General features: G+C 43.1%; 1 protein-coding gene across 1 annotated transcript; it reads left to right on the plus strand.

Annotated features, from left to right (window-relative positions):
• The first annotated feature begins 29,996 nt into the window (after window positions 1–29,996).
• On the plus strand, window positions 29,997–49,417 carry CHORDC1 (cysteine and histidine rich domain containing 1). The gene is made up of 11 exons (XM_065407036.1): window positions 29,997–30,201; window positions 34,920–34,969; window positions 37,457–37,513; window positions 38,858–39,018; window positions 41,132–41,235; window positions 42,570–42,628; window positions 44,153–44,223; window positions 44,702–44,807; window positions 47,572–47,691; window positions 48,382–48,444; window positions 49,265–49,417. The coding sequence occupies exons 1-11, from the start codon at window positions 30,138–30,140 to the stop codon at window positions 49,415–49,417; spliced, it is 1,008 nt and encodes a 335-aa protein (XP_065263108.1). The 5' UTR covers window positions 29,997–30,137.
• Window positions 49,418–63,110: the final 13,693 nt, after the last annotated feature.

A 63,110-nucleotide genomic window follows, 5' to 3' on the forward strand; every position in this document is an offset into this window, starting at 1 on the left:
ATATGGGCCATGTATCACTCCGCTGCAGTTAGGGAATCCCATTGCCGCAAAGCCATACACTATTTCCCACACATTGCCCAGAGTCACAGTCCTTGGTAGGAGTCGATTAATGGCACTGCACATTTGCATCACCGCAACCCCATAGTGGACTTCCCAACTCCAAACTGTTTCACGACTGACCAGTAGCAGTCCGGAGTTGCCAGCTTCCATATAGTGGTCTCCACACTCCATCATTATGGCACCTCCCATTTTGGTGTCCTTGCACTGCAAGGTGGGGGCAAGCTCTGCACAGAGTTCAAGGAAGGTGGCTTCGCACATAAAAAGTTCTGCAGCCACTGCTCATCATCCCATACCTGCATCACAATCCAATCCCCCAACTCAGTGCTTGTTTCCCAAGGCCAATAGTGACAGTTCACCATGTGCAGCTGCTCCATGAATGACAACACCAATCTTGAATTGTTTCTTTCCATGGCACACAGCAGGGCAGGCACCATGGATTCCTGTTCAGATTTGCAGCTCATGAAATACTGCAGGATCAGCTGCGTTGTGTTCATAATGCTTATTGCAAGACTGGTGAGCAGTGCAGGATCCATGCTTTCAGGCAGAGATGGTGAACACAAAGTTTACAGGGGCAGTTGAAAAACAGCATGAAACATTGTCAGAAGCCCTTGGAATTATGGGATGGAGAAAACTGCATCATGCGGCGGTGATCCCATCCCCGTGATGCAGTGTGATCCATAACAATTTTTATAGTGGGGGTGCTGAGAGCCCTTGAACCAAATTGTAAACCCTGAATATAATGGGGGTGCAGCAGCACCCCTAGTTCCAACACATATGTCCCTAACAAGAGTTATAACCACAAAGGTTGTAAAGTAGAGACACCCTGATGCCAGAAAGTTTTAGGGAGGATACAGAGACTCAACAAAAGATATAAGTTCTGACCAGCAAATTTATGCTGGCCATCTGCACAAACAGGAAAGGTAATAAATAAGCTACAATTTGGGCATGAAAGATAAAATGGAAAAGACTTGGGCAGGGAGAAGGAAATGTAGGTGCCAGTGCATGATTGCTTAAATTTTGTTACCTATGGGGTTGGTTTAGCCCATGAAAACTTATGCCCAAACAATTTTGTTAGTCTCTAAGGTGCCACAAGTACTCCTCATTCTTTTTGCTGATACAGACTAATATGGCTACCACTCTGAAACCTGTCACCATGCAAGGCACTAGAGTTAAAGAAGACAGCTAGTTTTACCTATATAATGTAAATGAGAAACAATGCTCTTTGGGAATCAACTCTGGACTGTAGTACAACAAGAAGCTATGACACATCATACCCCCCTCCATCACTGTGGTGTGTAAGGGTGCTGGAACCCCCAGACAAGTGGATCCTGACTGGCCATCAGGTGTAATTTGTCTGTATATTGGGAGTGGTGAGCATAATAGATTTGCTTGGCAAATGTATTCTCTGTGTGTTGCGAATAAATAGATGTTCAGAGCACAGCCGTGTAAGACTCTTTCACTGGGAAAAGGTCCCGCAGATCCATAGAGCTCTGAGCCCTGTGGGTAAGGATGGGTACTTAAATTTACCAGGTTTCTCCCTGAGCCCCAGGGGAAAGGGTAGGTGCCTTACGCTCTGAGCCCTCAGAAGGGAAAGGATCGGGGTTCCTAAATTAACCAGGTCATGTCTTGAGCCTTTGGTAGGGTATAGGCAGGGTGCCCTATATTGTGCAGGTAACAAAACCAGTGACAAACGGTTGAACCATTAGGACACATACATGGCTTCAGATAAATCAAAAATAGAAGATCCTGCCCAACACTATGTTACTAGTGATGAGACAAGCTCAAAAGCTTTGGTTTGTTTAAGCAGCCAAGCAGATGATTATCTAAACCTTATCTGAATTATCCATATTTCTTAAATTTTCAAAACCGGGGTGAAAATCTCATAATAGGATTTTGGCTTCCTATCAGGCTTGGAAATGGCATATTTGATTTATAAAGTTTTAAATTAGACAGTTATTGGTTACCTACTGGTTTGCAGCATATCTTATTAGTATTTTATGTGTGTCGAATATATGTAGTTTCAAAAAGCCATAAATCATAACTCATTTTTTGGTTGGCTTGTAATGTATTCCAAACAAACAAAAAACTCCACTCCACAGGAAGAAAGGCATAGCTCTGAAAAGTAAACTTCAGAGAAGGGATTAGCTCTGGGATAAGATTCATGACTAACAGAGCTTTTAAATTGCTTTTTCATTTACTTTAATGTGATACGCTATAGCAGGTTCAGCTACGAAACGAAGACATATTTGACAGATCTGTGTCTGCGGGATCTAAGGGCACATTTGCACATCAGGCATTGAAAAATAAGGCGTGGAATGGCCCATGATGCATTTATAAAATTCCAAGGCTTCTGAGGATTCCGCCTCACCTGCAAGCTCTGTTTGCGACTGGTTAAGTCAAATATAGTCACTAAGGATAGAGACATGCTATTAAATTTCTAATCAAACAAATATCATGCTGGCAAAATAAAGCAAAGCATGTTCAATGGGGTTGTCGATTAATTGCAGTTAGCTCACATGATTAACTCAAAAAAATTAATTGTGATTAAAAAAAGTTATCGTGATTAAGCACAGTTTTAATCGCACAGTTAAACAATAATAGAATACCAATTGAAATTTATTAAATATTTTTGGATGTTTTTCTACATTTTCAAATATATGGATTTCAATTACAACACAGAATACAAAGTGTACAGTGTTCACTTTATATTATTATTTTTATTACTAATATTTGAACTGTAAAAATGATAAACAAAAGAAATAGTATTTTTCAATTCACCTCATACAAGTACTGTAGTGCAATCTCTTTATCGTGAAAGTGCAACTTATAAATGTAGATTTTTTTTTGTTACATAACTTCACTCAAAAACAAAACACTGTAAAACTTTAGAGCGAGGTGGGCAAACTATGGCCCGCGGTCCGAATCCGGCCCTCGAGCTCCCACTAGGGAGCGGGGTCTGCGGCTTGCCCTGCTACAGCGCTCCAGCTGGGGAGAAGGGTCAGGGGCTGCTCCATGCGGCTCCCAGAAGCAGCGGCATGGCCTCCCTCCAGCTCCTACGCGTAGAGGCAAGCAGGGGGCTCCGCTCTGCACGCTGCCCCCACCCCAAGCGCCGCCCCCGCAGCTCCCATTGGCCAGGAACCACAGTCAATGGGAGCTGCAGGGGTGGGGCCTGCGGACGGGGCAGTGCACAGAGCTGCCTGGCCGCACCTCCGCGTAGGAGCCGGAGAAGGGACCTGCCACTGCTTCCGGGAGCCGCTTGAGATAAACGCTGCCCGGAGCCTACACCCCTGAGCCTCCTCCTGTGCCCCAACACCCTCCCCCAGCCCTGATCCCCCTTCCACCCTCCAAACCCCTCGATCCCAGCCTGGAGCACCCTCTTGCACTCCAAACCTCTCATCCCAAGCCCACCCCGACAGCCAGAGCCTGCACCCCTTCCTATACCTCAACCCCCTGCCCCAGCCCTGATCCCTCTCCTGCCCGCCGAACCCCTCGTTCCAAGCCTGGAACACCCTAATACACCCCAAACTCCTCATCCCCAGCCCCACCCCAGAGCCTGCACCCCCAGCTGGAGCCCTCACCACCTACCCCCCGCACCCTATCCCCCACCCCAGCGCCCCCTCCCTCACCCTGAACTTCTCATTTCTGGCCCCACCCCAGATCCCGCACCCCCAACCAGAGCCCTCATCCCCTCCCGCACCCCAACCCCAATATTGTGAGTATTCATGGCCCGCCATACCATTTCTATTCCCAGATTTGGCCCTCAGTCCAAAAACTTTGCCCACCCCTGTTTTAAAGCCTACAAGTCCACAGAGTTCTACTTCTTGTTCAGCCAATCGCAAAGAGAAACAAGTCTGTTTCCATTTATGGGAGATAATGCTGCCTGCTTCTTATTTACAATGTCACCTGAAAGTGAGAACAGGCGTTTCCATGGCACTTTTGTAGCCGGCATTGCAAGGTATTTACATGCCAGATATACTAAACATCTGTATGCCCCTTAATGCTTCAGCCACCATTCCAGAGGACATGCTTCCATGCTGATGACACTCGTTAAAAAAATGCATTAATTAAATTTGTGACTGAACTCCTTGAGGGAGAATTATATGTCTCCTGCTGTTTTACCCACATTCTGCCATATATTTCATGTTATAGCAGTCTCGGATGATGACCCAGCACATGTGGTTCATTTTAAGAACACTTTCACTGCAGATCTGATACAAGATCTATTTTATGGATGGAAATGAAACTAAAGTGGGGCTTTTGCTGACCCTCTGCAGAGGCTTTAAATTCACTCTTAAAGAATCATTCTTAGTCCGCAGGCAATAAAGCAATATATATACCGAGGGACAGAGTAAATAAATGATTTGTTTCCTTCCTACCTTCTCTTGATAAAACAAGCCTTTTGAATATTGGAAACCGTTTAAGTGTCATTTTCATTTGAAAAGGAAGCATAAGAATACAGTATTTTTAAAATACAGGCATTGCTTTGTGATTTTAAGTGTATACTATCCTCTGGTTATCAGTAAGGCAACATATTTAAAGAGGATGATTGCTCTTGGCAACTGGCAAAAAAATAAATGTATGTTCTGCACCTGCATGATGCAAAGGAAATTATATTCCTACTTTTACAATAACAATTGGTCTTAATGATCCTTCCCACTGAAGTTAATGGGGCTTTATCATTGACTTCAATGGGAGCAGGCACAGACACATGGCATTCAAGTTTTTAAACTAAGGGCTGGGGGAAAGCCAATAGGTGTGGAGGAGCATATGATTTGTACAGACACACCTCTTTCTGGAGGATTTATTAAATGGGATACTGTATATCCTAGTAAAGAGGAAAGGATAAAAGTTGATAAATTACAGGTAAGAACTGAAGAGCAACAGTCAAACGCAAAACAGTCCCATTCAATTACATCACATGAAGGCAGACAACTAAATATTGACAATTTTTATCAGTGCTTGTATACAAATAAAAGAAGTGTAAATACCAAGATGGGTAAACTTGAGAACCTGGTATTAAATGAGGATATTGACATAACCGGCATTACGGAAACTCGATGGAATGATGATAACACTGGTCTACAATTTTTGAGAAGTCGTCTGCTTCAGAGATAAAATGTGCTATTTATTATGTATTTTGATGTGCTGAATTCAAATATGACAATTAAAACAACTGATTGGCTACTGTTTCTAAGATATTTAAGTTTTTATATTTTATGTCTATGTATATTGTGTAGATAGTAGAGTTTTAATCATAAATTGTAAACCTAGGTCTTTTCATGTGTTTATAGTTGCTTTACATGAGAATATTTCACCTGTCCTGTTTATGTAACACTTTAAAAATCAGCAAAAGGGTTATATAAATAAAATTTATTATGAAACAAAAGGCAAAAAACTATTATATACATAGTTTAGTCCTATTCAGTGTCTACTCAGCGCTTCTTGGCTTGTCTCTTGTATTCATTAAATGGAGCATCTCTTGTCACTGTCCAGCAATAGTCTGCAAGCATTGATGGGCTCCATTTGCCCTGATAGCGTTTCTCCATTGTTGCAATGTCCTGGTGAAATCGCTCGCCGTGCTCGTCGCTCACTGCTCCGCAGTTCGGTGGAAAAAAATCTAGATGAGAGTGCAAAAAATGTATCTTTAGTGACATGTTGCAACCAAGGCTTTTGTATGCCTTGAGGAGGTTTTCCACCAACAACCTGTAGTTGTCTGCCTTGTTGTTTCCGAGAAAATTTATTGCCACTAACTGGAAGGCTTTCCATGCCATCTTTTCCTTGCCACACAGTGCATGGTCAAATGCATCATCTCGAAGAAGTTCACAAATCTGAGGACCAACAAAGACACCTTCCTTTATCTTAGCTTCACTTAACCTTGGAAATTTTCCACGGAGGTACTTGAAAGCTGCTTGTGTTTTGTCAATGGCCTTGACAAAGTTCTTCATCAGACCCAGCTTGATGTGTAAGGGTGGTAACAAAATCTTCCTTGATTCAACAAGTGGTGGATGCTGAACACTTTTCCTCCCAGGCTCCAATGACTGTCGGAGTGGCCAGTCTTTCTTGATGTAGTGGGAATCTCTTGCACGACTATCCCATTCGCAGAGAAAACAGCAGTACTTTGTGTATCCAGTCTGCAGACCAAGCAAGAGAGCAACAACCTTCAAATCGCCACAAAACTGCCACTGATGTTGGTCATAGTTTATGCACCTCAAAAGTTGTTTCATGTTGTCATAGGTTTCCTTCATATGGACTGCATGACCAACTGGAATTGATGGCAAAACATTGCCCTTATGCAGTAAAACAGCTTTAAGACTTGTCTTCGATGAATCAATGAACAGTCTCCACTCATCTGGATCGTGAACAATGTTGAGGTCTGCCATCACACCATCGATGTTGTTGCAGGCTACAAGATCACCTACCATGAAGAAGAATGGGACAAGATCGTTTTGACGGACACGGAACATGGAAACCCTAACATCACCTGTCAGGAGATTCCACTGCTGTAGTCTGGAGCCCAACAGCTCTGCCTTACTCTTGGGTAGTTCCAAATCCCTGACAAGGTCATTCAGTTCACCTTGTGTTATGAGGTGTGGTTCAGAGGAGGAGGATGGGAGAAAATGTGGGTCCTGTGACATTGAGGGTTCAGGACCAGAAGTTTCATCCTCTTCCTCTTCCTCGTCTGACTCAAGTGAGAATGATTCTGGTGCATCAGGAACCGGCAGTCCTTCTCCGTGGGGTACTGGGCGTAGAGCTGATGGAATGTTTGGATAATGCACAGTCCACTTTTTCTTCTTTGAAAGACCTTTCCCAACTGGAGGCACCATGCAGAAGTAACAATTGCTGGTATGATCTGTTGGCTCTCTCCAAATCATTGGCACTGCAAAAGGCATAGATGTCCTTTTCCTGTTCAACCACTGGCGAAGATTTGTTGCACAAGTGTTGCAGCATATGTGTGGGGCCCACCTCTTGTCCTGATCTCCAATTTTGCAGCCAAAATAAAGGTGATAGGCTTTCTTAACCATAGTGGTTATACTGTGCTTTTGTGATGCAAAAGTCACTTCACCACAAACATAGCAGAAGTTATCTGCACTGTTCACACAAGTACGAGGTATCTCTGCTCATTTTGGCTAAACAGAAATGTGTCCCTTTGCAAAATCAAACACTGACAAATAAGAGAGCACGACACTGTATGATTTCTAGAGCTGATATAGGGCAATTTGTTCAGCAGAGTGATGTAAGCTTCGTTATGATTGCATCATCCATGACTTCTAGGAATAACATGATGCAATTCATATCATGTATGACGCAATACCAGCTTCAGATTGCATCATTCATTGTTTTGCCTAAAAAGCAAGTACTGTCCAAACCCAGTCATAGATTTATTCATAGATCCAGTCAAAGATGTATTTTAGTCATTTCTGGTTTAAATTGAGATCCCTTCCCTTTATAACTCACTTATCCTCCGCCATTCCCAAGTCAAGGGTCGTATATACTGACCCAATAGCATATCTTGAAAACTAGAGCCAATCAACAATTTTAAGCATCATTTTCATTCTCAGTGACCCAGAATTAGTAAAGTTTGACTACATTTATTTCAGAAGCATTTTGGCTGTAGAGCAGTGTAATCAAAGGCATATGGTAATACCAGGTGTGATAGACCCAGACCAGTTGGGAACAGCAGAGTAGCAGAAGGGAGATATACTGGCCACTGGATAAGTAGTTTTCTGTTCCCTGAGTGACCAGAGCAGGGGCTGCTCCAGGCTAATAGACCACCTGACTCCAATTAACCTGCTAAGAGTCAGGTGAGGCAGTTAAGCACCTGACTCTAATTAAGGCCCCTCTGATGCTATAAAAGGGCTCACTCCAGTCAAGCCAGGGGGAGCCAGGGAGAGGAAGTGTGTGAGGAACTGGGAGCAAGAGGTGTGCAAGAAGCTGAGAGTGAGTAGGTGTACTGCTGGAGGACTGAGAAGTACAAGCATTATCAGACATCAGGAGGAAGGTCCGGTGGTGAGGACAAAGAAGGTGTTGGGAGGAGGCCATGGGGAAGTAGCCCAGGGAGTTGTAGCTGTCGTGCAACTGTACCAGGAGGCACTCTAAACAGCTGCAGTCCACAGGGCCCTGGGCTGGAACCCGGAGTAGAGGGCGGGCCCAGGTTCCCCCCATACCTCCCAACTCCTGATCAAACACAGGAGGAATTGACCTGGACTATAGCTTCTACCAGAGGGGAAGGTCTCTGGACTGTTTCCTGACCCACAGGGTGAATCTGTGAAGCGAGCAAATCCGCCAATAAGCGCAGGACCCACCAAGGTAGAGGAGGAACTTTGTCACACAGGCTACAAAATGTATAGTTCTTCTTATGTAATTAGTAATTTGATATGTCGGGTGGCGCCTTTTTTTATGTGTTCGCTCCCCCTGATGTTAGAACCTGGCTACGCCACTGCCACCCACGCAGGGAACAGGCAGCTTGAAAGGTCAACCAATCAGAAAAGGTCAGAGAACTGAACACAAGGAGACGGCTGGGAAGCTAGAAGGTGTGTGTGGTAGGAGAAGAAGAAAGAGAAGGAGAAGATCATCAAGAAGAAGCAGCAGCAGAAGAAGACTAGAGAGATCAGAGGAAGAGGGAGTAGAGCAGAGACTGGAGAGTGCGAAAGAGTGACAGAGCGGAAGGACCTTAAGATGAAGCAGAGGGATTGAGAGATTAAATCTGATTTTTGCTTAATTCAAAAGGACCGCTTGTGTGTATGCGTGTCAATAAAGCTGGTTGCCTGCTTCTGAGTGAGAACTGCCCCACCCCATCCTGTAAACAGCTGGCCACTCCTTGCAGAATGGTAATTGTTAATTGTTTCGTGCTTGTTTAATGCTATATTGTAACACTGTTTTATGCATATGCATCAGGTACTTATATGCTACATTGTAATGCATTTAAGGTTATTGTATTATAGGCCTTAAGCATATGTATGAAAAGTTCAGAGTGTACTGATATTGCACGATTTTTTTTAAGTACCTGTAATCCAGTTGTGCCTTATTGCCTACTATACATTGTAATTTCTTTTTCTTTTTCCACTTTATTAGATACATTGTAACTATCTACTTTCTTTTAATAAATAAAACTCTGTTTTTGAAGTATTGCTACTTGTGTGCCTATTCTTGATTGGAGGGCTGTATCTGTGTCCTTTCCAGGGTTAGCAGGATTAGCCTGCTCTGGGGAGTCCTCTGTAGGTCAGAGACAAAATTCCTGGTAATATCCTGGCAATTCCTTTAGGGCTGGTCACTACCTTTCTCCCCATTTGGACAGAATAAATTAAGAAATCAATTTATAATCATAGGAAGACCAATACTGAAGTGCCTTGAGTCCAAAATTTGGGGTAACAAATTGGTGTCCCTGATGGGGGTGGGCTTGAAGGTGCTATTAAAACCCTAAGGCTTGAAGGTATTATTTTAAGGCCTAAAGAAAGGTTATAGAACTCCCTACTGGATAAAAGGACAACAGACAACAAGCAGTAATTTTTCCCTTTTCTTTTTCTTCCTCTTTTCTTCTCTTCTATTGTTTAATTTTCTTTCTCTATTCTTTCTTTCTACTGATTTCTTCTATGAGTTCAAGAAAAGGTAAGTTACATCAAAGGTAAGAACATAAAAGGTAGGTAATTAAGGTAAACGAAAAATTTCATTTATAAGATCTCAAAAGCAAATGCTGTACAGTAGATAATCCTGAGACTATGGTGAAACTAATTGCTTTCCTGTTCTGAGGGACAAGAAGGTAGAATTTGTTTGTGCTTTCCTATTCTGAGGGATAGGAAGGTAGAATTTTCCTGTTCTGAGGGATAGGAAGGTAAAGTTTCTCTGTGCTTTCCTGTTCTGAGAGATTGGGAAGTAGGAACCTTTGAGGTTTCTTTTTTTTTTTAATTATTTTACTTTCCTGTTCTGAGGGATTGGGAAGTAATATCAAAATGACCATGAAAGGGAAACTGAGTAATGTGGAAATCCATCAACCTCAACAAAAAACTTGCACAGATACAGACAGACATCATCTTCCTCTCCAAATGCAAACAGATGGACATCATACCAAATGGACTGAAGGTAAAAAATCCATTGCAATCAACATGCTACACTGACTATGGTGAGAGACTGTGCCACACACTCTCAAAGAAACTGAGGAACCACCTGATCAGCATCCTGTACAGCAGACAGGAGAAGATCAAGAATGAGCTCTCAGAACTGGAGACTCTCATACAATACCAACCTTCCACACAAACTTCCACGTGGCTGGACTTTACAAAAATGAGACAAGCCATTTACAATGCACACTTCACTTCTCTACAGAGGAAAAAGGACAGTAAGCTATCTAAACTCCTACCTGCCACAGGGGGCTACAACAGTGGTATCCTCAACTCATCTAACAACATTGTCAATCTTTCCAACCACACACTTAGCCCAGCAGAAGAATCTGTCCTATCTCAGGGACTCTCTTTCTGTCCCACCATCCCCACGAACACGATACAGTTCTGCGGTGATCTGGAAGCCTACTTTCATCGTCTCCGACTCAAGGAATATTTTCAACGCACCACTGAACAGTGCACTGACCCACAGGAACCCTCCTACCAACACTACAAGAAGAAGAACTCTGCGTGGACTCCTCCTGATGGTCGAAATGATAGACTGGCCCTCTACATAGAGTGCTTCCGCAGACGTGCACAGGCTGAAATTGTGGACAAACAACATCACTTGTCCCATAACCTCAGCCGTACAGAACGCAATGCCATCCACAGCCTCAGAAACAACTCTGACATTATCATCAAAGGGGCTGACAAAGGAGGTGCTGTAGTCATAATGAACAGGTCAGATTATGAACAGGAGGCTGCCAGGCAACTCTCCAAGACCACATTCTACAGGCCACTATCCTCTGATCCCACTGAGGAATACCAAAAGAAACTACACCATCTGCTCAAGAAATTCCCAGCTACAGTACGGGAACAAATCTACGTGGACACACCCCCAGAACCCCGACCAGGGGTATTCTATCTGCTACCCAAGATCCATAAACCCAGAAACCCTGGACGCCCCATCATCTCAGGCATTGGCACTCTTACAGCAGGATTATCTGGCTATTTGGACTCTCTCCTCAGACCCTACGCTACCAGCACTCCCAGCTATCTTCGAGACACCACCGACTTCCTGAGGAAACTACAATGCATTGGTGTTCTTCCTGAAAACACCATCCTGGCCACCATGGATGTAGAAGCACTTTACACCAATATTCCACATGAGGATGGACTACAAGCTGTCAGGAACAGTATCCCTGATGAGGCCACAGCAAGCCTGGTGGCTGAGCTTTGTGACTTTGTCCTCACCCACAACCACTTCAGATTTGGGGACAACTTATACCTTCAAGTCAGTGGCACTGTTATGGGTACCCGCATGGCCCCACAGTATGCCAACATTTTTATGGCTGACTTAGAACAACGCTTCCTCAGCTCTCGTCCCCTAGTGCCCCTCCTCTACTTGCGCTACATTGATGACATCTTCATCATATGGACCCACGGAAAGGAGGCCCTTGAAGAATTCCACCTGGACTTCAACAATTTCCACCCCACCATCAACCTCAGCCTGGACCAGTCCACACAAGAGATCCACTTCCTGGACACTACAGTGCAAATAAGTGGTGGCCACATAAACACCACCCTATACCGGAAACCTACTGACCGCTCTACGTACCTACATGCCTCCAGCTTCCATCCAAGACACATCACACGATCCATTGTCTACAGCCAAGCCCTAAGATACAATCGAATTTGCTCCAACCCCTCAGACAGAGACAAACACCTACAAGATCTTTATCAAGCATTCGTAAAACTACAATACCCACCTGGGGAAGTGAGGAAATAGATTGACAGAGCAAGACGAGTACCCAGAAATCACCTACTACAGGACAGGCCCAACAAGGACAATAACAGAACACCACTGGCCATCACATACAGCCCCCAGCTAAAACCTCTCCAGCGCATTATCCACGATCTACAACCTATCCTGGAAAATGATCCCTCACTCTCACAGACCTTGGGAGGCAGGCCAGTCCTCGCTTACAGACAACTCCCCAACCTGAAGCAAATACTCACCAGCAACTACACACCACACCACAGAAACACCAACCCAGGAACCAATCCCTGTAGCAAACCTCGTTGCCTACTCTGTCCCCATATCTACTCTGGCGACACCATCAGAGGACCCAACCACATCAGCCACACCATCAAGGGCTCATTCACCTGCACATCCACTAATGTTATATATGCCATCATGTGCCAGCAATGCCCCTCTGCCATGTACATTGGCCAAACCGGACAGTCCCTCCGCAAAAGAATAAATGGACACAAATCGGACATCAGGAATGGTAACATACATAAGCCAGTAAGTGAACACTTCAATCTCCCTGGTCATTCTATTACAGATTTAAAAGTCACTATCATTGAACAAAAAAACTTCAGAAACAGACTTCAAAGAGAAACAGCAGAACTAAAATTCATTTGCAAATTTAACACCATTAATCTGGGCTTGAATAGGGACTGGGAGTGGCTGGCTCATTACAGAAGCAGCTTTTCCTCTCCTGGAATTGACACCTCCTCATCTATTATTGGGAGTGGACTACATCCACCCTGATTGAATTGGCCCTGTCAACACTGGTTCTCCACTTGCGAAGCAACTCCCTGCTCTCCATGTGTCAGTATATAATGCCTGCATCTGTAACTTTCACTCTATGCATCCGAAGAAGTGAGGTTTTTATTCACGAAAGCTTATGCCCAAATAAATCGATTAGTCTTTAAGGTGCCACCAGACTCCTTGTTGTTTGAGTAATGAGGATAATTCAGAAATGATATTGGAAAACAGCTTGGAGAATTTTGTAAAGAAAATTGGATGGGGTTTTTGGAAAGAAGGTGTTTTTATTGGGCCTGGTGCCTACCAACAATTATGCAAGCAATGGGAACAATGGATCCAACCAAAGAAGAAAGGCTTGCTCTCAAGGGAACCAAGCAAAGAGGAAAAGAAACAGGTTGCCTTGCAAGGACTCTTGCTTACAGCTACAACTTTAGATATAGAAATTAATAAAGCATTGAAGGAACTAAGAGAACTAAGAAAAGAGAAAGCTAATCTAACAGCAGAAGGTGACACTTTGAGAGCCTCTATTCTGACTCAATCACTTCAGATGGTTGTCACAAAAGGAATTAAGTAAAATAAAAGAGGAGCGGGAGAAGCTAACAGTAGAATTTGAAGAATTGAAATAGAAGGCAATCAATAGACAAGTTGCAATGAAATTGGTTGTCTCAGATGAGAAAAAGGAGAGAAAATTAAATCATGAAGCATGTAGAAGGAAAATTCACACATTAGAGGAAGAATTGAAAACCAACAAGGGAGCCATAGCAGCAATAAAATCCCTACATGATGAAGAGGAGGAATCAGATGCAGAATACATGGGTCCTCCTTGTTATAATGAGTATCCCAAGGAACCTATGCCAGAATTTTACAGCTCATCAAGAGAAGAGCCAGAAGAATATCAAAGGCCACCTCCCATAGCTCCAATTATTACCTACACAGTAACCAAAACTACCACACAAGGAAACAGAGGAGGTATAAAAGAGATGGTAGAAGAAAGACCCTATACCCCTGAGCAAATTAGAGCTCTAGGAAAGTCCATGGGTCCTTTGAACAGAAACAGAGTGATTGGATGGTTAGCTAAGACAACAGGGATACCTGGATTAACAGGAAGTGCATTAATAAAAGAATGCATGAATTCAGATGAATTTGCTGGACTTCCTTATGACATCCAGGGAGGAAGAGAAGGTGATACTGATTTAGTAGGAAGAGACATTTTGAAGTTTTTCTCTCCTGGAGAAGATGCAGTGGTATGTTTTCATCAAGAGAAGCAAAAACCAAAGGAAAGACTTGAACCATATCTAGCCAGAAAGAAATTGTTGTATAAACATGCAGGAATCATTCCATTGGGATATCAACTAATATATGATTCTCCACAGTTTAAAAGAGCATTAATGCTAGGCTTTGATCCAACCATCAGAATGGCAATGATCCTTGATGATCCAGCACAAACCCCTCTGCATATTATAGAAGATAAAGTAAGAAGACTGTATGAAATACAGAGGGAGACCATGCTACCTTCAAAACCACCTCAGAAAGGAAAACTTGAAAAAGTATCAGTAATAACTTTCTCTAATAATGGTCCCAAAGGACAAGGAAATCAGCAGAATCAATGAAACAAAGAAGGGTAAAAGCCAGAAAAAGATAGGAACAAACGTTGTGTTCCTTATGAAAGGAAAGGCAATTCAGGAAGAAATTGGCTATGGAGAAAACTGCTACAGTATGAATCCTACAAACAAATTGATGGGTTACCTACAGAAGAACTACTTCGAAGATTAGTGGACCATGAGAATAGTGAGTCAATGGCTCCATCACACCCTAGAAATCAGGTATAGGGAGCGCCCCCTATCGCCCCAATATTGGTAAAACAAGATCAAGTTAATTTAGTGGCACATTTACAAACAGATGACTGGGGGGAGACCCACTGTATAGGTGGAATTTAATAGGGGAGTGTTTGGACAAAATATGTTGATAGACACAGGTGCCACATTTTCTTTAGTTAGTACAAAGAATAGGGATTTATTTGGATCTCCTGTGATAGTCAGAAAGTTGCAGGGATTTAATAAAGCAAGGAGTACCATTTAGTGCTCCAATTCATTTTCAATTAGGGAAAAACCAAAGTAAAGAATAGTTTGGTTTGATGAATTCAGATGGTGATGAAATAATTGGTATTGATATATTAGGTAAACTTGAGGTGACTGGATTTGGTAAATAAGGTATTATGGGAAATACCTTCTAATAAGATCAGAACAGATGATTGACCAATTGTTATTGTTACCGAAATGTCGGGTCCGCCTAGCTGAGAGCCAATAACAGCCAGACAGGGATAAGGAAAAGGTTGCTTTATTCTGCAGAAGAAAGGAGAGCTTTGCACCTTGGTACAAAAACTCTAACTCATACAAAAGCCAAAGATCTTTTATACACTCAAACACAGGCCCTGGTCATGTTAACATTTGATTGGTGGTTAACAGACCCTGTACTTCTGCTATCTGGTCAGTGAAAACCAGTTTGGGACCAGCTCCAACTACCTCAAGGCCTTGAAAGGGAAGACAGTTGAAAAGTTCAGGCTACTGTGTACTTGAGGTGTCTGCTTCCCCCTAATGGCCGCTGGCTGCCATAACGGCTGCTAGCTGTTAATGGGGGGGATCGCCGCTGACTGTCACATTATCGAGGAAGGATATAGGTTAGCTGCTATCAAGGCTGCTGAAGAAATAAAATCGCCTGATTGGTCAACAGAGGTTCTGGAAATAGCACAAAAGTATAAGGAAATCTGGACAACCAATAAGGCTGAATGTGGAAAAATAGAAGGTGAAGTCTTGATCACTGGACCTGATCCCCCACCTCAAAGACAGTACAAGGAAGGAAGGATCTAGTTTAATGAAAACTATCCAAGGGCTTTTGGATCAAGGAGTAATTGTAGAGCAACAAAGCACAGATAATGCTGCTATTTGGCAAGTTTTAAAACCAGATGGTAAAGCTTGGAGATTAACCATTGACCTTAGGCCATTGAATAAGGTAACTCCAATGACTGTTCCTGTGGTAGCAAAGTATCCTGAAGTAATTGCTCCTATTATGGGAGGAGCTCAAGGGTTCACTGTCCTGGATTTAGCGAACCCATTCTTTGCAATCCCTTTGCACCCAGACTCTTGGTACAAATTTGCCTTTACTTTCCAGGGAAGAGAGTTTTGTTTCACCAGAACCCCACAGGATTTCTATAACAGTCCTGCTTTCTACTACATGCACGTGAACAAAATGTGGGATAACATGCCTAGTAAGGAGAGCATCATATCATATGTAGATGTCATCCTTATAAGCACAAAAATTAAGGAAGAAAATTTAGAAATATTTTATCAAGTGTTACAGAAAATAAAAGAAACCGGGTTTGAGGTAAACCCAGAAAAGGCTCAAATATGCCAACAGCAAGTAAACTACAAAGGAGTAACGTTGGGACAAGAAGGACGATCACCAGATAAACAACAGATAGAATTGTTGCAAAAATTACCAGCCCCCACAGATGTATCTACTTTAAGGTCATTTTTGGGTATGAGTAATTTTTCCAGAGAATTTATAGAGAATTATTTAGAGAAAGCTAGTTCCCTGTATAAGTTATTTTAAAAGGGTAATAACTGGGAATGGGGAATAGAACAGAAAAAAGCTTTTAGGCAGCTCAAGAAAGCATTAGCACAAGCCACACCTTTAGCATACCCAAAAGTAGGACAACCTTTTGTGCTTCAATTGGCTACTACTAGTACTATAATGAGTGCTGTATTGAGTCAAGACCATGGTACAGGTCTTCGACCAGTGGCATATGCCTTCAAGGTTCTGAATGAAGTAGAACAAGGATGTACTCCTTGTGAAAAAGAGGTATTAGCATTGGTTTGGACTCTGCAACATTGGGAGTATTTAGTAGGACTATCCCCAGTGCTTCTTAAAACATCCCATTCTCCCATGTCTGTGTATGTATGTCTTAGCAGGAAAAAATAATGATGGGCATGTATCTAGTCTTAGATTAGCAAAATGGACATTAGCCTTGCTGAATAAAAATATAACAATGGAAAAGGTTCCAAGTCTATCACCAGTTCCTTGTGGCTTCATAATTGAAGGGGAACAACATGAATGTCCCTTACCAGAGATTCCTCCTGAAGGACCTATATTATTCCAGGGTGGAACAATTCTAAGTGGGATCATGGATAGAGTAGATGTAATTTGGTTTGTGGACGGGTCGAGCTTTTACGAGGAAGGCAAGGTATACACGGGGTATGCAACTGTAAGGATATTTGATGAAAAGGTCTTCAAGGGATAGTGTTTACCTCATTCAGCACAGGCTGCTGAAATTGTAGTTCTAACAGTAGCATTGGAAAATACGCCAACAGATGAAACTGTGGCTGTTTTCACAGATTCTGAATGGGTCTTAATGACTATTGTAGATTGGATGCCTCAGTGGCAAAAGAGGAGCATGAAATCAGCAGATGGTAAATACATTGTTCATGCTGAAAAGTTGATATATTTGTGGGAGTTGGCACAGCAAAGGACACAACCAGTATTAATGGGAAAAGTGAAAGCTCATAAGAAAAATGTTGAAGGAGCTCAGTGGAATAAGAAGGCAGATGAACAAGCAAAAGAAGGAGCCAAGGAAGGGATAGTATGGCAGCCACAATTCCAATCGATCCCAGAAGCTAAGATAGAAGGGAAAGAATAGAACAAATTGATTTAGTAGCTTTACAAAGAAAAGACCCTGAATTACAAAAATTGGTGTCAAAAGAAAGACACCAAGGATGGAAAATCTGGCAACATTAAACCGGATTAGTATTAGCAACCAAAACAGAAGAAGATATGTCTGTATGGATAGTTCCAAAAGAAATTAGAACTTAAATGATCTCACTGGTACATGATAATGGGCATATGGGAATAGATAAAACTCTTGATAGACGGCAAATGGTAGGTTGGTGGCCAAATATGAGGGCAGATGTAGAACAATATGTAAATAATTGTTTACCCTGTGCAGCAAATAATGCAGATACTAAAATAACAAAAGGACCACTAGGATATCAGAGAATAGAGGATCCACGGGCTAGGGTTGAAAATTGATTTTATTGGTCCACGGGCAAAAACTGCAAAAGGAAAGCAGTATTGTTTGGAAATAGTGAATCCTTTTACTAAATGGGTGGAAGCAATGCACTCAAGAAATAATAGTGTTAACTACAGCTAGAGTTCTGGTGGATCAATTTATTACAAGATGGGGTGCCCTTAAAGAAATAGATTCAGATCAGGGACCTCACTTTTCCTAGAAAAATTAGAGGATTGGGCCAAAAGAAACCTGATGAGGTTCAACAAGGACAAGTGCAGAGTCCTGCACTTAGGACGGAAGAATCCCATGCACTGTTACAGACTAGGGACCGAATGGCTAGGAAGCAGTTCTGCAGAAAAGGACCCAGGGGTTACAGTGGACAAGAAGCTGGATATGAGTCATCAGTGTGCCCTTGTTGCCAAGAAGGCTAATGGCGTTTTGGGCTGTATAAGTAGGGGCATTGCCAGCAGATCAAGGGACGTGATCATTCCCCTCTATTCGACATTAGTGAGGCCTCATCTGGAGTACTGTGTCCAGTTTTGGGCCCCACACTACAAGAAGGATGTGGAAAAATTGGAAAGAGTCCATCAGAGGGTAACACAAATGATTAGGGGGCTGGAGCACATGACTTATGAGGAGAGGCTGAGGGAACTGGGATTGTTTAGTCTGCAGAAGAGAAGAATGAGGAGGGATTTGATAGCTGCTTTCAACTACCTGAAAGGGGGTTCCAAAGAGGATGGATCTAGACTGTTCTCAGTGGTACCTGATGACAGAACAAGGAGTAATGGTCTCAAGTTGCAGTTGGGGAGGTTTAGGTTGGATATTAGGAAAAACTTTTTCACTAGGAGGGTGGTGAAGCACTGGAATGGGTTACCTAGGGAGGTGGTGGAATCTCCTTCCTTAGAGGTTTTTAAGGTCAGGCTTGACAAAGCCCTGGCTGGGATGATTTAGTTGGGAACTGGTCCTGCTTTGAGCAGGGGGTTGGACTAGATGACCTCCTGAGGTCCCTTCCAACCCTGATATTCTATGATTCTACGATTTTTTATAGGAGAAATTACAAAAGGATTGTGCGAGGTTTTTGGCTTTAAATAAAGGTTGCATATAGCTGGACATCCTCAGAGTTCAGGACAGATAGAAATGACCAACAGAACAATAAAAACCGCCCTAAGGAAAGTGGTAAATCAACAGGGTAAAGATTGGGATCAGAAACTACCGCTAATATTGATGGCCATCAGGGGAACCATAGTGTTAAATGGCGTAACTCCGTTTAAAGCTATGACAGGAAGAGATCTGAGGTTGCCTGAACAATGGTGGGTAATGGGTACACCCCCAGATGGATTACAGCCTAGGGTGTTAACAGACCAATGGATGTAAAAATTACTAGAATCTATTGCTGAAATACATGAAAACTAGCAATAGCACTTAAACCAACGGTTCAGCAAACGGATAGGAAAATGGGACCAATCCTGCAACTTCAGGAATGGCAGATCGGTGATAAGGTCATGTATAAACGCATAAAAGAAAAAGGCCATGTCCTAAGCTCTATTTGGGAAGGACCAGTTAGACTAGTCAATAAAGCAAGCCCTACAGTGTATCAATTGGATATTCGACAAGGAAAAAGAAAGGTGTCAAAATGGTTTCACGCATCACAATTGAAAAAGTGGAAGGGAGAACAAAATTAGATATAATAATCTCTCTCATTATAGGATCAGAAAAAGACAAGATAGGAAAACTGCAGAAAGAAGGAGTATTGAACGAGATGTGGGATGAGGAAGATTGGTACCCATCTGCAGCTTCCGCTACCTGAACTGAGCAAGAGTTAGATGAGTTCCTGGAAAATCTGCCCATTCTTGAACCAGCTAGTCAGAGTTCGAGGGTGGACCAATCATCCCAAAAAGCTACAGTTTTTCAAACAGAAGGATAACCCTTGAAAGTTGTAACTTCATTAGGAAAGGATCAATGTAGGAGACTAATTGCCCCGATGAAATTAGAGGGAATAAAAATATTGCAGATAGGCTATCTAGACATGGGATCTTCATATTCTGTGTTGAACAACATAAATAACCCCTCAGATTTCTTACCCTGTATTTCCTCAGATGTAGCTGAAGTGCGAGGAATATTGGGAATAAAAAATGAAGTTCCTGTAACAATCCCATTGAAAGTGAATATAGGGAATAAGGAAATACAGAATATACATTTTGGAGTTATGGAGTTGGGACAGAATGGGACTTGGAATAATAGGCATGGACATCCTTAATGCATTATGATGTACAATAGATTTATATAAGAATATTCTGTGGGCTAAGTGAAAAGAATATTGTCAATAAAATATATGTAAATACAAATAAAGTAGAGATTTGTTTTTATTATTTTTATTTGATAGAGAAAGAAAAAGGGAAGAATAGAACAGATAATTAAAATGGCAGCTTGGTTTGAGGAAATCCCGAATATGGAGGAAGATGAAATGGAAGATTTAATTGATGATGAAGAAATAAGAGATTTATTGAATGTAGCTTTGCCAGTAGATGAATTTATAAGACTAGATGCAGCAGTGGATGAAAGAGATACAGATGAAAAAAGTGGGATTGAGGAAGAAGAAGAAGAAGAAAGTGCTCCCCCTCTAATTGTGTCTCAGATATATTTAGATCAGAATATTGTCAATAAAATATATGTAAATATGAATAAAGTAGTGATTTGTTTTTATTTTATTTTTTATTTGATAGAGAAAGAAAAAGGGAAGAATAGAACAGATAATTAAAATGGAAGCTTTGTTTGAGGAAATCCCGAATATGGAGGAAAATGAAATGGGAGATTTAATGGATGATGAAGAAATAAGAGATTTATTGAATGTAGCTTTGCCAATAGATGAACTTATAAGACTAGAAGCAGCAGTGGATGAAAGAGATACAGATGAAGAAAATGGTATTGAGGAAGAAGAAGAAAGAGCTCCCCCTCTAATTGTGTCCCAGATATATTTAGATCAGTACCTGAGACCGATGGCTCCAATCCAAATTACTGAAGTAGAAATTGAAATGCTCTGCTATATGGATACTGGGTCATTGGTTTCGATAATAAATACAGCAGTAGATGTGGATATTATACGATATATGTCAGGGGATATGTACACACTTATGTGACTATTGGAAAAACAAATATTTATTCCCTTAAGCATTCCTCTATCTATTGACATAGATATTCAACAAAAGAATTCTGAAAGAACTCAAATGTGAAATTGCAGAACTATTAACTATGATTTGTAACCTGTCCTTTAAATCAGCTTCTGTACCCAATGACTGGAAGATAGCTAATGTAACTCCAATATTTAAAAAGGGCTCTAGAGGTGATCCCGGAAATTACAGACCAGTAAGTCTAACGTCAGTACCAGGCAAATTAATTGAAACAATAGTAAAGAATAAAATTGTCAGACACATAGAAGAACATAAATTGTAGGGCAAAAGTCAACATGGTTTCTGTAAAGGGAAATCATGTCTTTCTAATCTATTAGAGTTCTTTGAAGGGGTCAATGAACATGTGGACGAGGGGGATCCAGTGGACATAGTGTACTTAGATTTCCAGAAAGCTTTTGACAAGGTCCCTCACCAAAGGCTCTTACGTAAATTAAGTTGTCATGGGATAAGAGGGAAGATCCTTTCATGGATTGAGAACTGGTTAAAAGACAGGGAACAAAGGGTAGGAATTAATGGTAAATTCTCAGAATGGAGAGGGTAACTAGTGGTGTTCCCCAAGGGTCAGTCCTAGGACCAATCCTATTCAACTGATTCCTAAATGATCTGGAGAAAGGGGTAAACAGTGAGGTGGCAAAGTTTGCAGACGATACTAAACTGCTCAAGATAGTTAAGACCAACACAGACTGTGAAGAACTTCAAAAAGATCTCACAAAACTAAGTGATTGGGCAACAAAAGGGCAAATGAAATTTAATGTGGATAAATGTAAAGTAATGCACATTGGAAAAAATAACCCCAACTATACATACAACATGATGGGGGCTAATTTAGCTACAACTAATCAGGAAAGAGATCTTGGAGTCATCGTGGATAATTCTCTGAAGACGTCCTTTTAGTGTGCAGCGGCAGTCAAAAAAGCAAACAGACTGTTAGGAATCATTAAAAAAGGGATAGAGAATAAGACGGAGAATATCTTATTGCTCTTATATAAATCCATGGTACGCCCACATCTTGAATACTGCGTACAGATGTGGTCTCCTCATCTCAAAAAAGATATACTGGCAGTAGAAAAGGTTCAGAGAAGGGCAACTAAAATGATTAGGGGTTTGGAACGGGTCCCATATGAGGAGAGATTAAAGAGGCTAAGACTTTTCAGCTTGGAAAAGAGGAGACTAAGGGGGATATGACAGAGGTATATAGAATCATGAGTGGTGTGGAGAAAGTGAATAAGGAAAAGTTATTTACTTGTTCTCATAATATAAGAACTAGGGGCCACCAAATGAAATTAATGGGCAGCAAGTTTAAAACAAATAAAAGGAAGTTCTTCTTCACACAGCGCACTGTCAACTGTGGAACTCCTTGCATGAGGAGGTTGTGAGGGCTAGGACTATAACAGGGTTTAAAAGAGAACTAGACAAATTCATGGAGGTTAAGTCCATTAACGGCTATTAGCCAGGATGGGTAAGGAATGGTGTCCCTTATATGCCTCACGGTGCCATCCTCCCCGCAGAGGAGAGACAAGTTGCCGGTGACTGCGCGGCCCCTCTTTCAATCAAGGGGCAAACCAGCGCTCATGGCGCGTCGATCCCCAACCCTGGTGCACCTCTTCCTGGCACGGCCCACCCATGCAGGGGAGCCGCACCGATTCCCAGCCTCTTGGCACTGCTCTCTGGCAGCCCAGGGCACTGGTCCTCCGTCGTCCTCCTACTCTGAGACCTCAGACTCTGAGGCAGAGTCCTATTGCTCCGATAGGACCAGGACCAGGAGGTCCAGATCCCGCCGCGACCACCAGCCCTACCCGGCACCGTGGCCTCTGCAGTGGCAGCCTTCGACACAGTGGCCCTTTTGGACACCCTGCGCATATCACCAGAGCCAAGAACAGGTCCAGGGCCCAAGGTCCAGGTCGGCGTCGGTGTCCTCAGCGTCCTTTGTGGCCCCCCCCAGGCAACGCCAACACCACTGGTAGCAGCACCGCCAACAGAAGTGCCGACACTGCTGTTGCCCCCTACAGCTGCGGCACCGACCCTCCCATCAGCGGCACCGCTGGCGGCTACAGCATCGATTCCACCAGCATTGACGATATCAGCACCGCCGAACTACCAACTTCAGCACAGCCTGCCTCGGCACCGATGTTTGCGGCCCCTGCGGCACAGCAAGCTTTGGAATACCGCGTACCGCGAGACCCATGGGGCACTGAAGGGAGTGAGCAGGGCCCGCTGCCAGGCCTCTCCTCATCCTCCCCAGATGAAGCTGTGGTGGGGACATCAACGGCCTCAGCTCTGAAGGATAACAGGGCACTCCAGCAGCTCTTACGTCATGCTGCCCAGAACCTGGGCATACAGGCGGAGGAGGTGGTGGAGGAATCCGACCCAGTCATCGACATCCTCGCACCCTCCGGTCCCTCTCGCCTTGCGCTTGATAAAGACAATTAAAGAGACAACAAAAACCCTGTGGCAGACCCCTGCATCGCTGGCCCCTACAGCTAAGAGGAATGAGAGGAGCTACTTTGTCCCTTCTAAGGGATATGAACATTTATACACTCACCCACTCCCCGACTCCCTGGTGGTTGATGCAGCCAAACAGCGGGAGCACCAGGGCTACCATAGCCCCTCCCCTAAGAATAGGGAGGCAAAAGGACTCGACCATTTCGGCAGGAAGATCTACTCTACTGGGGGACTACAGCTCCGCATTGCAAATCAACAGGCCACTGTGAGCAGATACACGCACAACACCTGCGCTGTGATGGCCAAGTTTGCAGAGCTGTTACCACAGGACTCTCGTGCAGAGTTCTCGGCATTGATGGAGGAGGGGAAGCTGGTCTCCCGAGCTTCCCTACAGGCGGCATTGGACGCAGCAGATGCGGCCTTATGTACAATGGCCACGGAGGTCTCTGGTCTGCTCCATGAGGTCCAGCAAACAATCCAGGACCTTCCCTTCGAGGGTTCAGCCCTCTTTTCCAATAAGACGGATAAGAGACTCCACAGTCTGAAAGACTTAAGGGCCACCCTTATATCTTTGGGGCTCCATACTCCAGCCACTCAGCATAGGCATTTCCGGCCACAGTCTCCCTCAAGGTTCTACCAACCCCAGAGTCGCCAGAACACTCCTCGTAGGAGGAATAGGAGCGGTAGAAGGAGGCAGCACCCCTCCTCAGGCCAGGGCCTGAGCCAGCCCAAGCCAGCACCTGGCCCCAGACCATCTTTTTGAATGATCAGTCGAGGATGGCGCACCAGTACTACAGTTGGATCCATCCTCTCTTACCTTTTCATCCCAACTATCCGCTTTCTACAGAGCATGGTCCCGTATCGCCTCAGACTGCTGGGTGCTCCGCACGGTAGAGAGAACATAAGAGCGGCCATACTGGGTCAGAACAAAGGTGCATCAAGCCCAGTATCCTGTCCTCTGACAGTGGCCAATGGCAGGTGCCCCAAAGGGAATGAACAGACAGGTTATCACCAAGTGACCCATGCCCTGTCACCCAATCCCAGCGTCTGGCAAACAGAGGCTCGGGACACCATTCCTGCCCATCCTGGCTAATAGCCATTGATGGACCTATCCTCCATGAACTTTAGTTCTTTTTTGAACCCTGTTATAGTCTTGGCCTTCACAACATCCTCTGACAAGGAGTTCCACAGGTTGACTGTGCATTGCATGAAAAAATACTTTTTTGTTTTGCTTTAAACCTGCTACCTATTAATTTCATTTTGTGACCCCTAGTTCTTGTATTATGAGGAGTAAATAACACTTCCTTATTTACTTTCTCTATACCACTCATGATTTTATAGACCTCTATTATATCCCCCCTTAGTCACCTCTTTTCCAAGCTGAAAAGTCCCAGTCCACACCCCAATCAGGCCACGGCTGGCCCTATAAGAGGGCTGAGGGCCAGAGACTGGAAGACACTCTCTCTTTAGCTTCAGAGAGAGAAGGACCTGGCTGCATGGGAGCTGAGAAGGGTACCTAGGGTGAAGCAGTGCTGGGGAAGGGGAAGGGCAGAGGGAGCTGGGGACCTCCAGCCTAGCAAAACCCCAGGCTGCAGGCCTAGTTAAAGGCCTACAAAAGGGTACTGGGGCTGCAGAGAGGCAGCCCAGAGATAGGCAAAGGCAGCAGGTCCTAACCCCCTTGCCGATGATGAGTGGTTTACAGACTGCCGTCCGCCCCAGGGAGCGGGGGTTAGATGATGACTGGCAGTAGCCACTGAGGCAAGGTGGGGGTAGAGGTTTGGGGGTTCCCCTGGGAGGGGAGACCCAGAGACAGTGGGTTGCTGCTGGGGGCAGAACCTTGAAGTAGAGGGGCACCGGGGTCCGGGAGGGACACAGGGGCCAGCAGCAGGTGAGCCACCGGCCTGCAGAGGGCGCTCTGGGCTGGAAAGAGCTAATTCCCGAGACGACCAGCAGGAGGTGCCACGCAGTATTGGGAATAGTAGTATGCTGAATAAAGTTTATTTTATTTTTCGAAGAATTACTGCCTGAGTATCAATCCTTCGAGCGGAAGGCTGTATCCATGTCCTCCCAAGGGTCAACAGAGTTAGTCTGCTCTAGGGAGTTTTCCAAAATTCAAAAAGAAACCCCTGGTAAAACCTTGGCAATTCCTCTAGGGTAGGTCATCCCCTTTCACCAACCAAAAACTGACCAAGTGAGGACTGAGTTACTAATATAGGCAGACAGGCCATTGTGGGGGTGCCTTGAGTCTGATTTTGGGGGAAACACTGCTGGAATTGATGATGCAGAAAAACACATAAACGTGCAGAAGGAAGTAACACATACCCTCTTCCCGGGAGAGAGCCCCACAGTCATATTTCACCAAGAGAAGCAGCAAGGAGGGGAGAGAGCAGAAAGTTATACAGCCAGGAAGAAGTTGGCACCTGGGACTGACAAATGTCAATAACCCAGATTTTGTAGCCCTTCCATTTAGACAGTCCTTGATCCCACAATTCTGTCCCATGATTCATGTGGCCCTGGTGAAATATTGAGGATAGGGCATCGCAGGCCTCTGACGTACAAAAAAGATGTTCACCCTCTTAAGAGGAAACCTGACAAGGTGGCCATAATAGCCCCTCCATGTAACACTCTCGGAGAAGGCCACAAAGGAAGAGAAAGAGGAGACAGACCTTATAAAGGCAGGATCCTTGACCGAAAAGGGGGGAGATTTGGAAATGGTTCTTAAAATATGAGTCAAAGGAAAAGCTAGACAAACTGTCTACCCCTAACTCCTAGCAAAGCTGGCAGAGCATGAACTGGCCAAGCATAAAGGAAAAAGTCCTAATGTGCCACCAGTTGTCATCCTATAGGGAGGCTGGATGCTCCGAGACTCCCCAATTGTGGCACAATTGAACTCCAATGGGTGGAGGACAGTTTATGTGGAGTTTGCAGGAGGGGCATTTGATCAAAATGTATTGGTAGATTCAGATGCCACCTATTCCTTAATCAGTACCCAAAACTAGAACCTGTTTGGACCTCCAGCTGGAATTAAAACCTTACAGCAGTTTAATGTGGCAGAAACATTGTTCTTTTTTGAAGGAAAATCCCATATAGTGTGGGGACAAAGAAAACTAGGGACAATTCACTTGATGGATTTGGGGGCGGGGGGAGGAATCCTAGGAACAGATGTTTTGAGGGAATTGAGAGTACTGGATGATTTTGCTAATAGGATTCTGTGGGAAATGCCTCCTGACACATCCTGGGAGCTTATGGAAATTTCAGCAAGCTATTGAATAGCAGTCCTTAAGGCAGTGGTGGGCAACCTGTGTGGCCTGTGGGCCGCATGTGGCCCACGAGACATGTGACAGCCAATCAATGTGCTGCTACGGTTCAATCGGCACACCCCGCAAATTCTTGGCATGCAAGCACAGTTAGCCAAACTACCCTATCCCGAGAGACCGTCTTGGTTACGATACCGGTGGTCTTGTGAGGTTGTGCTTTTTTATGTTATTTTTGCCGGTAATTTAATTTGTCCCTAATTATACAATGGATCACTTTGTGTTGAAAAGGCATGATTAAAAAGGAGAATCAAGTGCAAAATCAAAAAGTACAGAGGAAGAAGTAGCAGCCAAAAAGAGTAAAATCGGTGACAAGGGCAGAATGGTAAAAGAGAGCTGGGAGATGGATTATTTTGTTATTGAACAGAAAGGGAGGCCATTTTGCTTAATTTGCAACGAGGTGATATCAGTTCTAAAAAAATACTACATTAGGAGACTTTATGAAACATGCCATTCCTCTCATGTAGCAAAATTTCCGTTAGGTTCTGCCCGATGTGCTCGACAGCTTTCAAATCTGAAGGAAGCCAGGGAAATGCAGAAGCAGGTACTTAGACGAGCATTAAATGAGAGTGATGCAGTGATCTTGGCTAGCTTTCGTATTGCTTGGTTACTTGAAAAAAATGGAAAGCATCCTCAGATGTTTTATTTGATGGGTTTAAAAACCAAGCGGAAATTATTAAACGTGTTAAATGTCTGCAACTCAGCAGGCGTACTGGGAGTTGCAAAGTGCAAGATATAGCTGCCGATCTGTCAGAGCAGTTTTTCAGAACTGTACATTCAAGTGTGGCTATCAGTGTAGCGCTGGATGAATGCAAAGATTTTAACGACATTGCTCTGCTCTGCATATGGGTTTGTTGTGTTGACAGTGATCTGAATGTGACAGAAGAATTTTTAGATCTCTTGGGAATACATGGCCAAGCATGGGGCTCAGTATTTTTTGAGGCATTTACTGATTATTAAACGTGTTAAATGTCTGCAACTCAGCAGGCGTACTGTGAGTTGCAAAGTGCAAGATGTAGCTGCCGATCTGTCAGAGCAGTTTTTCAGAACTGTACATTCAAGTGTGGCTATCAGTGTAGCGCTGGATGAATGCAAAGATTTTAACGACATTGCTCTGCTCTGCATATGGGTTTGTTGTGTTGACAGTGATCTGAATGTGACAGAAGAATTTTTAGATCTCTTGGGAATACATGGCCAAGCATGGGGCTCAGTATTTTTTGAGGCATTTACTGATTTTTTCAAAGAGCACAAGTTACCTTTGGAAAAAATTGTATCAGTTACAACAGATGGGTGCCCCTCCATGACAGGAACACACCATGGCTTTGTGGCTTTGTTGAAAGCTTGTGTACCTGACATAATTGGTGTGCATTGCATAATACATCAAGAAGTGCTCGGCGCTAAACTTGACAAGGAAGACAGACTGAAAGCTGTAATGGACAAAGTGGTACAGATTGTTAACTTCATATGCAAATAGTCTCACCTACTGATGAGGAAGTGCTGGCAAATAAAATGAATGCAATGGGAGCTAATATAAAAGATTTAGCTACTACACCTACCAAGGTATCATTCAACCAATTAAGCTCTCTACAGTACCAGGTGGCATATATCCTAGAGGAGTGAGAGCAGTCCCAAGAAAAAGATCACCGTCACCTTTTGCTGGTTGTCATCACCCTTCAAGCTAATGTTTCTTTGGCTATGGCATGTATGCAAATGCAAGTGTAGATAATTGATGTGGTAAAATATATGATCCATGATGGCATAAGTGGGGTATTCCTAATAGAAATAAGAAGCATTATTTGGGAAAATTCTACCCAAACTGAAAGGGAGTTACAGTCCTGGTGGAAAAAGGTAAATTTCACCTATAGCAAGGAGTCAAAAGAAATCAGTCTTTGTTTTGCTCATGTCAAAGGTAGAAATAACATGAGTCTCCCTCATTACAGCTTTAGGCCTCAATATTAATCAGACTGTGATGGAGCCCATAAATCATAGAATGTGGGTTGTAAAAGATAACCAGAAATGGAAAACAGTGGAATTAGAATTGTTTAGAGGAATCTGGAATTGGATATGAATGTAACTGAAATGCCCTCCAGTCATAGGATGTGTGTTTGGAAACAACGAAAGAGAAATACCATTATCTATTAACCCATTTGCAAATAATGATTCTATGCTTGTGTATATAGGTGATCACTGCATGTGTCTTAAAAGCTGGCGTCCTAAGCTTCTTGTAAACTACATGAAAAAGTAGCTCATGATCCTCTTGAGAATAAATGTTTTTGTTCTGCTGTAGCAATTCAGGGATGCGACCTTGAATTTAAAGTGCCTGAACTTAAAATATAATCAGTTAAAAGTGACATAGACTTTGTACTCTGCTTTAAAACTGGTACCCCTTGGAATGGATTTAAAAGTTCTACAAATGTTGCTTTGTAGATTTGCAGAATTTTTTAAATTTTGGCACACAGCAGCTGATTGCCACAGGGTCACATAATCTTTAAAAGCCTAGAGAAAAAGCTAATGAACGGGGCAGTACTTTATTACAGAATCTGGCCCTCTGGGTTCAGCCATCTATGAGTTAGTCTGTCTCTAATATGAGCCATCTCCGCCAACAGTACTTAGATCTTATTTCGAGCTTGTATGAGATTTTTTCAGACTCTGCCCTCAGCTATTCCCAACTCTGCTTTCCTTCTCCCCCTCTGCTCCTCCCTTTGCTGCTTCCCTTCTCCCCTTTACTTCCTCCACTCCCTGTCTCCCTGCCAGGGGGAGCCCGCCAAGGGGAGGGGGGCAAGGCTACTTTCCCAAGCCAGGGTGAGGAGCTCCCCGCTGCTGTTGGCAGGAGAGGGGGCTGTATTCCCTGCCCCCTCCGTGCCTTAATTACCCCCGTGTCCTCCCATTCCTTCCTGCCCCGGACAAATCTGCTGCGACGTGCCAGTCTTCCTTCCTACTCCCTTTGAAACGCTCCCTAGCCAGCGTTTCTCACTGCGCACGCGCTCTTAGTCCCGCCCCGCTAGCGAGTTCTCCTCCTTGCTGCCAGTTCTAGCCCCCACGTTTAGAATCCCCTGTCGTTCCATTCCCCCTGCTGCTACACATCGCGCCTGCGCACTTGTCCTCCTTCCCTTCTTCCTAGCCCCTCCCTCTGGCAACTCTTTTCTGCCCCATCCCTTAGCTTCTATGCAATACGCCTGCTGCGCCTGCGCTCCCCTCCTAGAGCCGGCCCTTCGCCCCGTCCCCGAGCTACTACGCGTGCGCTAAACCCCGCTGATTCTCGTTTTGTCCCGAAATTTCGCGAAGGTTTCCGAAGGCTCCGCTCGGCTTTTTCCGGAGAGACTCGAGAGTGAGGCGGAGGCCTCGTCTCTGCCCCGCCGCTTCCTGTCTCCCGGCTCGTTGCTGTTGCCGGCTCCGGTAACCGGCGCTTCAGCTCTGCCCGCCATGTCCCAGCTCTGCTACAACCGGGGCTGCGGCCAGCGCTTCGACCCCAGCACCAACACGGAGGGTACGAGCCGGGGCGGAGGGGGCTGCGAGGCGTCCCCCTGCCGCTGTGTACTTGGGGGCTCCTGGCGTGAGGTCTTAAAGGGGTGGGGGTGGCGGTGTCCCATTGGGTTACGGGAGGTGATGGAAGGGGGCTGGCCAGGGGAGCAGGGGCTGCGCTGTTTTGGGGGGGGGAGCCTGGGGGGGAGCAGGGGCTGCGCTGTTTTTTGGGGGGGGAGCCTGGGGGGGAGCAGGGGCTGCGCTGTTTTGGGGGGGGGAGCCTGGGGGGGAGCAGGGGCTGCGCTGTTTTGGGGGGGGAGCCTGGGGGGGAGCAGGGGCTGCGCTGTTTTGGGGGGGGAGCCTGGGGGGAGCAGGGGCTGCGCTGTTTTGGGGGGGGCTGGAGGGGAGCAGGGGCTGCGCTGTTTTGGGGGGGGCTGGAGGGGAGCAGGGGCTGCGCTGTTTTGGGGGGGGGAGCCTGGGGGGGAGCAGGGGCTGTGCTGTTTTGGGGGGGAGCCTGGAAGGGAGCAGGGGCTGCGCTGTTTTGGGAGGGGGAGCCTGGGGGGAGCAGGGGCTGCGCTGTTGGGGGGGAGGAGCAGGGGGGAGCAGAGGCTGTGCTGTTTTGGGGGGAGCTGGGGCTGTGTTGTTTTTTTGGGGGGGGAGCAGGGGCTGTGTTGTTTTTCGGGGGGGGAGTCTGGGGGGGCTGTGCTGATAGGGGAGGCCTGTTAAGTGGGGTGCTGTGTTTGTTGGGGGGAGCCTGGTAAGCAGGGGGGGAGAGATGTGCCGATATTGGGAACTTGGCGGGTGGGACAGACAAATAACACAAGTATGTAGGGACAAAGTTAGAAAGGCTAAGGCACAAAACAAGATTAAACTAGCTAGATGCATAAAGGGTAACAAGAACACATTCGGCAAATACATTAAGAGCAAGAGGAAGACCGGGGACAGGGTAGGTCCATTACTTAATAACCGGGGGAAAACAATAACAGAAAATGTGGAAATGGCAGAAGTTCTAAATGACCTTTTTGTTTCAGTTTTCACCAAAAAAGTCTAATAGCGATTGGCTGTCTAAAATAGTGAATTCCAGTGAAAATGAGGTAGAATCGGAGGCTAAAATAGGAAAAGAACAAGTTAAAAATTACTTAAATAAATTAATGTATTCAAGTCACCAGGGCTTGATTAAATGCATCCTAGAATACTCAAGGAGCTGACTGAGGAGGTATCTGAGCCATTAGCGATTATCTTAAAAAAGTTACGGACAACAGGAGAGATTCCAGAAGACTGGAAAGGGGTGAATATAGTGCCCAGCTATAAAAAGGGAAATAAGGACAACCCAGGGAATTACAGGCCAGTCAGCTTAACTTCAGTAACCAGAAAATACTGTAGCAAATAATTAAGCAATCAAACACCTAGACACATAGAAGTTGATAAGTAACAGTCAGCATGGATTTGTCAAGAATAAATCATGTCAAACCAACCTAATAGCCTTTGACATTGTAACAAGCCTTGTAGAGGGGAGGGACTGGGGGGGGGGGGGGGGGGAGGGTGGGAGTGGTTGATACTGTGTCTCGTGACCATCTCATAAACAAACTAGGGAAATACAGACTAGATGGTGCTACTATTAGGTGTATATAACTGGTTGGAAAACCATTCCCAGAGAGTAATCCTCAGTGGTTCATAGTCAAGCTGGAAAGGCATATTAAGTGGGGTACCACAGAGATCAGTTCTGGTCAATATCTTCATCAATGATTTAGGGCTGGTGTCATTCAGACGTGTGAAAAAGACATCCCCCAAGTGAGGTAAGTTACATCGATCTAAGCGCTGTCCACACCAACGCTATGTCAGCGTAAGACGCTGTCCCACCAACATAGTTTCTGCCTCTCGCAGCGGCAGAGTAATTAATCCGATTGGAGAGCACTCTCCCGTTGGCATAGCACGACTTTACAAGACATGCTACAGCGGCGCAGCTGCATCAGTGCAGCTGTAGCGCTGTGGTGTAGACTTGCCGTTAGATAATGGCATAGAAAGTACACTTATAAAGTCTGTGGACGATACCAAGCTGGGAGGGGGTTGCAAGTGTTTTGGAGGATAGGCTTATAAGTCAAAATGATGGACAAACTGGTGAAATGGTCTGAAGAAAATAGGATGAAATTCAATGATAATAAATGCAAAGTACTCCACTTAGGAAGGAACAATCAGGTGCACACATACAAAATGGGAAATGACTGTGTGGGAAGGAGTACTGTAGAAAGGGATCTTGGGGTCACAGTGGATCACAAGGTAAATATCAGTGAAGAATGTAACACAGCTGGAAAAAAAAGCAAACATCATTCTAGGATGTATTCGCAGGAGTGGTGTAAGACACGAGAAATAATTAGTCCGCTCTACTCCGTGCTGATTAGGCCTCAACTGGAGTATTGTGTCCAGTTCTGGGCTATACATTTCAGGAAAGATGTGGACAAATTGGAGAAAGTTCAGAGGAGAGCAACAAAAATGATTAAAGGTATAGAAAACATGACCTGTGAGGAAAGATTGAAAAAATTGGGTTTGTTTAGTCTGGAGAAGACAAGACTGAGGGAGGACATAACAGTTTTCAAGTACAGTAACTCCTCACTTAACATTGTAGTTATGTTCCTGAAAAATGCAACTTTAAGTGAAACGATGTTAAATGAATCCAATTTTCCCAAAAGATTTAATGTAAATGCTGGGGGTTAGGTTCCAAGGAAATTATTTTGGGGCAGACAAAAGGTATTATATCCCGTACAGTACTGTACTGTGGTTTGGAAGTGCTCCTGTCTTACCTCACACAGAGGCAGCCCGCTAAAGGCAAGGACCCCAGGAAGCACCTTCGCAGCAGCGGCGGCGGCTTCCCCCAGCAAAGTCGGCAACTGTTCTCTGGGGATGCTCTAAGCCCTCCTCTTCCTGTTCCCGCTCCACTCCAGGCCCACCTCTTCCCACCCCCACTCCACCTCCTCTCCTGAGCAGCCGCATCCCCGCTCCCCCCAAAGACCTAAGCTGTTTGGCAGTGGGGGAAGCGCTGGGAGAGAGGGGGAGGAGGCGGAGAAGAGGAACTTGTGCAATGCTCCCTTATAAAGTCGCTTCTCTTCCACAGAAGCTTACAAACAGTGGACAGAGCAGGGAGCCAAACGACGTTATAAGGGAGCATTGCACAAGTTTAAACGAGTATGTTCCCTAATTGAGACATAACTTTGAAACAACATTAAGTGGGAGGACTTTTATGTACAGTAACTCCTCACTTAAAGGTTGTTACAAGAAGTTAGGAGAAAAATTGTTTTCCTTAACTTCTGGGGATAGGACAAGGAGCAATGACAGGTTTAGGTTGGACATTAGGAAAAACTTCCTAACTGTCAGGGTGGTTAAACACTGGAATAAATTGTCCAGAGAGGTTGTGTATCTCCATCATTGGAGATTTTTAAGAGCAGGTTAGACAAGCACTTGTCAGGGATGGTGTAGATAATACTTAGCCCTGCCATGACTGCAGGGGACTGGAGTGGATGACTTCTCAAGGTCCCCTCCAGTCCTATAATTCTAAGGCGGGGGCTCACCCATCTTGTTTCTCTAATATAACTAGGACTGACTGGGCTACAACAACAGTGCATAATTGCAGTGTAGACATACCCACAGGTAACAAGTGGTCAGCCAGTTCTGCACATGGCCTGATTATATCCTTGTGTCTCTTTCATCAGTGATGTCCTGAGTTGGAACAAAGCAAAGGATACGTGCTGGCTGTAGCTAGTTCATGGGATATGGAGCCTTTGGCTTCGAGGACACAGACTTGGATCTGGTTCTGTTTGTCCATTTTAGAGTTTGTGCAGTGAGGGAAACTGATGCTTTATCCTATGATTAAGGTTAAGATTTTGTCTGTTATTTTTAGAAAAAGTCATGGACAGTCGCAGGCAATAAACAAAAATTCACGGAAGCTGTGACTTTTACTAAAAATAACGGGAGGGCTGACTGCTGGGCAGGACTGACAGCCTGAACCCTGCCGAGGAGGGAGGGGAATCCAGCTCCCCTGGCAGCTGACCGCTGTGGGGGCCCTGGCTTATAGATTGTGATCATGCCACCTCTTAACTTTCACTTGGTTAAGCTAAACAGATGGAGTTCATTGAGTCTTTGGCTATAAGGCATGCTTTCAAATCCTCTGGTGTTTGTGAACACCAGATAAGATTTAAGGCAGTGTGGAACCTTAGGTGCCTTTGGTTTAGGAGGATTGAATCCATCTCCCAAACAACTGTAAATAGTCATGTTGAGTGTTGCAAAATTGAGTTGAGAATCAGTGCCCTTCAAATGGACCAGGCTGACATTTGTCTCCCTTTCTACTGGGATACCAGTTAAGGTTAGCTCTATATGAGTGCTGATCATGGTCCCCAAAAGATCCCCTAATAAATGTAGTAAAGGTAATTTTATTTATGTGCTTATATTGTGGTGTATATGGCCCCCCCCAAAAAAGTTTCTACTTTAAGGAACTTAGTCTAAATAGGCTATATATGGCTCCATATATACTCTCTGAATGCTTGTTCTGTCAAGTCTGAATTTGCTCTCCTGGGGAGTTTTCTTCAGTTTAAAAGAGTAATGGGAAAGGGGTGGAAGGTGGAGCTCATGTGCAATGTGAGATTCAAATGTGTGGAGTTCTGGCTGTAATTGTGTTTAGATTAATAGTTGCAGGGTTTTTTGGTTAATTTAATTTGCATTTTCAATTAGTATGGCATTTTTCTTTTCTTTCAGATTCATGCACATATCATCCAGGTGTTCCAGTCTTTCATGATGCTCTAAAGGTGGGTATGCCAGGATATAGGTAGTGAAAGGTTCTTTAAATCCTTAGATAGTGTCTTTGTATCAGTAGTGCTGTGCTCCAACTCAGTCAATGATGTAGCAAATGTCCTTTCTCTGGAATTCAATCAAAACCCCCCTGGAAATGGCATTTATCCAAAGTTGAAAAAGAAACTGAATATTGGCTAGACTCAAGCAATAAGTAACAGGTACATTGTTTGACCACTCACTGCAGCAGGTGATTATTATTGTTCTATTATTAATCTAAAACTGAGCATGTTGTTTAAGCATTACATATCCTATATCATTTTGTGACAAATGTATTGCCTTACCACAGCCATGTAAAAAGCACTGCATGTAGAACTGTTTTTGATTATAGACATTTTAGAATTTCAGTACACATAATTTAAAAGTTGTTATTCTTTGTATTCTTTTTGCATTTTAAAGAAAATTATGTCTCTCAAAAACTGACTAATACACTTTGGAAAGGTTAGACCTTTTTCTCAATAGTCCCTTGTTTATATCAACAGTTCTTAAACTGTGATCTGTGGATCATTGGTGGTCCAGGAAGCATTTGTTGATGGCCTGCAGGGACCAGGCTGGTCATATGTTGTTGATTCTCCTCAATTTTGGAAGTAGTTTCATTAAGACAGCAAAAATATATTAAATACTTTTATTTGTCCAGGTAAGCAATTAGTGTAGTCGCCATGGAGATACTGTATGGAAAAATCTGAGAATTCTTGGCTTGTATAAAGGCCAAGGTCTTCATTAAGGAATTCTGCCTATCTGACGCTAAATGAAGTTAATGTGAAGTTTGGAAGAGGCAAAATGATAGCTTTAAAATATTGACTGCAAGAAATAAGGAATGAAAAAAAACCCATAAGAAGAACATCTCAAACCTATAAGGTTCGTGAATTTGTGAATGATTATACAGTGTGGGAGAGGACTTGAAAAGAGACTGTCTGGCATCAGCTTGCTATAAGGAAGAGGTGAGAAGCAATAGTTAGTCCCATGAGGAGAAGCCAGAAGGTGGAGGAGTGGAATTTCCTCAAAACCTTCCTCTTTTCCAATTTTGTGCTGAGGCACCATCAGAAATGGCCGTGATTGAGAGGAGAGATGTGCCCAAGATAACTATTCCTTGGTAATGATAGGAGTGAGCAGCACAGCTTACTAGCTGGCTATGAGTAGCTATTGAAAAATTGATTGGCTGAAGCTGAATACCAGAATTTTAGACAGAAATAATATCCAGAATATTTACTAACGGACAACTTATCCTAAATTCTCAATTAGTGAGGGTCAATCTACACTCATTGCTATATTTGCTTTCCACAAACTACTCTTAGTATAACTCTTTACGAGTGATGTACCCAAATATTTGGATGCTAATATTTTAACTGTATCGCTAAATGTATTAACCTCTATTTGGGATATTGCAGATTATATATATATATATATATATAATGATTTTTAAACCAAACTTTGTACTTTTGGATAATTTAGGCATTATAGATGTATAGACACTCTTTCTTTAACCTGTGTATTAGATAATTTTAACATTAGCTTTAATAAAAAATTTAAATCAGCACTTGTTACAAAAAAACTACACATTCTATCTCCCTTTTTTCTTCTCCCCTCATTTCCTGGTCTCACTGAAAATTTATAGTGAGCCCCATTGGGTATAATTTTCCTTCTAATATGTGTCCTAAATAACCTAAACAATAAATGCTGTCTTGCTGTTCACAATATATTGCCTGTGTAAAGGATGAATGTTTAGAGGAAACAGGGAGCATTATTTTGCAGTAGTTCAAAGAAAGAAAGTGTCTCCCATCGTCATGTCTCTTAATCTGCTGCAGAAATACATTGTTAGTCAAAGTATCTTTTGTAATACCAAATTAAAGGTTCTTTGAGTTTCCAGATAAGTTGTTTTGTGTAGTGCAGTAAGATCTGTTTCTCTAGCATCAGGACTGTCTCATCTGATATAATAAATGTTGGTTTTGAGTTGACCTAATTTGAGCAGATGACTGTCTAAATCAAAGATGACACTAGAGAAGGGGGAATGAAGGAGGCTGACATAAAATAGGTAGAAGTCTTTACATTTTCAAAAATACAGAGATGATCAGCAGTGTTCAAGGGAGAAGAGAGTGTTAAGACAGGGGTTTCCAAACTGGGGGTTGGGACCGCTCTAGGGGTCGTGAGATTATTAAATGTGGGGGGTCGCGAACTGTCAGCCTCCACCCCCAAACCCCGCTTCAACTCCAGCATTTATAATGGTGTTAAATATATAAAAATGTGTTTTTAATTTATAAGGGGGGTTGCACTCAGAGGGTTGCTATGTGAAAGGGGTCACCAGTACAAAAGTTTGAGAACCACTGTGTTAAGACTATAAAGCAGCATATGCTGGAAAGAATTATCACTAACCTTTTGCTTCTAATAAACTGTTACTGATAAACTGTGTTTGCATTTCTCTCATTATTTTATTCCAAATTTTATAGGGCTGGTCATGTTGTAAGAGAAGAACAACAGACTTCTCTGACTTCTTAAGCATTGTGGTATGTATTGGTGATTTTTTTTTTTAAATATTATTGCAGTTTATATAGCTTATCTGTTATGCTATCAAAAATGTTTGGTATCAAAAATCATAGAATTAGATGTTACATTAAGCAAATTTTTAAATGGATACATCTTGTTAAACCAAAATTATTTTGAATCAAACAGAGTGAAGCAAGGCACTCTTTCTCCTTGTGGACTACTTAGATGTTAAGTTTCAATTTCTAAATTTCAGAAAATTATTAATTGGTTCTGTCAAAATGCGTTTATAATATTATAAAAATATGAGGCCAGGAGAAGAAAGGAGGGTGTTTTTACACTCATTTGTCTAAATCAGAGGTTCTCAAACTGTGGTCCACAGACCACCAATGGTCCACGAGCTCCATTCAGGTGGTCTATGGATAGTTCCCTCTAAGGTGCGCACCTGGGTGGTCCCGCACAAGAGAATGAAGGGCCACCCACCTAATTAGTGGAGCTGTGCAGGGTGAGAAGGGGTGGGGTGAATTTGGGATGTTCAGGGCTGCGTCGGCCAGAGAAAGAGGTGACTTTCCCCAGCTCAAGGGCTGCGGCTCTTGGGGAGAGACGGCCCTCCTTCTCAGCCCCAGCTCGGGGGCTGCCACGGCGGGGGAGAGGGGGAGAGACCCCCCCGCCTTCCCAGCCCCAGCTCGGGGGCTGCTGCAGTGGGGGAAAGAGGGAGAACCCCCCTCCTTCCTAGCCCCAGCTTGGGGGCTGCCGCGGCGGGGGAGAGAGCACATCTGTTGCATTAGAAAGGTAAGACTGCTGATATTAAAATATGAGTTGTGTGCTTTTATCTGTAGAACAAAAAAAGTGGGTTTTTTTTTTAGTATGGTGCTTTTATAAGGCGCTTTACAATAGTTAGCCAACGGTGCAAACAACATTTGGAAAGATCATTAAGCGGTCCGTCAAGACCCTCAGCGATTTTCAAGTGGTCTGCGGGGAAAAAAAAGTTTGAGAACCACTGGTCTAAATCATAAACAACTAAAGAGATTTTGCTCAAACTTAAAAAAAAAAAAGAAAAAGAAAAAAAAGCCTCTTAACAAGTGTAGAACACTTCATATAAGTGTTCCAGAAAGTTTGTTTATATATCTGAAAACCAGGAGATGCGGATGTCAATTAAACCATTTTTCAACTTTAGTTATAGCATTTGTTGCAAAGCAGCCACTAGAACTGAGCAAAGGTTGAAGGGTGAGGGTGAAAAATCAAATTGCATTAGTTCATTAAACTTGGATAATAGTTTGTTTTTGGACTTTGCACATGAAGTAGGTTTTGTTCATTTGTTTTGTTTTGGGTTTTTTTCACATATGTTTCTATGTCATCTACAACAGGGCTGTACAAAGGGTCTCCATAATAGTGAGAAACCCCCTGAGCCTGTGAAACCTGAAGTCAAAACTACCTCTGAGCGAAAGGAGCTAGCTGAACTGAAACCTAAATTTCAGGAGCATATAATTCGGGCACCAAAGCCAGTGGAAACCATTAATAGGCCAAGGTACGGTATATTGAACTGGCATTTGTGCCAAATTTGTTTCCAATGGCTAACTTAGAACTTGTTTTGGTTATTGCCATTGATTTTATTTGGAAGGTACTATGGTGACAAGCAGCAGCATTAAATCTTAAAATAGATATCCTAACCCTTCATTATATATTACATAATTTTCAAGTGGACATTAATTTAGTAAGTCAGACATTTTTTCAAACCTAGCAATGACAATATTTAAATTGCAGCTTTTGGTTTTATATGGCATCTCTTATACGAATTAATTCAAAATATTTTAGTTACATGCTGTGGAAGCATAGGCAAATGAAATGACCATTGTGTACTTGAGAATAGCTTGTACACTGTTTTTAGATGTCTTGGTAGGATAATTGGCAACAATATTGAAGTTATTTCTAATTTTGATCTGGACTTGCCTGAACTATGGACATAAAGGGCCCTTGGTTAACATCTCTTCTGAAGGACAGAAACATAATACAGAACCCCTCAGTGTTGTCATTGTATAGGAGCCAAAGTCTAGTGTGGAACTTTGTGGTCAAGAGTACTGATAACTGAGCTATATTGACATGTATATTCTAGTAAGAATATCACTATTTCTATTTATTTCTTAACTTTGTAATCAGACCTTAACACACACAATGAGAAATTAAACACATACGTTAGTTAAATTTGTCAATTTAGCATTCTGCCACAAGAAGTAAAGCCACTCTACCAAATCAAATAATGTGACTTTTATCTAAATCACTCTTAACTTTCACCTCAGGTTCCTTAATGCCTGTGATTAAAATATGGGCTGTGTCTACTCTTGGGTTTCAACTGTTCTGTTCTAAGATACCTTCTTGTAGATAAGGTGACAGATAATACAAATAATAATAAATGTTGTCATAGTGCCTAGGAGCCATAGAGAAGGAACAAAACCCCATTGTGCTAGGTGCTGTACAAACACAGAACAAAAAGACAGACCCTGCTCCAAAGATCTTACAACCTAAGTGTAAGACAAGACAATATAGGAATACAACCAGATAGGGAAGTACAAGGAAACAGTGAGATAATGTGTTAGCATAAGCAGTGATCTCAGCACACTAGTGGCTTAACTGTTGTCAAGATTTTGTAGGCATTATGGCAAAGGAGAGTTTTAAGGAGTCTAATGAAGTAGCTCTGCAAATGTTTACAGGGAATTGCTCAAGCATGGGGGACAGCATGGGAGAAAGCATGAAGGTTTTTGTTTGAAAATTTTCAAAGTCTGCTAATGGAGGATGGCCTCATGCGCCTATTGGAGGCAGGAGTCAACATCTCATTATTGAAAGAGAATGGGGAGAGGTCATGAAGGGCCTTGAAAATGAAGACATGCAGCTTTTGTTTGATACGATAAAGAAGGGGGAGCCAGTGGAGAGATTCAAAGAGGGAGTGACATGGCCAAAGTGAAGGGCTGGGTAAATGATCTTTGTAGTAGTGTTCTGAAAACATCTTTTAGGGTACAGCTGCTGTGTGATCTTCTGAGTGTAGCCCTGGCTAGGGTGACCAGATGTGATGAAGAAAATATCGGGACACCGGGGCGGGGGGCAAAAAAAAAAAAAAAGCTGAGTGATCCTGGCGGTGCAAAATATCGGGACAAAAATTGCGTCCCGACCAGGGATCGGTCGGGACGTGGGACAAACAGCTCAAAATCGGGACGGTCCCGATTTTATCGGGACGTCTGGTCACCCTAGCCCTGGCTCTAATAAAACACCAAGATTGGGAATCTGAGTCACATATAGCAGCTGAAGTCCCTCAACCTAGAGTACAGATATTGCCTTTGACAACTCTTCTAGTTGATTTTCCCAACCCACTAACATCAATTTGGTCTTGACTGAATTAAGACTCAGCCAGCTTGCCATCATCAATTGTACTATTTCATCATGAGATTTCATTCTCTTCCCTGGAATTATCTTGCGGGGAAGGTATTTTGTAGTGGCTGATTGAGATGGCTTTTTTTTTCTCTATGTCATGTCAGAGTGATGGTGAAGAGTATTCTAATTTTGTCACAGCAGAGGTTTGAAAGATATCCCTTGTCATATTACATAATTTATTTTGACCAAGATAACATGAATACATTTAAATATTTTAGCCCAGATGAGCCAATGACAAGTTTACAGCTGAAAGTATCAGCTTCCCTGAAACAAGCACTAGATAAACTGAAACTATCATCAGAGAATGAAGAAGGAAAAAAAGGTAAGAATCTGTACCAACAAAATGACATGCCAAAGACACACTTGTTGCCATTAGATAAATGGTAGAATGTCTCACATGCGAGTGTTTCAGAATTAATGACTTTACAAAGGTATTCAAGAACCACATATTCCAGCAAACTAGTTCCACAGAAGGCAGCAATTAAATTGAAACTGACACCAGGAGAGAAACATGTTTCCTTACGCAGTTTATTCAAACCGTCAATGGTGTGTATTGTATACACCTTACTTCTTACTTCAGGAAGTTAGGTATTTGTTATCCCTGGCATATTTTTCCAAACAGTTTCAATGGAAAAACTGTTTTCACTTGGAACAATAGACTTTCCAGGTAATTGAAAATAGATTGACCCAGATGATCAAGATTGGATGTCTTTCTAAATGATATTTTCTAGGAGTTGTTTTGGGGGAGTTCTATGGCTCTGTGTTTTAGAGGAGTTCAGATTAGATGGTCAGTGCTCCCTTCTGGCCTTGGAATCTAGGAATTAAAATTGTATGGACTCTTTGTAGATATTCCCATATTGTTTACTCCGAACTAAAGCCCTCTTTCCAAGGGAAATGGCCCTGCCTTTCTAAAAAAAAAATTCATAGAAGTTCTAGTTGTCGAGATAACGTCTACTAGGACTGCTATTTTGGCTGTTTTAAAAATCTATCACAATTAAATCATTGCATAATAACTCCAAAGAGGATGTATGCGATATATAATGTAAAGAAGAAAGTCCTTTAATTTATCAACAAAACTATTAATTTAAATACTGGAGAGTTTTAAACTCTGGGATAGCCCAGTATCAAGTAATTATATTTCTAATATGGTAGCACTCTATACAACATAGCCACAGTTTTCAGAAAGAGGAGTTCATATTAAGGCACCTGCCTGTGGGTCCCTCCCCCCCCAAAGTGCTGAGCAGTCATCAACTCCCAATAACCTCCAGAACTGCTTGTGTAATTCCTCCCTGAACATTCCAGCATGCAAGGCGAGTGCACCCTCTTCTGTGCTCCCTTATGTGGTGCACAATGCTTCCCTCAGCACACCAGCTCAGTGTGCAGATATAGAAGTGTATTGGGGTCATGGTCCTGTCTGATCTCTGATCGCATTAGGGAACATATAGGAAGTAGTTTCTGTATGTATTTCTGACAGGCCTTTGTGTAGGGTGCAGAAAATGAGGGATGCTCCTTGTACTCTTTCACCTACCACCTATGGACATATGGAAGGGTCTGTCAGAATCTAGACTTTAACTTTAAGTAAACTAAATATTTTATATTTATAAAGTGGGATTTTTATATTTATAGTAAGGATATCTATATACCTTAATTTTACAGAAGAGGACAGTGATGAGATAAAAATTGGGACGTCATGTAAAAATGGAGGCTGTTTGAAGGTAAATAGCTGTTTTATTCCTTCTGTTTACGGTAAACCTATAGAATCCTAAGAACATGAACAAGTCAGTATTTTAAAACACATTACAAAGTAATTAAGAGTCCAAACAAGGTCTACAAGTCTGAATAAATAGATACACCTTTCAACATATTCAAAAGGTCAAAATGTAGGTTCTTTTGGACCAATGAGTTAGTAATCTCAAGAGTTGAGGCCCATCACTGAGGTTTCTGGGCCCCAAATTAAAAAACGTAGGAGTTTGTCAGTCTGAGCATCTCTGATACTTTAGTTCAGCAGTTAAAAATTAGGTGGAGTGAGGTGGTACCAAACTATGAAAGACTTTATTGATAAATATTTCAAATTTCTCCTGGCAACTAGTGAAGTTCTGCAGTCTATGCAGTACCTACTAATTGAACAATCTTTGCTACCTACCTGAAGAACACTAAGTAAGGAAGCAACCACATTTTACACTTCAACCATAAAACCATTCTTCCAGTACCACCTAAATTGTCTCAGGACATATCTACACTGCAATTAAAAACTTGTGCCTGTCCTATGCCAACTGATTTGGGCTCAGGCTTAGGGGCAGTTAAACTGCAGTAAAGACATTTGGGCTTGGGCTGGAACCCGGCCTCTAGGACTCTGTGAGGTCCCAGAGTTCAGGATGCAGTCTGAGAAAGAATGTCTACACCGTAATTAAACAGCCCCTTAGCCTGAATCCCATGAGCCCAATTCAGCTGGCGTGGGCCAGCTGAGGGGTCTTTAATTGCAGCGTAGACATACCCTCACTTTTTCCCCTTCCATTGAACAGGAGGGATGCAAACTAAAAATCTGTAACAACCACAAGGTCTGAAGGATTCTTTGTTCTTTATCATTGAGGCTCTCCTGGTGAGGGTGGTGTTTGCACATGAGTTTGTGACCCTCTCCACTGGATTGCAGTAGTCCTGTCAATTGGATTACGAGGGACTGGTATTACAATAATAGATCCTTGTGTTGCTAAACACCTAGCAGTACATTGGGCTGCTTCCTTTTATGGTGCTTCATTTTGGTGACTTTTTTTCATCGGTGAATGACCTCATTTTAAGCTTGCAGTTTTTTAATAATGCACCAGATACATTACTTCATCACCTGTGTGTGTGTGTGTGTGTGTGTGTGTACATGCGCACACTTGGTTCACTTGTGAAAAATGTGAAAACAGAGTTGAATAGTTCTGGATTTCTCTTTAAGAAGAGGTTAAACTAGACTTTGAGTACTAATAGCGATACTATCCCGATATCTCAGTCAATATAAAGGATACTTTTAAAGCTGATGGGGGGAGGCACTTTTTATGAACATTGAATGAATGTCTCTATTTGAGTTTATTTTGCAGCATAGAGGAAGAAAGAGCCCATTTTTGGTTTGTTTCAAATGTATTAATACATATTGGTCAGTGTTTGCAATCTGTTTTGCTAATTGTTCTGGTCTAATAGTTTATTTTTTACTTCCTGAAAAGAGAGAAATCATTTTTAAAAAAATTGTGTTTCACCAGACATTTGAAGGACCACCGAGTACAGAAGAAATATGTATATACCATTCTGGAGTACCTATATTCCACGAAGGGTTAGTATTATGCAATTAATAGAATTTGCTTACATAAATTCTCTATAATCACTCTTTCTAAATACATATGCAGTTGGTTATTTTTAAAAGGAAAGATGTTTACACTGTTAAAACTGTTGATAGTGCTAAATGTTTCTAAATATTTGACTTGTGTATGTATTATGGCTAAGGTTAAGATTTTTTTGTTGTGGTTATTTTTAGTGAAAGTCAGGGACAGGTCACAGGCAAACAAAAATTAATGGAAGGCCGTGACCTGTCCCTGACTTTTACTAAAAAAAAACCCTGACAAAATGGGAATCTCTGGGGTCCACTTGCTGCCCGTTATTTCCAGGGTTCTCCCGTGGTGGCTAGGAGCTGAAGCAGAAAATGTCAGAGGTCTCTGGAAATCATGTATTCTGTGACTTCCACGACCTCTGTGACACAATTTTAGCCTCAATTATGGCTTGTTAAATTATTTTCTTTTAAAATTCCTTCAAAGGATGAAGTACTGGAGCTGTTGTAGGAGAAAAACTTCTGATTTTAATACATTTTTGTCTCAAGAAGGCTGTACAACGGGAACACACGTGTGGACTAAAAAGGATGCTGTAAGTAGTACTAACTTTGCCATTGGTAATTGGTTACTTAACTTCCTAGTCATTAAGAAAGTATGGTGCTGGGCTGAATTCCAGCTTTAGTTAAACAAAGACTAATAATTCCCCTACCTCCAGAATTATACAGTTTCTCTAATATGTGTTGATGAGTGTTGGGAGCAGTTTAATGAGATTAATAATGGAACCAAAACTAATCTGAGTGAAATACTGTACATGTCTGTATACAACCACACCTTTTATTGAAACATATTGTGAAATAACAAAATAAAATAAACCCACTGTTTGTATGCATTGTCATATTTCTAAACAATTCTGTAAGGCTTTTTTAGGTGATAGACTTCCCAACCCAACACTTATAAATGTTACGCATATGCTAACAAAGAGCCCCCAAAAAATTTCACAGAGAAACATCTTCCTAAAACTAGGACTAGAATACATTTAAATAGACTAAAATAATCTTGCTTGCCAAAATCTCATTCACACTGGATAAGCCACAGAAATAGTGAGTGTTCTAGGGCTGGGACTGGTGGGAATATTACTTTTCTATCCTCTCCAAACACCATTCTTACACTGGGTTTTATTTTGTTCTAAAGCATAGTGCGTTGCTTGGTTTGATTATTTGTATGTTAGGACACAGAATGTGCTTTTTGCTTATAGCTGTTCCATAGCAGAGCTGGGAATAAACCAGACAGGTTAGTATGGACTTGTATTTTCCTTTGTTTTACTTATGGTAATATTTGAAGAAGTTGTGTGAGGATGCTACAAGACTAGAGTGGTGTTACACTATGAAACAATGTAGCTGAGCACTTTCAAATTTAGAAATACTATCCCGTCATGTTCTGCTCTTAGATGTGTATACTCAGCTCCAGTGTCAATATCTTCTCTGCTCCTGACCTACAAAATAAGATCCATACAGTAAATGTAGCATTGTTAAAAGGAAGAAAAGAGGTGTACCTAGGTGCTATCTCTTCCCTTAGTCATTTTTTCCCCCCAAACCCACTTAATCTCTTGGAAACACAGAATTCTTGTCAGTTCTCTGTCACTTCCTGATTGTAACTGTATTCCTCAGTTTTTCTTGAAGTAGAAAAATGAGGATAAAAGGACTTGAGTGTGTGTGCAAGGGGGGTGGAGAAATCCCTTTAAAAGGAAAAAGTTAAACCTCATTTTTAGTTGTAGCAACTTCACTAAAATAGCTGGCTCCTAGCCCACTGGGGCTAGTAGCAAAATCATGTGTTTCATGGCAGTCTGTATTCCCAGCTGGCTGGTCTCTGCTGTGGGAAGGTGGCTGAAATGCTGTCACTAATGCTTTCATACAGCCTAGCAACTGCCTCACTGGGACAACCACAGTATATTAGCTGTACTAGATGCTCTAGTTCAAGATAGCTATGTTGCAATCCACTGGTCTGCAGTGCTGTGCTCAAACTTCTTTCCTCTTTCTTCCAGCAAAGTGTAAGTACCATTACCTGGGAGTCTAGCATACTCTTTCTCTTCTTTAACTTCACCCTCCCACAAAACAAGAAAGATGGGCCCCTGGGAAAACCTTGGTTTGTTTCCCACCTGGTACCTCTTTCCACATTCCATCTCTCCCTGGGTAACTCTGTTTTTATTTCTTTAGCAAAAGAGTTGGGAGTCTGGTTTCCTTTCCTTCTGTCTAGAACAGAAAGTACCAAATTCAGGGAGCCCAGAGATTTTTTTTGTTTTTTGTTTTTCTGTCATGCCATTGAATGGATTTAGTCTTTCCTTCTTCCTGGATACTCCTTTTTTAGTGTGTGACTTTCCTCCTTCCTTCCCTTGTCCCGTTCTCTGTACTCTTCCCACCAGAGGCCACTGTGGAGTGTTCTGTGACATATTTGTTGCAGCAGTAATATGAAGCCCTCTCTCCAGTACCCTTTTACTGCCCAGTTCAAGTTTAGATAACAGGCTGTCCAGTCAATTACTGTGAGATTTTTCTCATTCCCACTAATACTTCCTTCAAGCATTAGAAAGGGTATGAATCTGAGCGTCTGATCTTGCACAATTGGTACTTCATAGATGGTATAAAAAATTCCTCTTCAGCTGGCCTCTGCAAATTCCCAATCTAGGAGATATGCCAATAGTATAGCTTGAACTGGTGGAGCGTTCTAGTAGTAGTGCCCATTGGAATGCTCTTGTATCTCTTTGGCTCTGACCTTCTAGAGGGTGGGGCTATATAAAGGATGGGGGTTGTAGTCTATTAGAAAGTTTTAATTCATGTCACTTCTATTTTGCTGGATGGGATGCCTCCCTAATGTTACAGGATGGAGATACTTGACAAGGAAAAACTATATACTAGGATAGTTTTTCTTCACCTGTCATACCTTCCGCCCCATTCTATTATCCTTGCTTTTGTATATACATCTTTATATCTCTAATATTGTTAAGTTTTGAGTCTGCTTGTCCAATGATAGAGTTAAGAAGTGGCTCCTTGCTAAAGAGAGATTTCTCCACTGAAATTTTTTTACTTTTGCCTAGAAGGTAGATCTATAATCCTTTCTGTATGGAATCTTGATATGTAGGATGGGAGAGGACCCTCAAACACTTACCATTATGTAATTTTTCCTTAACGTTAGTAGGGTTCCTGCGCACACATCTAAATGCAGAATTTAATCCTGTACTAGTTATATTTATTCTCATTAAAATGTTGTCCTACATGACAATTTTCAGAGCAATTTTTTAAAAATGTATCCTGAATGTAGAGTTCCAATACTGTATTTTTCCAAAATACACCTTTGTTTTGTAGGGGAAAAAAGTAGTTCCATGTAGGCATGATTGGCATCAAACTGGAGGTGAAGTGACTATTTCAATATATGCGAAAAATTCACTTCCTGAACTTAGCCATGTAGAAGCAAATAGCACAATGGTGAGTATCTTTGTTTTATTTTAAATAAATAAATATTTCCTGTTTTTCTAAACTTGATGTTTAAATATAGCAAAATATAAATCGTTTGGATGTACTCTTGTGCATAAATATTAAAACACAATCTTTTTGCTCTTTTAAGGAAACAAGTAAAATGCTGTAACAGTCTTCTTCTGTGAGACATAATTCTTTTTGACAGTTTCAGTCTTGGTAGACTTGCAGGTTCCTAAGCATTTTGTGCCTTTTTGTTCCTTTAGACAAACTTCTTAAATTTAAATCTTTACAAAACATCTTTAAAAAGTTTACATAATTTTATTACCAAAATATTTTCTAAATTTATATTCTAGGTTTTTAAAAGTAAGCAGACTCTCTCTTATGATATGTAGCTTCACAGATACTGCGCTGTGGTGCAGATTTTTACAATGAAATATTCTAATTTGTGATTCCGTAAATACACATTTTGGAAAATTGTATTGCCTAATACCGGCATCATCATTGATATCTTCTTCTACAGGTACATCATGTTGCCACACGTGGCTCTGATCCTGCATCAGGAGCCATTTGCGCAGACCGCTGTTTGTGTGGAGTCCTGGTGACTTCAGTGATGTAGGATTAGGGTCCTAATGTCATACTTTTATTTTAAACTTAGTCACTTGACATTAATAAATCTCTTCTGTATTTTTTCTCGTTTAGCTAAATATCCATATTATATTTGAAGGAGATAAAGAATTTGATCACAGTGTGAAATTGTGGGGAGTAAGTATAACAACCTTGAATGTTTTGTTAAGAGTTTTACTCAGTTTCACGCTCAGCCAAAGCTTTTTTCAGAATAGAATAGTTTTGTTTTTTTCTAAAACTACCACACTTCTACAGGTCTGGATTAACAAAAGAAGTTCATTTGTGCAGGATTTACCAGTCTAAGCATAATTGCAATATGAGTATTGCAGAAAACTTCTAGGGCCAGACCTTTCCAAGTATAGTTGCATGTAATTGCATATGCCAAACTTGTGCGTGCATATAGTAGCATGCGTATTCTACATACATATGCATGCCAGTTTCTCTCTTCACGGCTCACAGGAGGGGTTCTTAATAGATGGACCACGGGTCAAATCTGGACCGTCAAATGCTTTTGAATGGTTTACTTAAAAAAATAACAACAATAATGATTATATTTTCTCTGGAGTTTGAACTTTGGCTATACCTTGACCAAGAAATTTGGACCTTGAGAAAAAATAATCGATTGCCCCGGCTTAGAGTGTAGGAAAGGGCTGAGGCTGCACAACTTTCCCCGGAACCCAGAGGCAACTGCACTTTAAAAGCTGATCTCTCCCTCCAGTGGACCGCTTCCTGGGACCTCGGGGGCAACTATGTTTTATAGATTTACTCCGTTTTTTTAATTTTGCAAATATTTGGGGATGGAACAGTCCTAGGTAAATTCCATCCTATACTGTTGCCAGACCCAAACATTTGGAGACTGCAAAACTCCCATAATGCGTGCTGAGCATATAGTAATTATTTACATATTTCCAACAGTCTTCTTCCTAAATTTAAGTGAAACATACTTGTTCTGTTCCAGGTAATTGATGTGAAGAGGAGTTATGTAAACATGACAGCTACGAAGATTGAGCTCACTATGAGGAAAGCAGAGCCCATGTTATGGGCAAGCCTTGAACTACCAATACCTAAAACACAGCAAAAACAAAATGAAGATATTACAGATCAAGAATGAATCCTAAAGATATACAGACTGTTTCCTGATTGTGAAAGTGGTGACTTGCTACTGTAATGCATTTCCTTTTAAGACTATTTTATATACGATCACTTTTTACAATACATCTTGCATTCCAGATCAGGGCAAGCACTCCGTTATGTAAAAACCTAGTGCTTGCCCTGATCTGGAATGCAAGATGTATTGTAAATTTATTGGAGCTCAGTCCACACTGTGCATTAACATTTCAAGCATCGTATTTGGACTGGAGCTACCAGAGTAATCGATGTTAGACTACATACGGTTTGCTATATATCTTCTTGTAATAAGGATACAAGATACGAGTCTATGGAATGATTAGCATGATTCCCATGGTCTAGAATAAACACATTTGTTATTCAAACATCAGTAATAAATCCAGAAAGAAAGTAGGTGCTACTCAGATTCTTTCCTTTTGTCTTGTGAAAGTGACAATAATGGCTGCATATTCCACTTCTCAGTGGTGAGGTCACTAGTTTTTGAAGGGCTCAGGTAGTTACTAGCTTTTTCACCATCTTGTCTAGATCTGCTCTGAGCAGTTTTAGATTACATTTGGTAAAAGCACTGGTGCACTATCAACACTAGTACTGTTACCAGTAAAAGTGCAACGGCAGAAGACTTGCCAAAAAAATTGTTATAACTGGAGCCAAGGAGGGGAGGAGTTCATGAAAATTTCCCCCCACTACCACCCCCATTTTGATTTCTAAATTTTAAATAATCCTAAAACAAAAGGAAATGGAGCAAGGTAGTGGTTTGATAGCTTAGCCTCCCAGCTCTGGAAACCTACACATTAGAGACCATCTCAAAACCACTAAGCCAGTTAATGTAAGGGATTTTGAAAGGTCTCTAACATTTGTTAGCTACCACTCCAAAACACTCACAGTTGTTCATCCGTCTCAAAGAGGGTAAATATTGAAGCAGGAGAGGATAGTGTAGACGGTATTTGATGGGTTGGCTGAGCTGTGTAAGGAAGATTAATGTTTCCATGCAGTATGCCTAAATCTAGCTATTGAGGGATATTGTCTTTCTCGGAGTATTAAATTCACTAAAGGAAAAGTTTTTAAAGAAAAATTAAAAAAGTAATAAGCCTCAATGATATACCAGTTTCATGTAAACACAACTGGATTATCCTTTTTTTTTTTTAAAAGATGGTTATTTAAATGTTTTTATTTTAAATTCTTTTGGTTAGTATTTCCAGAAGAAAACTAACAGCATATTTTTGTTTTCAGTTCAAGGGTAGAGACCTTGCTGCCAAAATCCTGGGATATTGTGAAAATATGTGACTGAGCTCTAGGCCATAACTGATGCTGAAATTGCATCTATAAAAGTAAGTTTGGGGCTGTAATTAAAAAAAACAACTCGATAGATATGTAGATCACTATTCATATCGGTGTGTGTAGGTCAATTTCTATCTAATTAAAACTTACCGTAGAAAACTTTAAAGCCCCAATCCACTTTACAGACTCAGGCTATACACTGGAGTTGGAAGACGTAATGTACCAAGGGTCTTGGACAGGATCGTACTTGGTATGGCTAGCCTCTCCTGATGCCACAGCTACACTTCATGTGGGTATGTCAACTCAAGCTAGAAACTACACCTTCCAGCTCCAGGATAGACATACCCTCTCTCATGCAGGGACATAAGCAATTCACGGGAGTGATATGACAAATGCTTGTAGAATATCAGGGTTGGAAGGGACCTCATCTAGTCCAACTCCCTGTTCAAAGCAGGACCAATCCCCAGACAGATTTTTGCCCCAGATCCCTAAATGGCCCCCTCAAGGATTGAACTCTCAACCCTGGGTTTAGCAGGCCAATGCCCAAACCACTGAGCTATCTTGATGCATAGTTATTTTTCCATCCTGACAGACCTGGAATGGGGAGCCAAAAGAATTTTTACAGTTGGCAAGATGGGAGTGTGTGGTGGGTTTATGTATATAACAGTGAATATGAGAAACATCTTCGAACGCTTAAGAAGCAAGGTAGTTTAATCTTTAGGGTTTTTCATCTGGGCTTAATTTTTTTTACCTGTGTAGACTTGAGTTCAGGGTTCCGTCTACAGCAATACTTAAAGACATAACTAATGCTGAAAAATGGGTAGGAAATATAGAATAATGCATATATTTTTACAGAGAAACTGCCTTAGTGTTTGAGGCTGGGACTTCCAAAGGGGCTGAGGAAGTTAGTTGCTCAACTTTGAAAACCCCAGCTCTAGGTGCTACACAAAATTATACAGTTAAAACAAGGCATAGATAAAAAGTTAATGTAATACCATGTAAAATGCCTTAAAGTAGTAGGGTCCAGGCTTTCAAAAGTATATACATGAAAGTACATCTGTATTCTTTGCATGTGGAAACTTGTGAGAGCTCATCAGGCATTGTGTGTACACACAAGTGCATGCTTTTCTAAGTCTAATATTGTGGCATTACTTACTTCACTGGAGGGAGTATTCTAGAGACCCAAACAGTAGATGCAAGTATACAAGCTATGCTAGCCATTCCTCTGCAACTCTACCGTCTTCATTGCTTTATGTGTTAGGAATAGCAGTTGTTGCAAGACACAAGCGGAACTCTGAACTTGGATACAACAGGGACGAGCACTGCGTAACCACCAAAATAAAATTCTGGTTTTGGGTGGCAAGTCAATGTGCGTATATCTGTAATATAGTCTTACACCCATTCTGTTAATTTTCTAAATCTTGAACTGAATACCTGGGATTTTTTTTTTTTTAAATCTTTGCAGTTCACTACAGTATTATTAGTTGACGCATCATGTAAAATCCATTTTAGGGAGCTTGTGTCAGCTAATAAGACAAAATTGAGCCAAACTCACACTGATTGGAGTGCAGAATTTGGGTCTTAGCAATTATCTTCTTCACCCCAACCATGTTTATACTATGTTCTGGTAATACGCAGAATAAATTGGTGATAGCTAATGGCTTGAGGGAAACGCTAGTAAATATTACACCTCTGCTCCCCTTTTGCACTCAGCCTGATAATTAGACTCTGAAACACAACTAAGAGGAAAGTCAGGCATTACTTCTTGTGTTCCGTGTCTTTAATAGAAAATTGTAGATCCTTCAGAGCTCGATAATGACATAATCAAAACTTTCCCATCAGTGTAATAGTAATAAATTAGTTTTTTTTTAAAATAATATTTCTGTTTAAGGAAGTTCAAACATAGTTTCTTCTCTTAAAATTAAAAAAAATAAGACTTTTATATATAATGAGAGCTTTGCACTGGCCATAATATGGTTTTAAGAATAAATGGGCCAAATTCTCAACTGGTGTAAATTGGCACAAATCCATTGACTTCCATGGAATTACACTAATTTACAACATCTGAAAATATAGCTTTTTTCCTACTCCTCTGCATGTTCCCCCAGCAGCATATTATTGAGCTATATCATCTTTGCTTGAGAATTAGAAAATTTTGAACAAACCTTGCCAGTGTCCAGAAACTATCTTTGCAACACTGCAGATAGATTGTGTCTTCGAGAAATAGAAAGATTTTGATCTGATGGTTACCTTTTTTAGGGGAATTCTATTAGTATGACACTGAACTCTGTCAGCAAATAGGAAGGGAAGGTGAATCGAGGTTATAATTACTACACTAAACTATTAAATATTTCAGAAATCTGTATTTAGAGAAAAAAACAAAGCTTTTAAAAGAGGTTGAAGAGGAATTATTTTCTAACAAATAGATATTTTTATCATTAAATTATAATGACATTGTAAATATCTGCATAAAGTAAACCAAAATCACCTTGGTCTGAATGATTCCTGGCAGTCAAGATTGCCATATCTCAGCTTCATTGTGTTACCTTTAACAGGTTGGTTTGCCTGCTGCAATCTGTGGAAATTAGTTTTATATTTTTATAATACACAGAACTCTTTCAAAACTATACTGTATTTATTGTATATTCATGTCAGACTTGGCTATACAGTTGCTTGTAAAGCTGTTCACCTCCAAATTCTTAAATACCACTAGAGTATAGACTTACCATTTCTCAAGTGAGATTTACATTTTTCCCTACTGTTTTGCCTGCCTAATATTACATATGATTTCTGTAGTTATCAGATTTCAGAACTATTTTCAAGCTCTGATTAGTGTTTTGAGCACTGGACCATTCAGTTACCATCACTTTTTGATTCTACAGAATATTAGTGTAATTTTACAAAAAGTACCCATCCACAGATGATGGTTTTTTGTTTTTTTGTTTTTAACATTTATATTATCAAGTCATTATTTCAGCAGTTTAGGACTGTTTTACTAGGAACTTTTTGCCTTGAAAAGACATCTACTTATTTTGTGTAATGATGCAATTCTTTGCTTGTATTCTTAAACATGGCATGAGGACTGATGAATACTGTAGCTGTTAAATTTGTTGTTTATTTTCCATATTACTACCACAAATTGCACTTATCCACATTCAGAAAAATGATCTTTTACATTAATGAAGTACTCTAGGTGTCTGGAACACTGTTTTAGGATGGTAAATATTTTGCCATTACAAAAAACATGTGCATTACTGTTTTGTCCATGTTTTCTTCTGCATGGGTGTCTGATTTGTCCTATTCATGTAACTTGGTTATTTGAGCTTTTTCTTGGTATGCTCATGTCTTCATGCTCTAGTTTTGAATAAATTCTTATGTTACGCTGGTTATACTTTTGTTTCTGGTTACTTCTGTATCGAGGGAGAACTTTCTTTGGCTCTGCTGTACAGTGACACAATACAGCATTTCTTAGGTACTCAGAAGTTCTGTTTCTACAGTGTGTTTCAGTATGAAGACTAACTCCTGTGTTGGAATGTTTTTCTACCTGAAAAAATTCTTTTTTAAACCACCAAAGTAAGCAGTATTTTTCAAATTAAGACTGCTGCTACTAGCTTTTCAGTATGGGGAGTGTAGATGGGACTGGAGGCAAGTGGTCTCTCAGCTCAGCACCAACTTTTTGGAGTTGCAAACAACGCGGAATCAATACATGGGCTCTTCCCAAGGATACTGGAAGTACCCTTGCTATGATGCCAGGTCTGAATGGAACACTATCAATACAAAGTTCTGCCAGTTGGCCTTTTGACAGCACCTCATGTGTTTTTTCAAAATGCTCACAGTTGTGGTGGCACACCTCTGCAAACAGGGAATGGCAATGTTTCCCTATGTGGATGATTGCCTATTAAAAAAACAACCACCCAGGCAGATGTCATGGACACTACACACACAATCACCCTCTTCTCACGGTTGTGACTACAACTCAAAGTACAAAAATCAACAATGACATCTGTGCAGAAACTGGACTTCATCAGAGTGCATCTCGACGCTATAGAGGCCAAAGCATCACTGCCACCGACCAGATTCCTCACCATAGTCAATCTGACCTCCATCATACTGAAGAACCCACATATCGGCATGGACCTGCCTCCAACTATTGGGCCACTAGGCAGCAACCACATTTGTGGTGCGACACGTGCATCTTCACATGCGCGGCCTTCAGGGCTGGTTAAGAATCGTCTACATACACAAACACAGCCTAAACCAGGGATCGTCAGCCTTTGGCACATGGCTTGCCAGGGTAAGCACCCTGGCAGGCCGGGCCGGTTTGTTTACCTGCCGCGTCCGCAGGTTCAGCCGATCGCAGCTCCCAGTGGCCGCAGTTCACCACTCCAGGCCAATGGGGGCTGCGGGAAGCGGCAGCCAGCACATCCCTTGGCCCGCGCCGCTTCCCGCAGCCCCCATTGGCCTGGAGTGGCGAACTGCGGCCACTGGGAGCTGCGATCAGCCAAACCTGTGGATGCGGCAGGTAAACAAACTGGCCCGCCAGGGTGCTTACCCTGGCAAGCCGTGTGCCAAAGGTTGCCGATCCCTGACCTAAACAAACGCCTCGTAATGCTGCTCAAAGTCAAAGACTCACAATGCTGCTGGAAGCAACCGAATAATGTGTGTGGGAGTCCCTTTCACACAGACTCCGCCTTCCATGATTCGCACAACCGATGCCTCCTTGATAGGCTGTTGGGCTCACCTGCATCATCACACAATTCAGGGCAGGCGATCTCCCGCCAAGAACTGTTACACATAAATCTGGAACTGCATGCAGTTAGCAACGGGTGCTTGCACTTTCTTGCATTGAACAGGAACAAGACTGTACAGGTAATGACAGACAACATTGCCTGCATGTTTTATATAAACTGACAGGGAGGGACCAGGTCGCATTTCCTATGCACTGAAGCCATTAAACCATGGAACTGGTGTATCTGGCACAATGTCAGCATCTCAGCCTTGTACCTTCCAAGATGTCAAAACACCCCAGTGGATACGGTGAGCAGGGAATACTTCCAGGACCACAAGTGGGAGCTAAACAACACAGTCCTGCAGAACATATTCAAACACTGGGGTCACCCATGCATAGACCTCTTCATGACCTCTCAGAACTGCAAATGCCCACAGTTCTGCTCAAGAGCAGGATTGGGCTCCCGTTCCTTGGGCGATGCCTTTCTCCTCAAATGGGATGTGGCTCTGCTATATGCGTTTCCCCCTATCCCCCGCTATTGAGGGTAATACACAAAATAAGAGCTAACAAGGCCAAAGTCATCCTGATAGCCCCACATGGCTCAGACAAACTTGGTGCTCATACGTGCTGAGGATGGTGGTAGGTGCACAGTGTACTCTTCCACTCTTGCCGAACCTTCTCTCATAAGATGCCAGAGAGGTTTACCATCCAAACTTAGAGAGACTTCACCTGAGAGCCTGGCTCCTAAATGCTTCCAGCACGACAAACTGACCTGCTTGGAACAGGTGAAAAGACATATTAGTAAACAGTAGGAGGACAACCACATGAAATACTTACTGCATAAATTGAAGAGATTCACAACCTGGTGCCAAAACAAACAAGCCTGACCTGTTATCTCCTCCTTATCAATAGAATACATGCTAGAACTAAAGAACTCCGGCCTATCCCTCACCTCACCACTGTTACTGCTTTTCACCACAAGGTGGATGAGATATTGATATTTGCCCATCCTACCACCAAACGCTTTCTTAGGAGCATCAGAAATGTCTACCCTGAAGCATGAGTACCTACCCCACCTTGGGACTTGAACTTGGCACTATGCTGCCTTACCAGGGCCACATTTGAAACATTAGCAACATGCTTTCTAATACATCTAATACATCAGTGAAGGTGGCATTCTTAGTTGCTATCATGTCCACCTGATGAGTAGGAGAGTTAGGATCTCTCATGGTGCATCCACCATATACCTGTGACGGGTTGAATCACAGAAACCCTCTTGGGAGCTGCCACCTGATGTGCCAAGACTACTTCTGCCCCTGCTTGCCCTGACCATGGCAGAGGCAGTATACCTAAAATTCATTTTTAGGCTCCCCTATGGGGCAGACACTCCTGTGTCCCCCAAAAGGGAAAAAGACCCTGATCCAGCTGTAGGCTTACAGCTCCTTGGGGTCTGTTCCCACCGCAGCAGTCACCAGGACCCCAACTTCCAGCTCCAGGATACATGTCTCTGTGCACCTCTTCCACTCCATTACAGCCAGTTCCTGCTTCTGGGTCTTAATTGCTTTGTTTTTTAAGTCCAGGGTTTGGTGGTGGGTAGCCTTTTCTTTTTCCAGGGCAGCCTTTTCCCGGGCAAATTGCACATCAATTTCAATTTGTCTTCCCTTGAGACCGTCACTCAATGAGCTGGGATACCACAGAAAACCCCCTCCTGCCAGAACAGGCATCCCTCCACTCCTGTCTTGCTAAGTTAGACACTCCATTCAGCTTCAGCACAGACACCGAGGTTGGGCCACACCTATCTGCAGTTCACTGAAACTGAGATGCACTCAGCTCAGGGGCCTCTTGGTTAACAGAGATTTTCCCAGTGTTCAGCCTTTCTGGGCAATTTGCAACCTGTGCAGTTTTAGCTTCTTCTGATCTTCCCTCTTACTTATTTTGCTTCCTTTTCTGTCCCTACTTCCCTTACCTAAAATAAGCAAACCTGAAAATAACAAACCAGTAACCACTTTCTGTTCTCCAGCCACCACACTTAAAACTCACTTAAAATCACTACTCAAAGCAATCGGCTGTGCACAGATGCTGCTCGACTACACCACTGTGATGGGTTAGATCACAGAACCCCCCTTGGGAGCTGCCACCTGATGTGCCAAGACTACCTCTGCTTCTGCTTTCCCCCCCACCATCGGCACCGGTTCAGTTGGTACTTCAGGAATTCAGACATTCAAGAGAACTTACTGTATCTGACATACCAGAGTCTCCCTTGCTCCCCTTACCAAGTCCCCTTCGGACATGGGAATCTTTACAGGCACTGTGTCATGCACCTCCATTCTCCAGTGGGGAATCAGAAAGTGAGCTGGAGCAGGTCATCTCTCACCACTCTTCCCACACTCCTTATGGTGCCCACTATCAACTTGGGATCCCTCAGTCTGTTCCTCAACTACCATGGTATGGCCAACCATGGGCGCTGTCACTGGTATCTATCCCACCACCCCTGTGGCCCTACTGGTATCCCTGGGTGGCATACAGTTTCCCTGCCTCCCAAGCATCCAGCAAGACCCACCATGAGCCCTTGAGGCATTCTCCCTCAGCCATGCTATGTACAGCCTCCGAACCTCCAGAGGAGATCATGGAGGAACAGGAGGGCAGATTTGAAGAGGAAGTCACACCAAAGACCATCTTTTCCTCCTCTCCAGACAAGGCAGTGCGGCCCCCTCCCAACATAAGCTCTTGGACACCTTGCACTCCTCTTGCTGCAGAATAGTCCGCCCCATCAAGGAGGTTCTTCTGGACCCAGCCCAGCTTATATGGCAAACCGCGGCATCAGTCATGCCTACCTGCAAACGGGCTGATAAGAAATATTACATCCCAGATAGGGATATGGAATTTTTTCCCCATTTCCCCCCTCCTAATTCTATTGTTGTGGATGCCATAAACTCCCATGCCAACACCAAATGAGATCCACTCCCTATGAGAGGGATTTGAAAATCCTCGACCTACTCGGGAGAAAGGCCTCTTCCTCTGCCACACTGCAATTCGGAATTGCAAACTATCAAGCTCTAACAGCAAAGTATGACTACGTCAAGTATCCAAAGCTTAACGCTTTTATTGATCAGCTCCCAGAGTCCCGTGAACGGTTTCAGACAATTGTTAATGAGAGACAGCTAGTGGCTAAGACAGTACTCCAATCAGCACTTGATGCAGCCAACGCAGCAGCTCGGTTCATCTCCACAGTGGTGGTTATGTGGTGAGTGTCCTGGTTGCACCTATCTGGTTTCCCTAAGGAAGTGCAGACTACTGTAGAAGACCTTCCTTTTGGAGGCACCAGATTGGTCGCCAGGAAGACTGAGGCATCCCTCCATATGCTTAAAGACTCCAGGGCCGCTCTCTGCTCATTAGGGATTTAAACTCCTGGACAAAAAAAAAAAAATTTAGTCCACAACCTCAGCATAGATCCCACACTCGGCATTTTTCAACTCAACACTACTATGAGCCTGAGGAAAAAATCCAGATTACCTAAACATTAAACCATCAGGCCTCTAGTCTTCCTTTTCACAACCATCCACCTCAAAACATCAGTTTTGACATATTGGTCAAGGCACTGATAGACCACTCCCCTCAACACCAACTGCAGCTGATGAACCCATCACACCTATTTGGGTACTGCCTTGCTTCGTTCCTCAAAAACTGGGAACAAATAATATCAAACCAATGGGTCCAGGAAATCGTCCGCAATGGATACTCCATCCACTTCACCTCCTTTCCTCCTCCTCCCCCCTCCCCACCACCAACCCTTCCCTGTCCCTCTTCAAGGACCCTTCTCATGAGAGTTTGTTACCACAAGAAATAGATCTCCTCTGTCTAGGAGCCATAGAACTGGTACCTCAGCATCTATAAGGCAAAGGTTTCTACTCTCGTTATTCCTGGTAGACAATAAAAAGGGAGGCCGGAGACCCATACTGGACCTCAGAGCACTGAAGAAGTTTGTCAAAGCTCAAAAATTCAGGATGGTCATACTAGCAGTGATTATTCCATCTTTGGAGCCAGGAGATTGGTTTTTGGCCCTTGCCCTCCAGGATGCCTATTTCCACATATCAATCAGACCTTCCCACAGACAATTTCTCAGGTTTACCTGGGGCCACGACCATTACCAATACAGAGTACACCCCTTTAGCCGCTTAGCGACTCAGAGAGTATTCTCTATGGTCCTCTCCATAGTGACGGCTCACCTATGTTCCCAGGGGATCATAATCTACTCCTATCTGGACAATTGTCTCCTCAGAGCCCGCTCTTTCAGCGAGGCCCACTGGGTTACCCAAACCTCTGTAGACTTGTTCATAGAACTGAGTCTACAGATCAACATTCAAAAATCAACGTTCACCCCGTACGGCGCTTAGAGTTCATAGGGGCCAACCTCAACTTGTTACAGGCAAAGGTGCTCCTTCCACAACACAGATTCCACACCCTGGCCATGCTTATAGAGACAGTACAAATCAGCCCTCAAATATCAGCCAGACACTGCCTCCAACTTCTGAGGCATATGATGGCAGGCACATCTGTGGAACCTCATGCCAGACTTCACAGAGGTATGGATTGGATGAATGGACTATCAGGTGGATAGAAAGCTGGCTAGATTGTCTGGCTCAATGGGTAGTGATCAATGGCTCGATGTCTAGTTGGCAGCCAGTATCAAACGGAGTGCCCCAGGGGTCGGTCCTGGGGCCGGTTTTGTTCAACATCTTTATTAATGATCTGGATGATGGGATTAATTGCACCCTCAGCAAGTTCGCAGATGACACTAAGCTGGGGGGAGAGGTAGATACACTGGAGGGTACAGATAGGGTCCAGAGTGACCTAGACAAATTGGAGGATTGGGCCAAAAGAAATCTGATGAGGTTCAACAAGGACAAGTGCAGAGTCCTGCACTTAGGAAGGAAGAATCCCATGCACCGCTACAGGCTGGGGACCAACTAAGCAGCAGTTCTGCAGAAAAGGACCTGGGGATTAGGGATGAGAAACTGGATATGAGTCAAGTATCAGAGGGGTAGCCGTGTTAGTCTGAATCTGTAAAAAGCAACAGAGGGTCCTGTGGCACCTTTAAGACTAACAGAAGTAGTGGGAGCATAAGCTTTCGTGGGTAAGAACCTCACTTCTTCAGATGCAAACTTGCATCTGAAGAAGTGAGGTTCTTACCCACGAAAGCTTATGCTCCCACTACTTCTGTTAGTCTTAAAGGTGCCACAGGACCCTCTGTTGGATACGAGTCAGCAGTGTGCCCTTGTTGCCAAGAAGGCTAACGGCATATTGGGCTGTATTTGTAGGAGCATTGTCAGCAGATCGAGGGAAGTGATTATTCCCCTCTATTCAGCACCGGTGAGGCCACACCTGGAGTATTGCATCCAGTTTTGGCCCCCCACTACAGAAGGGATGTGGACAAATTGGACAGAGTCCAGTGGAGGGCAACGAAAATGATTAGGGGGCTGGGGCACATGACTTACGAAGAGAGGCTGAGGGAACTGGGGTTATTTAGTCTGCAGAAGAGAAGAGTGAGGGGGGATTTGATAGCAGCCTTCAACTTACTGAAGGGGTGTTCCAAAGAGGATGGAGCTAGGCTGTTCTCAGTGGTGCCAGATGACAGAACAAGAAGCAATGGTCTCAAGTTGCAGTGGGGGAGGTCTAGGTTAGATATTAGGAAACACTATTTCGCTAGGAGGGTGGTGAAGCACTGGAATGGGTTACCTAAGGAGGTGGTGGAATCTCCATCCTTAGAGGTTTTTAAGGCCGGCTTGACAAAGCCCTGGCTGGGATGATTTAGTTGGTGTTGGTCCTGCTTTGAGCAGGGGATTTGACTAGATGACCTCCTGAGGTCTCTTCCAACCCTGATATTCTATGATTCTATGACATGAGGTACCTCCAGATGTGGTTCAGCTCAGTCTTCAGGCCGAACAGAGACAAACCTCTATCACTGCCCACCAAAGTCAAACGCTCCCTGAGCTGCTGGAAAGACCCAGCAAGTGTCTGCACAGGGATTCTTTTCTCACAAACTTCTCCATCGTTACCCCTTACCACTAACTTATCCCTCATAGGATGGGGTGCACATCTTAATAACCTTACAACACAGCGCAAGTGGCCATACACGGTGAGGTCTCTTCACATCGACCTCCTTGAACTCCTAGTGGTCAGGAATGCCCATGTGCACTTCCTCCCACTAATCAGGGGTACACACACGCACACGAGTCTTGACAGACAACATAGCATGTATGTACAACATAAATTGACAGGGAGGCACCAGATCTCCTGCCCTTTGCACAGAAGCACTAATGCTGTGGAACTGGTGCATTTCCCACAACGTCACGGTAGCAGCAGCCTACCTTTTAGGTATACAAAACTCGATAGCGGACAGTCTTAGTCACAAGTTCCCACATGATCACAAATGGGAGGTAAACCCAGCAGTGCTTTGTGACCTATTTAGGTGGTGGGGGACACCAACCACAGACCTGTTTGCCACTTACCTGAACAAGAAATGTCCACGCTACTGCTCCAGGGCAGGAATAGGACAACACTCCTTGGGGGGGTGCTCTCTTTCTTCCATGGGCATGGGCAGCAAGTTCTATGGGCCCGTGGTGCCTGCACCCCCTCCCTCCACACCCCCTCCTGTCCCCAAACTCCCTCCCAGAGCCCGCACCCTCTCCTGTCCCCAAACTCCCTCCCAGAGCCTGCACCCCCTCCCTCCGCACCCCCTGTGACCCCCAAACTCCATCCCAGAGCCTGCATGCCCAGCCCCTGCCCCAGCCCAGAGCCTGCATCCAACACCCAAACTCCGTCCCAGAGCCTGCACCTCCACCCCCTTTCCCACACACCCCCTCCTGCCAGCAAACTCCCTCCCAGAGAGTGCACCCAAACTCACTCCCAGAGCCTGCACCCCTCATCCCCTCCTACACCCCATCCTTTGCCCCAGCCCAGAGCCTACACCCAAACTCCGTTCCACAGCCTGCACCCCCTCCAATCCCCAAATTCCCCCCCAGAGCCTGCACCCCTCACCCCGTCCTGCACACCCACGCCCAACCCCTGCGCTAGCCCGGAGCCTGCACCCAGCACCCAAACACCCTCCCAGAGCCTGTACCCCAGCCCTCCGTACTCTCTCCGAGAGCCTGCACCCCTCACCCCCTCCTGCACCCCCACCCCTTACCCCAGCCCAGAGCCTACACCCAAACTCCAGCTCAGAGCCTGCACCCGTTACCCCCTCCTGTACCCCCACCCCCTGCCCCAACCTGCACCCAAACTCCATCCCAGAGCCTGCACCCCAGACTCCCTCCCAGAGCCTAACCTCTCACCTGTCCTGCATCCCAATCCCCTGCCCCAGCCCAAGACCTACACCCCAGACCTCCTCCCCCAACTCCCAGAGCCTTAGGTAGGTGGGGGGAGAGTTTGGGGGTGAAGTTTTCTTGGGGGGGGCTGGCTCTGGGCATTCTGGGCACCATGAAAATATCTACAAACCTGCCGCCTCTGTCCATGGGACAGCGACCTTTCCCCCCCCCCCCACTATCAAAAGTCCTATTGAAAATGAAAAGACAGAGCAAATGTCATACTGATTGCTCCCACCTGGCCAAGACAGACCAATCTCTCTCCCACCCACGCCATACCTCCTATCACAGAACAAAGGACACATTCT

The sequence above is a fragment of the Emys orbicularis genome, chromosome 1, assembly GCF_028017835.1.
Source record: "Emys orbicularis isolate rEmyOrb1 chromosome 1, rEmyOrb1.hap1, whole genome shotgun sequence".
Classification (NCBI taxonomy): Eukaryota; Metazoa; Chordata; order Testudines; family Emydidae; genus Emys; species Emys orbicularis.

Excerpts from the sequence above, each read along its gene's own strand:
- CHORDC1 (XM_065407036.1), top strand. The coding sequence starts at position 30,138 with ATGTCCCAGCTCTGCTACAACCGGGGCTGCGGCCAGCGCTTCGACCCC. Across the intron at positions 39,019-41,131 it reads GAAACCATTAATAGGCCAAG|CCCAGATGAGCCAATGACAA; the intron begins GTACGGTATATT and ends TAAATATTTTAG. Across the intron at positions 48,445-49,264 it reads ACAGTGTGAAATTGTGGGGA|GTAATTGATGTGAAGAGGAG; the intron begins GTAAGTATAACA and ends GTTCTGTTCCAG.